At 42.8% G+C, this 72,089-nt stretch overlaps 1 protein-coding gene across 1 annotated transcript; it reads right to left on the reverse strand.

Annotated features, from left to right (window-relative positions):
• Positions 1 to 6,761: 6,761 nt before the first annotated feature.
• On the reverse strand, positions 6,762 to 12,328 carry CBLN4 (cerebellin 4 precursor; the record flags this gene model as incomplete). The annotated part of the gene is made up of 3 exons (XM_079719843.1): positions 6,762 to 6,959; positions 8,969 to 9,085; positions 12,038 to 12,328. The coding sequence occupies 3 exons, from the start codon at positions 12,326 to 12,328 to the stop codon at positions 6,762 to 6,764; spliced, it is 606 nt and encodes a 201-aa protein (XP_079575969.1).
• Between the last annotated feature and the right edge of the window lie 59,761 nt (positions 12,329 to 72,089).

Raw genomic sequence — 72,089 nt, forward strand, 5'->3', positions numbered from 1 at the left:
CTCATTTCCTCGAGAGAAATGTGCGGCAGAAAGCAGATGGCTTGTAAGACTTTCAGCACCTCAGCCATAATCGACTTGAACCCATGACGGAGGAGGCTCTCCCCACCCACAAGTCACCAGACCTCAGAACTACTATCCGGATCCGTGGCAGGGGGGCTGGCGAAAAGAAAAACCGAGGAGAAATTTCCTACCAGCCAGTCCAAATGTGTGGGGGGGTGGGGGGGTGGGGGGGTCTTAGAGGCAGAAATACAGTTGAGTTACAGAAGATCTTTAAAGAATTGTCTTCCTTGAAAACATAAATGTATAGATTTATGTTCAACCTGTGAAGCTTTTCAGGAAGCCGTATTTACTGGTTCACAAGCAGCGGGCTGACTCTTAGGGAGAAAGTTTCCTTCACCTTCCAGCTCCAGGGTCAATGGGGACGTTTCACAGACTGACTCGGACCAGACACCTGAGCTCTAAACAGGTGAGTGTTGAAGGGCACTGAACCATCTAACACAGACCCAGTAGTCCGCAGGCCTCATGCCCCATCTTCTCATCACCAAAGATATTCTTTAGAAACAAGACATGATAGGCAGGATTTAGGAACGCAAAAGCCTCTCTTTTCTCTTCAGGCTACCACTAACCTCTGAGGCACTTTTGTGCAAAGTAGGAAAAGGAATTTGTTACTAAAGATACTTCCATCAGAAGGTTGTCATAATATGCTTGTCAGAATACTGTTTACTGCTTTCTGCTAGAAAATTACAGAAATAAACAAATAATTCTATGATGTCTATGACAGACATGGCACACCCCTGGAATAGTGCAGTGTACAACCTTCACAACTGGACGTGGCAGCCCTGTATCGTTCATCATTTTAACAAGGCTTGACCTTGAAGGAACATTAGGGTGAAAGCCACGAGGAGGTCACTCACAGCAGGCTGCTGTTTCAAAACTCCCAGACTGCTGGGCTCAGTAAACACTAACACCGCACTCTGCTTTCCAGATTGCAGGATTTCCACCCAGAAAGTGAAGCAGCATTCACAAAGAGGTTTGCAACTTGTAGGAATGGTAAAGTTTACAGAACATGGGGCACGCAGTAGGTGCACAGTAAGTGTGTGATGGTTTATTCAGTAAAAAATGGATGTGCCCAAACCCCAAGAGAAGGCTCCTGCTTTATTTCCTTCCTAACAAACTTGGCCTCTAACTCTCAGAAAATCATAGATGACTTTGTGATTCTTGCCAACCTCGACCATGGCATTGTGCCAGCTTCTGGTAGTAAAGGAGGACTTGGTATTTTTTCTTTAGTTTTTAAACAACCAATTCAATCAGAGAAAAGGCCATCTTGCAAACTAGGACTTTTTAATGGCTCTTATAGATTCCATAGTCCCCTTTATGGATACTTATTAAATATTGCCAAGTCCCAGCTCCCCAGAGACCAGCCCCAGGTGCTTCTGAAGTTGTTCCTAAATCTTAAAGCCTCCAGAGGCCTCCTGTCCTGAGGAGAGGGAGCTGGACGTGGCTTCCTTCCAAGCCCGGAAAGAGCTTCCTTGGATTACTGAAAGGTGGGCTGTTCCTCTCCCCCGAGAGAAGTTACCAGACTATTCCAGCAGCATTGCTCCTCCAATCAGGCTAGCCAAGAAACGGAAGGGCAGAACCTAGCACACTTGCCAACACTGCTCGTGGTTCATAAAGTCACGCTCATGAAGGGGACTTGAAATCTTTGCTTATGAAACAGCATCATTTTACCTGTAGAGAACTGGCCTCAACACTGAGAGAGAGAGAGAGAGAGAGAGAGAGAGAGAGAGAGAGAGAGAGAGAGAGGAGGAAAAACACAACACTTGAACAGAAACCAGGATCGATTTTACTCCTTTCCATTTGACTGTCATGTCAGAGAGCAGTGAAATTTTATCATTCGCTTTTTCTCAGGTTTTGGTTGAATTTGTTTTTATCCTTGTACGTTACCTCTTTGACCAAATACTTCTTATGCCTGGAGTTGCTCCGTTTTTTTTTATGTGGGGGGCAAAAAGCATGACACCTTTTCACTGAGTGTTAAAAAAAAATGTTCACACTCAAAACGAAAGCCAAGCTATTTTAAATGAAGCACTCATGACTGCATATGTGTTTCCAAATAGCAAAGGAACTGAGAAGAAAACAGCCGTACACAACTGACAAAGGAAGCTGGGTCCATCTGTGTAAACACGGAACATGATCAAATCCCCCTAACCCCATCCTGAGAGTGGAATCACACGGATTGGCCATTGTTGTTGGCTAAACAGGATAACTGTCCAGTCAAAACAGTGGGCTACAGAGTATAAAATAAAGAAAAACTTTTGTTGTAGCACTCCGGGGGCTAGAGGTATTTTCTGACCCGAGTATTCAGTGGAGATGCATTCCTTAAATTCCTTGGCCAATGGTAACAGCCCTCTATCCTGGGTGGTGACGCCCTAACCAGGATGATAAAGCCTTATCCTCAGCCAGTGGGACAGCCTTTTCCACACCCACCAGAACCTGTTTCCAACTTAATGATCTTCAGCCTCACTGAATGCTTGGTCAGTGTACTCCCCACCCCCGGAAACGGGCCCCAGGCCTGCTTTTGCTTGTCTAACTCCCTTCTCTCTGGAAGGCTAGGAAAGAAAACCACTGAATGGACAGGTCATTTTAAGCCATGTTTTCCTCCTGTCCTGAAGAAAAAAAAGGAATGTGAAAATAGCGACTCAGCCTGTATTAATTTCCCTGCATTTTCTTCCCTTTATTGATTGTACCTTGACATCCAAGCTGAAACATGACAACACAACAAACCAAAACAAGCAAACACAACAAAAAAAAAAACCCACAACAACAACAACAGAAAAAAACCAACAGGAGAGACACAAAGTCCATTTCTCTACCCTTAACTCTCAGTCACAACAGTTATTTGTCAAAGTTCCTCATCCTCCCAGGGAACTAGCAGACTGATGCCCTCTGAGGTTCCGTCAAAAATTCCAGTTACTGGAAAGTCAGAGGGTCAAAATTTATGTTCTCAAGGTAACTCCATGGGAAATAAAGACTTCCTTAGTTCAGTACCTATGACAATATATTTTCTCATTATAAATATCACCAATTGGACCTAAAAGTTGTTGAGAAAATCTTCTGCCCTTGACTGAATTTTAGACGTACTTTCTAGTCTACTGGAAATTGCTGGCATCATGGATCCTTCTGAGTATATTCTCCCATTCTCATTCTCTCTCTCTCTCTCTCTCTCTCTCTCTCTCTCTCACACACACACACACACACACACACACAAACACACACACTTTATTAAGTTCAACAATGTCTTCTGAAGCCAAATGCCAAGTACACTTAGACAGAGACCCTATAATCCCTGGAGAAGGATCACTTCAGTCACAAAGAAAAGCAAGATGTAACTACATCTTTATTTCAGAACAAATGCTGACAAAATAAGGACTGTCACTAAGGGTTTTCTTTCTTCACAAGGCGCCACGTTCTGTGGGTGACCTACCTTCGTCTTCACACCAGGTCTCTCACGTCTTTCCTGGAGGTGAGGTCTTCCTGTGGCCCTTCCTCTGCACAACACAGCAACACTCCTTCCAGCCTTTTCTCATCATCTAGTGCTTACCTGCATGAAGGCATCGCGCTCACTGCCTTGGGCTCCCCGAGTTTAAAATGAGAGTACTTGGGCTCCGGGGTCACTGCAAAGAAAACGCCCTGCCCCAGGATGTACTGAGGTAGTAAGAATCACCTGGGGGATTTGTTACACCTGTCGGAAGCCTAGCAGGTGATTCTGATGCAGGTGGTCTGTGGGTTTTACTTGAAGACAGAGCTTTATAAACTGTACCGTGCCTGAGAACCATGGGGATGGGGGCAGCAGAAGATCTTGTTAAAGATATAGATTCTGACTCAGTAGGTCTGGGGTGAGTCTAAACCCCAGCTGGGTTTCTAACGAGCCCCCATGATATGGACGCTACTGGTCCACAGACCACACTGTGTGATGGAAGGTCTCGCCATTCAAAGTGTGATACCCAGGCCAGCAACACTGACACCATCTGGGGGCTTGTTAAAAATGCACACGCTCGGGTCCCATTCCAGACCTACTGCACTAGAATCTACATTTTATCAAGATTCCCCCGGTGATTCTTACACATCTTCTTAGTTTGTGAAGATGACATAGGAGAACTTCAGGATCAAATTCACAGAGAATTTGTTTTCCGAGAAAGGTCAGAGAAGACCAAAAGCCACAAAAAAAAAAAAAAATTTTTTTTTTGATTCTATGCCATTTGAAACCCAGATTAAAGGTAGGCCTGTATTAGAGGAGACAGAGTAACATCTTTAGAAACCAACTTCTGAAACCCCACCTCCCTCCCTACCAAAGAAAACCACAAGAATTCACCTTGAGCTCCACAGCTCTGAATGTGAGCAGCTATCACATGCTGTCACCTCTCCTTGTTTTCATTACTTCTCTCTGGTCATTAGGTCAACCAATTGGGGGACCAATGGATTACCATCGTTCTGGAGACAGACGGTTTAGATGGTAAAGGTAGATTGGCAAAGCCCAGTACCCTCAGTCAGAAGGCGAAGTAGAACCAGACTTTTCGACCTCTGTTGCTCCTTATGGAGATTCTGGCTGTGTTTCCTGTCTAGGGAAGTCTAAAAAGGGCCAATGCAACCACTTCTGTAAACTCAGTACCTAGCAAAGCAGGTAACACATTATAAGGATAATTTAAGCAATGTTGCTTGAAGCTGTTTATTCTAAGAATCAAAACAGTAACTTGCTAAAAAAGTAAAAACCAAAAGAAGACATTCAGCTATCCAGGTTTCTAGAAACCAAAAAGAATGGGGAAAACAGCCTTAAGTCCAAAAAAAAACAAAGAAAAGAAAGAATTAAAACAAAAATTTAACTAGATAATCAGGCTCTAACAGAATCCGGGATCACAGGAACCCCCAAAAGCACTTGGAATCGGGGAGGTCCTATGTTTAAGCTCCTTATTTCCTTCAGTTTCGTTTTCTTGGAGCAGAGAGTTTTCCTGTGATGAATGAATATTCTGACTTGGTGATTAATCACAGCTACACTGGAAGACCTGCCTGCATGCTTCCTCCCACAGAACCCCGCAACAGCTTCCTCGATGCCACAAACTGCAAAAGGGGGGCCCCCAAACTTGTTTTAATTGACAACCAACCAGGAAGCTGAGCATGGAAATCTCCACATCAGACATCTATAATTATAGTTCCTTCTAAAAAGAAATGGGCCATCTTCTGTTTGTCCTTTAACGTTGAGAAAAGGGCAGAACTTTCCCCCAAAGTCTTTAGTTTGAAAATATTGGTCTTTATACACATCACCACTCAGTCTTTCCCTGAGCCCTTCACGATGCTTTAGGGGAGCTTTTAAAACTTATCTTCCTAACAGTAAGTCCTTCTGAAAGGAGAGTTTCCTAAATGCATTGATCCTCTTTTGCCAAGCTCACTGGATCTGGACAAATTAAACGCAGTAAAGATTTCCTACGCCAATTCAGAGTACATTCTCTAAAAATTCAGAAAGCTTTTCTTCAACTCCAAGACAAAGAAATGAGAGGAAGGCAGGAAGGACAGGAGCGAGGAAGGGAGAGAGGAAGGTTGGTGAGAGAGAGAGAATAAATCATGTAAAACATGTATTTCCAAATCTGAAAGGACAAAACAGTTCAACTAACATATATTAACCTTTATTCTATAACAGAGACATAAATAATTTTATGAATTCATATGACCTATACAAAAGACAAAATAAGATATTGCACTAAGTTTAGCTTGGGCTATTTGGATTTCGTATCAACTAAACAGATAGATCTATACAATTTAAGGAGTTAAGGCAAAACCAGATGATACTTCAAACACAACAGGAGGTTTGAAAAATAGGTATAATTAAAAACAAGGGCATCCCATCTCCAGTTAATAAAGTGGTCATGTCGAAGGGAAAAAAAATCCCTTAGGGTCTTAAAAAGTGGTTATTATCAATCACGTTAATTAAAGTGAGAAATAAAGTGTAAGATTTCCCGTGGAGGAGAGCTGTTTTGCGGAGGTTTGAGGATTGAGCACTTAGAATTCGGGTAAGCAACTTTTTCCTTGTTAGATTTACGATCTATTCTTCCTATTAGAAAATATAATTTGGAAAATATGACTCTTTCACATATATAATTAAAATACAACTATGAAGCATTTTTTTTAAAGGGAAGTCCTGATGGTGACCTCATAGAGTAAATTTGCAGACAAGCCATTACCCTATTTGTAGAGAAGACACAAAGCCAGCAGTTACCTTAAGAAAACCAAAAAAACGAATTCCAAAGCAAGAAAAACAAGTGAAACCAGTATATCAACACAGCACACAATTCTTTGGCAGTATCACACAAATCGTTGATTGAAGTCAGAACTTTTATACAGTTTAATTCTCAGACCCGGTTGCCGGTCTTTGAAAACTAACTAAATAAAATGCCACGTCTGCAACGAATTCAGTAATTCCAGGAAATTAAATTCAGAATAAACCTTGCAGACAGCTTTGAACTGTTACACTTGAGCATAGATGGGTATCAACTGCTGTGAGTCCCGATCCAAGTACACTGAAACGCACACGCACAAAAATAATCTGTGGAGCTCAGTACTGCTTCAGACAGGCCTAGCATCCTTACAGAGAATCCATATTCACCCATGAGAAACCAAGAAAAGACATCAATCCAATGATGAGGAAATGATCTTCCAGGAAGTCAGGGGTGGGCCGCCCCTCACCTGGATGAACATCGCGAAGAAATCAAATTCTATAGGGGGAACACCAGAAAGCCAGAGAACGTGGAATACTGCCAGCCTCCGACCAAGTTACCTTTCTCCAGTTTTAGGTAAACCTTATCCTCTTTATCCAGGTAGAGCAGGACGCCATTCGTGGCAGCCTCACGTGTAACGTCTTTATCCCCAGCGAAGGCAGATATTACTGGTTTTCCATTTAACATCAGGTTAACCTACAAGGGAAAAAAACCAAAACACTGAAAATCTCTCTCTAAAGTCAAAACAAATGAATGAATAAAACAAAACAGAAACAGACTCACAGTTACAGAGAACAAACTAGGGTTACCAGTAAGGGGAGGGAAGTGGGAGAGGAAGATAGGGGGAGGGGATTAAGAAGTAAAAACCACTATGTATCAAATAAATAGGCTACAAGGATATATTGCACAGCACAGGGAAATACAGACATTATTTTATAATAGCTTTAAATGGAATATAATCTATAAAAATGTTGACTCACTATGTGGTACACCTGAAACTAATATTGTAGATGAAAGGAAGAAAAGAAAAAGAAAAGAAAAGAAAGAAAGAAAGAAAGGGAGGAAGGAAGGAAGAAAGAAAGAAAGGAAGGAGAAAAGAAAGAAGGAAAGAGAGAAAGAAAAAGAAGAAAGGAAGTCAAAGCATCTATGAGGGGCAGGGGGTAAAAAATAATGTCTAAAATGACCAACCTGGTAAAATAACTGATGTTCAGTAAATATATCCCTTTCCTTTCAAATTAGCAGATAGTGGTGGTTAGGCTTAGTATGATCTTACCGAGCTGATCTTTTTTAATTGAAAAAAATTTTTTTTTAATTTCTCCCATAGAAATTTCCTTAAATGCTCACAGAAGAATACCATCCATGGAGAGCAACCTAGCCATGTGAAAACTGGCTTCCCTTCAGCACATAACTTCAGCACATAATAAATTACTTTATTTACCTCTCGTATTCAGTAGCAAGTTTTTGGCAATGACGCGAATCTGTGGCTTCCCAGTACATTAGCAAAAAGAGCCCCAGTGCCCTTTGCTCTGAGAAACCCAGGTACAGCAAGGTTCTACTAACATCCTTGCAGGTTTACTGTACCGCTGAGACATGCAGAGTGCTAAAAATCAGTTGCAATTATGTGTGTTGTGATTTCTTCATTTTCCCTGATAAGAAATGTGTATTAAAAATAATAATCACCACTACCACTGAAGATTTTAATGATGGATAATTAGCAGAGAATCAAATCAAATTTATTCCCTTCTCTCCTTACTACAATTTTGATTATACTGTGTTAAACATTACAAAAATTTCTAAATGTTGGGGCTTGGGAAAAGCTTTTCCATGGAAGTAAATTTGTTTACTAGATGTTCATTCCTTTTATGTTAAAAATAATATTGAATAAATTAAATCTGAGACCTCTCAATTTATCCATTCACTAGGATATGTAAAAGTAGTAGATGAGTGTGTAATCTATCATTCACATGGACATAGTATACAATACAAACATTGAACATACGATAAAAAGTTATCCTAGAATTCCATAGACATGTATTGGTGTTATTGGGTGCTGGCGTATTAGAATACTATAGGAACTAGCTTCATCACTGTCCTTGAGTGTAAATCCAAGCCCGTTCCTTAGAAAGCACAACACAAAATATATTAACTGTGAAACTGCAATTGGTAAGAATTCACCAACATCAGAGTAACTGAGGATTAACTACTTAAGGGATAAGCACAGCACATCGTTTCTTTAAAAGTATATTGAATAATTGTTCCTTCATAGATTTATTCTCAGTCGTTAACTGTAGCTCATAATTTTAACGATGACAGCAAATTTGTTTTATCTATTTGGTAGTTACTTGTAAAGCTCTGATAATCTTACTAGTTTTTTTCTTACAAATTCAGGTAATTTTTGCACATGCGTTAAAAGCAATCAAGATCTTATAAAGAGATGTGTGTCACTGAATTTTTACTAAGCAATATTTTTTAAGTGACATTGTTATTAAGGTAATAAGTTCAATTGCTTATTCTTCTGTATGCTTCTTGTCACATGCCTTAATAGATGTTATTGGAAATTAAGTGTTTTAAAAATAAACTACTCTAAAGATGGTTGTTTATTTTTACAATGAAAACACATCTTTGGATAAATACTTAAATACATAACCCACTGCTGGTAAACACTGTCACTTGAGGGTACAGAAGGAACAGGTCAAAAGACATACCTGGATTGTTTGGCTCTGGTAGACTTTAATTACGTGAAAACTGAAACTGTAAATTCCTTTCCTTGGTGCTACAAAGACAGACTCCAGGGTGAAAAAATTACCCACATTTACTAGGATCTACAAATAAAAAGAATAAACAACAGTCAATTACTACAATATTCTCTTCTGTAAGTAAAATAAGTTTTCCTCCTTCCTTTTTCTTTTCCTTTCTTTTTTCTTTCTTTCTTAAGAAAGAAAACTAACTTTTAAAACCATAGAAAATAAAACATTGAGTTCTATTCCTTTTTCTTTAGTGACTTGGAAAACGGATTTGTATATTGGAAGGTTCTTCTGTCTTTTAAATGGTATAAGAAAAAATAAAGTAACAGCTTTGTAGTCATGCCTCAATTCCAGCAAGGCCCGATGGCTCTGGAAACATCTAGAAACACGTGAGGGCTTATAAATATTAGCTTTACCTTGAGAGTCAAATAAAAGGCTTCTGCCACATATTTACGCACCCACCCTCTACGAGCCTTCACGGTGTCCAGAGGTGACGTGGCCAAGCCAGCCAACTGGCATCCAAGGGCTCTCTGCAGTCATTCCCGGACACACCACACAGAGGCCTGGACACTCCCTCCACCGTGTGACATAATCCATGACACTGAACAGTTGGTACAGAGTGAGCTGAATGCCCAGCCCTCCTCTGAGGCTCCGCCAAACCTCTGCTAAGCCCCACGGCCATTTGTTTCATTCCTATGCCATCCAGGCCTTAATTATAATATTTTGGCAATGACTCAGCCTTTGCAGGCTGCCAAAGAGTAGAGACTGTGAAACAGGTGGCCTTCTTGTGTGTCTGTTATCCATCATCCATTCCCTTATCAATCACCTGCTCTTTATTTAAAGTTCAAGGGGCAAAAAACGAAGAGTGAAATAAAGCACTGGTTCCCAAGAAAACAACAGTGCACTCTGTATTCCGAAATGTTCGGCCTGATTCTACTGGTTATGAAATTAGCTCTGAATTTCAGTAAGTGACCTCATAAGCTAAATGTCACATAGGTATGAACCTTCCTATGAAAAAGAGCAGGAGAATGCATGTGTGTGTGTGTGTATTGCAGGGGTGGAGGGCAGGATATAACTAGGGTTTCTTCCATTTCTATGCAAGAAATAAATCTATAAGTGGCATTCAAAAAAATCAGATGTCCTTATAAAGATACATTTCCCCTATATCAATGGCAATCTGCTACTATCTCTTTTAAACACTACATTCATGCTAATAGTAAGCCCTTTGCATAATTCCCTAAAGACATACTATTTCCTGTGAGCAATGCACCAGAATTATAGTGATGGTCAGGTAGATGTACCAGGCTCAACCCCCAAATTAAAATGTATGTTTGTATATCATTTTATTCTGAGATTACACCTTTTTCCAAGTAAGCATCAGATTTCTTTCTCTGACCCGATGATCAACGGTCTTTCAATAACAAATCACAAGCTATGCAATAATTCCTAACAAGAGATTTTACAAAGATTTGTTTAAGCACATTTAAAATAATTTGAGGTACTTAGCAGGGACTTCCTGAATCAGATGCAAGTAGCATAATTCATTAGCAATAATGGAACTGGCTGATTAGTGTTGACTACACATAAGGCTGGATGTTGACTCTACATTGTAATTAGAGCATCCAGGCACATGGAGATTTATAACGAAATGTGTCTTGTTGTCTCTAAGATGCATGGGCACTAGGAACAGAAGAACAAACCCTTCTCCTCTTCTAACTGACAGAAAGGTCACTGAAAAGAATGCACTGTACAGAGGATAGTGCAATGTCCACAGTATTTAATTAATGCATTGACATACAAACCAGGGGTTGTGCTAGATTTCATTTCCATCAAGACGGAAAATACTGCACCAAACCCCCAAAGGGGCTGCTTAATTCTTTTAAAATGATGGCTATTCAATAGGAAGCCCCAGAGAGGCATTCTCTGTCTTTGGCCAGCTGGAAAGTATATTACTTAGGAACAATTAAGTAAGGAATAGAAATGTCACCTCGTCCCTTCCCTGGCATGTCCTGCAGCACCACTTAACCTGTGCTCTTGCCCATGTGGTACACAACTGTAAACTACACATACGACTTTGGAATTTAAAAGACTCTGGGTGCTGCTGACGTTGAAATGATACCCCTGGAGTCTGATTGCAGTTTTAAGACTCCTTGCTAAGCTGATATCCTGGGGTTTCTCATCAGCCAAACCCCAGAGCTCCAGATCGCTTAAAAAAAAAAAAAAAAAGCCACAGCTTTCATCAGTTCCTCCCCCACCCCCTACCCTCAGCCCCCAAGTCTGTCTTTCCCCACTAATTTGCATGTCTCTGGAAGGACCGGAGCAGGGGAAGGGAGAACGGCTCCCCAGCGCTTCCCTATGGGAGCTCAGTGCAGCTGCCTGATTCCTTTTCCTCTCCTTCTCTCAACTTTTCTCCAAGTAGCAGAGAAGGGCTTTCCGCTGCAGCGGTACCTGCAATGTATATGGGGATCCTGACGGCGGAAAGGTGGGCGAGATGAGACCGGGGCCACAGCGTCCCACACTCTCCAGCCACCCGCGAGATCTCTGCAGAGATCTCTTTGGGGAGACCCCGGAGCTCTCTCTGGGGAGACGCTTCTCCACCTGGGAGAAACAAGTCATTTATCCAGCATCAGAGAGAGTACTGTGCCTGAGAATGGCCTCGGCGGCACCCACAGAGGAGTCTGAGCCAGGGGGCCAAGCTCTGGCCAAGAGATTCCGAGGTCCAGGGACCAGGATCCTGCCAGCTCCTATGGACCTGTTGCTGTTAAACTTGTGCTGAGCTCTCGACGCCCGGCTCTACACCCCCGGCCTCTCTCCCACCACCCCAGCAGCTCTTCCGGAGGCCAAGAGGGAACGGGGGCGGGGTGGTGGCGGGAGAGACATCTGAAGTTTCAGACCAAGACCTTTGGGGAGGCGAGTGCCGAAACGGTCCCCCAAATCGCAAACAGAGCAGCTCAACGCGGGTCTGAGCTGCCTGGACATCGCCCCTCCCGCCAGCCGACTCCTGACACCCCGCATCCCTCGGGGTCTGACCTGATCGAAGTAAATGATGCGCGTCTTGTTGCTCATCTCCGACGGCTCGTGGTTGGTGCTCCGCACCGCCGAGAAGGCGACCTTGGAGTTAGCCGCCCGGACCGAGATCCCCAGAGGGGAGGAAGAGGAGCCCTTGGAGTCCGTGGCCGGGTTCGAGTCGCACACCACGAGGCACTTGCCTTCCAGCACGATGGGCTCCGTGTCGTTCTGCGCCCAGACGGGCAGCCCGGGCAGAGTGAGGGCCAGCAGCACGGCCGGCACCACGGACAGCGCCCGGCCCCCGGATCCCATGGTGAGCCTCGTGGGCAGCCGGCTGGCGCTTCTGCTCGCCCGCGTCGCCTCCTACCCCGGGACCCCGGAGCTCGGGAAGACGCCCGTGGCTAGATCGACAGCGCTGCGGGAACGGCGGCGGCGGCGCGCACACTTCCAGTCCTGTGGTTTGAAGTCAAAGTCTCCCCTCGCGCTCTCTCGCTGGCTCTGCTACCTTTGTCCTTCAAGGAGCTCATGCAGAACCCCCTACACCCCACCCTCCTCCGCCCAAGAATCAGCCCTGCCTGGGGCCCCTGCACCCACCCTTGTTCCTAGACATCTAAAAGTCACCAGACCCTCACATTCACACCTCAAAGAGGAAAACGATAAATTCCCCAAACCCAATCACCCCCGGGTGAACCACGAAGCAGGAAAAACGAAGGAGACTCAGAGAAGCCACGGGGACGGTGGATGCCGAGCGGTGCCCGTGTCGGTCCAGTACGTGTCTGGCTCGCGGCAGGGACGAATTACAGAAGCAGAAGGTGTTTCCCGGATCGGGAAGAACGCGAGGCTGTGTTCACGGCCAGGTCTCTAGCGACTCTCAATTTCGCTTAGCCAGAAATTCCCCAAAGCTTGGTGTCTCTCTCGGAAGTCGGCAGCTACGCATTGGCTAGCCGGGTGCCCAGCACGGAAAGCAGGAATTCGCGGGACCAGTTCTCAGGTGCAGGGCGGCCCGGCCGGCGGGGTCCCCTCCTGCCTCGGCCGCTCGCCCGGAGCCCCTGCGCACAACTTTCCTGTCCTCGCGCAGCCGGGAGAGCGCGAGGCGGGCACACGCGCGCTATTTATAGGAGCGCACGTCCGGCTGGGGTTGGCTTCTAGCTCAACCCGCCGGCTCCCGGGAAAGGGGAAGAAGGAGTCCGGTGACCCCAGCTGAGCAGCTCCTGCCTGGCGCTTAACGCACCCCGGGGCAAGCGGGGCGCACAGCACTGCTGGCTGCCAAGGTCTGAGGCCACCCAGCCCCGGGGAGCGCGCAGCAGGGAGACTGTACCCAGGGAGAGGCGCCCACCGCCCTGCGCCTGGCCCAGCTCCGCGCCTGCTCGCTCCCTCCTCGGTCTGGGCAGGCGGAGGGGGCTGAGGCTCCCCTCGTCCCTCCCGAGCACCGGACTCCGCCGCCGAGCGCCCTCCGAGCGGAGCGCGGCGCTGCCAGCGCCGGCTGCGAAGCTGGATGGGCGGCAGCGGCCTCGCGCGGCGCGCTGCTTGGCACCTGGGGACCCACGCCGCCGTCCCGACCGCGCCTGGCCCAGAGCCTGCCTCCCCAAGCCCTGGGGCCTGGCGAGCTCCGGGAAGCCTTGGGACGGACCAAAGCCGCTGGGGGCCGCTGGGAGGAGGTGCCTGAGGCCTTCCGCTCCGGGAAGAGGAGCCTCAAAAGCTTCAGGGCGCGCCTTCCCACCCACACCGCGAATCCACCCCAGTCAAGGCCAGAAAAAGAGAGAGGGAGTTAACGACGCAGCAAGAATCAGCCCTCCGGAACCTTCCCCCTATAAAAAGCCCACCCCCTCCTGAGAATACCGCACCTTTCTCCCTCTTGATGTTCCCCGCCCTCCCCCCCCGTGCCACCCCATTGCCATCTTGGCCTCTGATTGGCAAGGTTTATCTTCCTCTTCCGCAGCCATCACTGGGAGGGAAAGGCTTGTCTCTGTGACGGGCTGCGTGAACTTGGCCAAGTCACTTACCCTTTCTGAGAGGGAGGGACTCCACTAATTAAGGTCCCATCAGCCTGTTGGTTCTATGATGCTTTGGAGTCATGTCACTCCCTACCCAAATTCCTTTTAGTGTCCCAGCTGCCAGAGGACAGGCCTCACATCTTTTTTTTTTTTTTTTTTTTTTTTTTTTTTTTTTTTTTTTTTTTGTGGTATGCGGGCCTCTCACTGTTGTGGCCTCTCCCGTTGCGGAGCACAGGCTCCGGATGCGCAGGCTCAGCAGCCATGGCTCACGGGCCCAGCCGCTCCGCGGCATATGGGATCCTCCCAGACCGGGGCACGAACCCGTATCCCCTGCATCGGCAGGCGGACTCTCAACCACTGCGCCACCAGGGAGGCCCCAGGCCTCACATCTTTAATCAAAACAGCATCCCCATCAGCCATTCGGAGCTCCTAGAAATGCACTGACTAATTATTCATTGAAGGGGTGTTTATTGAGCATTGTCTCCCGGACAGATGGCTTTCTAGTCCTTCCTGAAAGAAGAACAGGCTCCTTAGCATGGATTCAAGTCTCTCCACAACAGAAGCCAGACCAGCATCTCCAGGCTTGTCCCCTCATAAGGCCCTTCCAAAGGGCTGGGTGTTGAGCCATAAGCATTGCACTGCAGCTCCAATTGTTAAAATAGTAAATACTCCTACGGGTTGGTATTTCCCTAGCCCTTAGCTCCCTATAATCTTGCAACTAAAGAGTTGGTGCCTGGAGCCAAAGGGGCCTCCAGATTCTCCTCCAATGGGGCCAGTATCAGTTCTGATTGGCAGGTGCGCCTGCTGTGCTATTTGTAACAATGTTGAATGTCACTAATCTAAGCTACAACCGGAAAGTGAACTGGTGCCTTCTGAAAACGGCCACCATTTCCCCCACCCCAAGCCTGGGGTAGCTTTTCACCTGAACCTTGCTGCACTTTGTAACTCTCTCCCGGCTTCTACCTTCTTGTTTGATGCTGCCTTTGGAGGACAGGGGCTGGATCTAATTTGGTTCCCTGGTGTGCGTAAGTAATTTGCCTTCCTTGTCTAAAACAGCTGTTTAGTAACTAAGACCTGGGCTGTTCAATTTCAGGCTGGAAGGAGTGAGAAAAAAGCTCTGTTGACTACAGAATTGTTAAATTGTCAATAAGTTGTCTTCCCTACCAACCCCAATATGTTCTCTCTGTGTCCTTTCTTCTCTAGGCATTTTTCTTTCTGCAAGAACTCAGATTTAAAGAAACTTCTTCCCTCCCTCCTCTTTTCCTCTCCAAAAGTACTCATTTCCTAGCCCCCTAATCCAGCAGAGTGACCATATTAGGGACTCAATAATTGATTGTGAAATGACTGGCTCTCCAGAGAGAATGTCAGTATCAGTCATTCACCTTATAGTATAAACTGGTTTAAATAAATCTCTCTCGGTAAAATTTAAATTCAGGCCTCCTGGGTAACTGGAGATGAAAGTCTTGGCTTCTTACTAAAAGATGTTCCCCTATTCAGGGTGTTCTAAAGATGTGGAACACCACATTTTCTTTTGACTCCTACTGAGAGAAGCTATCCGATATTGTAAAGCACAGGGTCCTGTCTCCCTTTCCCACCATGGGTGATTGAACAAGGATAGCCCCTGTATTCTAGGGCTGTCAATCCATTTGATGCCAGAGATCTGTGACTTATATGTCCTGACTCAGCCAGATAAGGTGGGGCTGCTAGATTTTCTCTCTCTAGGATCTGAATGGGACACTGATATGGCTTCCAGTAAGCACTGGGTCCTGCAGAGAAGACGTCTATAGTCTCCTGAACTGGCCATCTAAGGGCCATGTGCAAGTTTAAGCAGAGGAGCATGCTGGAAGAAATAGGAGGACTGACCACACTTGTAGAGTGGGCCGATTCTCTGCACTTCTGAGAAATGGAAGGGGTGAGGGAGTGAACAGTAAATCTCCAGCTGGTTAACTCCTACTCACAAGACATCCAGCAACCTTGAGCTTCTTGAGAGTCTCCTGCATCCTTGTAATAAAACTGATTTCACTTCAACTAGTTTTAGTAACCTACTACTGTTCCTTGCCATCCAGAATCCTCGTTAGAACAACGTCCCAGAAATCATACTGCATAAGCCCATGCATCTCCTGCCAAAAGACATTAACAAATCCAATCCCCTGCCTGTGGGAACTGTTTTCCTAACATTTTGGGAACGGAAGCATCACCCGCTCCCCCGCCCTACTCCAGCCCCAGCATGCCCAGGAGGAAAGAAACAGGATCAAGTCCAAGTTTCATTCCAGCCACAACACAGATCTCTCTCCCTCCCTCCCTCCCTCCCTCCCTCCCTTCCTTCCTTCCTCCTCCCTCCCTCTGTCTCTCTTTCTTTCCTTCTTCCTTCCTTTCTTTCTCTCTCTTTCTTTCTTTTTGAAGATGTACTATTTTAAAAACCTAGTTGTGATTGTGACCCAAATGTTTCACTTTCCTGAGATTCCCAGATTGCATTTGATGCTAGGAGTTTTGTTGCTAGACCTTTAGCAATTTCATTTCTCTGCGCTTGTGCTCAACGTAAAGTAAATTAGTAGAAGTAAATTAAAATCTGAACTGGTCTTGCATAGGAAAGCAATACTCCTGTGGTCAGTCACATTCCATTGTATTTACATACCTCATCTTCTTTACCCATTCATCCATCCATTCACGGACACTTAAGTTGCTTCCATGTCTTGGCTATTGTGAATAGTAGCACTATGAACATTGGGGTGCATGTATCTTTTCGAATTAGAGTTTTCATCTTTTCCGGATATATGTCCAGAAGTGGGATTGCTGGATCGTATGGTAACTTTTAGTTTTTTAAGGAACCTCCATACTGCTTTCCATAGTGGATGCACCAGTTTACATTCCCAACAGTGTAGGAGGGTTCCCTTTTCTCCATATCCTCGCCAGCATTTATTATTTGTAGACTTTTTGACGATGGCCTTTCTGACTGGTGTGCAGTGATACCTCATTGTAGTTTTGATTTGCATTTCTCTAATGATTAGCGATATTGAGCATCTATTCATGTGCCTATTGCCCATCTGTTTGTCTTCTTTGTAGAAATGTCTATTTAGGTCTTCTGCCCATCTTTTGATTAAGTTGTTTGTTATTATTTTTTTTTTTTTTTTGCATTACGTGGGCTTCTCACTGCTGTGGCCTCTCCCGTTGCGGAGCACAGGCTCCGGACGCGCAAGCCCAGTAGCCATGGCTCACGGGCCCAGCCGCTCCGCGGCACGTGGGATCCTCCCAGACCGGGGCACGAACCCGCGTCCCCTGCATCGGCAGGCGGACTCTCAACCACTGCGCCACCAGGGAAGCCCTGTTTGTTATTTTTGATAAGGGGCGTGAAATGTTTCGTCCATGCTTAGGTCCAAGAAAGGGAGGCCAATGAGGCAATGGGGATTTACTGGAAGGACAGTATCTCACAGAGTCCAAGGGCAAAACTGACCCTTGGGAATGTAATGAAGCCTTGTGGATAACCCAAAATGTTGCCTTTCCTCTATCTATCTATCTATCTCCATCTCTCTAGCTTTCTCTCTCTTTGGCACATCTGCATTATTCTTTTGCTCACTGCAATCTAGCCTTCTCTGAAGCCTACATGATAGACGGTGGCAACTGACACTCCCAAATTTTACACATAACAGATCCATCCACCCAGAGGATGCCTGCCCCCAAATCCCAGGGAAGAGACTCACTGCCCCATCTGGGATCACATGTCCGCGCCTTGCAGTGCACCCACAATGATTCCCACAACTAGGTATGTGGAAAATTGGAGCAGCGTCCAGAGGAGAGTACAATTCCTAAAAAATGCTACAAATAATATGTGGTGAAGTGAAAAGGAACAAGATACAGATTAATTTGTAATGTGTGACTCCATGTTAACAGACTGTAATTGTATATAGATATGGATATGTTTGAAAAAGCAAAGGAAAACTATGAAAAGCTAGACAGCAAACTATTAACAGTAGAAAAACAGAATAAAAGGAAAAGAAACTGTTAATTTTACTTCAGCTGTTTATGATTTGGATGGCCACAGTAATCATATATTACCTTGTGATTCACATTTAATACAGTTTTTTAAAGGAAGAGGGTGCTGGGAAGGCCATCCAATAGAAATCTACTACATTGACTTTTTTCATAATTTAAACTTAAAGTTTGGAGAGAAAAGGAACTAACATTCCTTCTCATAAGCAGCACTGGTTGAACAGCAATTTCCTTTCTTTTGTTATATTGATCCAACTCTAAAAAACACATTTACTCAAAGTCTAGGAAGATACCCAGACATATAAAGCCTCCCAGTCTACATTTAAGAAAAAAAATTACATTGCAACTGGTAAAGCTCATGAGTCATATCAAAATAGCTGATTACATTTTAGATTCAACTCAGCATGGTATGTGCCTGGCCATGTTAGTTTCCGTTGCATACATAAGGAGGATCTGAATGTAGAGTCCAAACCAATAGCTTCTACTCTTAAGAATCTGCTGGGAGGGCTTCCCTGGTGGCACAGTGGTTGAGAATCCACCTGCCAATGCAGGGGACACGGGTTCAAGCCTTGGTCCGGAAAGATCCCACATGCCTCGGAGCAACTAACCTGTGCACCACAACTACTGAAGCCCGCACGCCTAGAGTCTGTGCTCTGCAACAGAAGCCACCGCAATGAGAGGCCCGCGCACCACAATGAAGAGTAGCCCCCGCTTGCCGCCAACTAGAGAAAGCCCGCGTGCAGCAACGAAGACCCAACGCAGCCAAAAATAAAATAAATAAATAAAATAATTTTTAAAAAAATCTGCTGGGAGGCTTATTATCAATGCAGATTCTCTGGCCCTCGTCTGAGAGGATGGCTCTGCCCACGAACTGGGAATCTGTTTCTTAACTAGCACCTGGGTGAATCTGAAGCAGACGGTGCTTTGACTTTGTAGATGCCACTGGTGGGGTGCATCCCCCAAGGGTCCATCCCCCAAGGGTCCATCTGCGGTCAGGTTCATTATCCCTCTGGCTGAAAATAGGGCATTTAGAATCAGCTTCACCTCCTACTAGTTTTACGACCACGGGAGAAGTTACAGACCTTCTTTCAGCGGGAAAATTGCAATCATAAAAATAATACTCAGCCCAGAGTCATGGTGGGGACTGAACAGGGAAACGTAAACGGGGCACTTAGCACAGTATCAGGCACCCAGGAGGCGATTAATTAAAGGTAGTGGCTATTATCATTAATTTTTGGAATCTATTCATGACTAAAGGTGAGAGGGCACCATAGCACCCTGGACCAAGGCCCATCAATTGCGAGCACCAGCCACAACTTAACCTCACAGACGTTATAATGGGGGAGAAAGCAGCTTCCCTAAGTGTGGGAGAGACTGAAGGTCCAGACACCCAGTGCAGAGACAATAACCAAGGCCAAGTTTGCGGGCAAGCCATCGCCATCAGGTGAGTGCCCGAGTTCTAGAGTGATGAGGCTGAAGTGAGTTAATCTGCAATAATTCTGCCTGCTTAAAGGCTCTTACATGAAGCTAAGGCACCAGGCAGGTTTGTGAGCTTCCTGCAAGAATGCACAAAGAGTTTAGTTCTCATTTTATTTCTTTCTTCCCCATTCCCTTAATCACTGGATCTCATCACTGAGTATCTGAAAGACACATTTAGCAGAAATCAATTCTCCCAACTGAAGAGTAACAGAAAGTGAAGAACGGGTGGCCAGAAACAGTCATTACAGCAACAGAGCAACCAGAAAGCCCTGTGGGGATGGGGGGAAGACACCTGAGCCAGACAGGGGTATCTTGAGGAGCTGGTAGTCCGACTATTTATGTGGCAGTTGGCAGGTCCTAGACACTTTTAATTTCCCTGAGTTTAACCGTGCATTTGCGGGGGAGACAGAGAAACAGCTTTAATCCACAAGGTAACCCTTCTCTCCACCACCCTCCACGGCACCTGCCCGGAGTGAGTGTGGGATGGGAGGCGTGAATCAGCTGAGGCAGCTGACAGTCTCGGCTCCCACTGCCTCTCTCAGATGAGCATATTGCGTGGCTGAGTGTGAGTCTAGTGTTTAAAGAGAAGTATTTTCCTACAACATGGCCACTAAAAGCAAGCCAACCACTTCGTCTGGCTCTCAGCTGAAGAAAAGGCAATCTGTTTTGACTCTAAACGAAAAGCTACCTATGGTGGACTCCCTGACAGCTGCTGTGTCAGCCACCACCGTGAGAATTCCAAGAGGATTTTCAAGTGTATGTTTGACCCTAAGCAATGTTTCCCTTGTGCACTAACTTTAGAATCTAACCCTGGAATACAATGCAACTCCACTGGTTTTTTCCTTTGTTTAGGGAGACCTCAATTGCTGGTAACTTCTCCCATTTAATTGCCACCACTCATCTGAGAGATGGATCTTATTACCCCCATTTCACAGATGAGGAAAGAGAGGGTCTGAGAAGCTGCTGCTGCCAAAGGGATGGATTTGATTGCAGGACACCTGTCTTCTTGTCCAAAGGTCTTTCCCCCCTAAGACCACACAAGAAGGTTGAAACAAAAACGTAAAGGGCTTCCGGTATGCTCAGAACTATTTTTTGTCAGTTGAACCAAATTCAGAAGAGAAACTGACAGTATTCCTAGAACTATTAATATCAGTAGAGAGCAAGCAGGAGTGAAACTTACGGCAAAGAAGACAGGCTTCAAATCACAGAATTTTTTTTTTTTTTTTTTCGGTACGCGGGCCTCTCACTGTTGTGGCCTCTCCCGCTGCAGAGCACAGGCTCCGGACGCGCAGGCTCAGCGGCCATGGCTCACGGGCCCAGCCGCTCTGCGGCATGTGGGATCTTCCCAGACCGGGGCACGAACCCGTGTCCCCTGCATCGGCAGGCGGACTCTCAACCACTGCGCCACCAGGGAAGCCCCACAGAATTTTTTATAAAAGCTATTGACCATAAACCCAAGGTGGAGTAATATATGTGTGTATATATATATACACACATATATACATATGTGTATATATATTAAAATATATAATAAATTAAATAATATATATGGTTTATATATATGCAATTAGATAAGTGGTTAGATCATCTTATGACCTTCTCATAGCTTTATGTGCTTTTCACTTACAGCGCTCACCAGAGTTGCCATTTTACATTCATTGTCTTGTCATGTGACTCAAACCGTCTTCCCTACTGTGCTGTAAGTTTCATGAGGGCAAAAGTGGGCTGCTATTTGCGCACCATAACTGATTCCCCAGAACAGTTCCCAGCACATAGCCAAGGTGTGTTAGATGTTTGCTGAAGTTAATGAATAAAGCGGTGTGGCATAGATTCTAACTCTGGCTACCTTCTCTGAGTGTACTTCCAACTACAACACTAGACAGTTTCAAAGATTAACTCACGTTTTCTCTAAGAAGCTCATGCATTCTTCATGCTGTGTAATAAGCCAGCCTTCTGTACCTGGGAATTTGATGTGTTTCTGGGGAAAGTGTTGTCAAGTAGCTCTTCTGTTCCCTGGACACCCAACAGCTGTGCCTTGTTTTCTATTCCTCATGCTGGGTTGTATCTTCACTTTTGGCCATGCTACCAGCTTGGCCACTTTCTTATCCACCACTGGGGTTATGATGATGCCTTTTCTTTGCTAGGTTGTGGGCAAAATCTGCCCTTTGCCTGCTAATTGGGTACCTGCAGGATTCTAGGAACAAATACAAAGTGAGAGGCTATGGCTTCTGAATCCGTTGGCTTCTGGCTATTTCGGCTGGCTGTGAGCATCCCGAATGACAAACAATACACCAACTAACTTGACTTTCCTGGCCATCTGTCTGTTGGCTAAATAACTACCTCTTGGATAGACCAACTCATCACTTAGGCAGCTGGTGTTCTGGCGATTTCTTGAGCTGAACAACTTCTGGGCTGGGTCCAATATTTCCTGACCACACATAAAAAATGAATTTCACAGGGCTTCGAATGAGCTTTGTAGAGTCTTTATAAAGCAAAAGAGATAAGAATAGCAAAGTGAATGAGGAAATAGATGGGCTGTACTTTAGAGTGCAGCTTTGTAAGGCATGAGTCACTCTGGATTTTCCCCTTGTAGCTGTATCTCATTCTCTCTCCCTCTCGCCTTTCCATGCATCCTCTGCTGTTCTTCTTTTCTAACCCTCTTCCTATATTTTTTTGTCTCAAGTTCTCAGTCTTATACGCCCTTCAACCAATATATAACTAGGGCTTAGAGTGGACTAGGTGATGGTAGCAAACTCAAGTGCTTTGGGGGGCTGGGGGGGACACTTGCTGTTCTCTTTGGTTACTCAACATCAGAAACCTCTTCCTCTGTCTGGGGACCCTTCCTCTTTATGAAGCAGAGCCCGTCTCCCACCACAGAAGCTGAAAGCACCAAATACTCATGTCCAGCTTCCCTTGCAGCTAGGGTGCAAGCATATGGCCCAAACTCTGCAAATCAGACACACCCACCCCAGACGCTGATTTTGAAGTCTGTGAGAGGGAGCAGGGAGCTGGCAAAACCCCGTCTAGGGAAAGTGGCTGCTAGTGCCACAGTTCTGGGACAGAGCCAGCATCACGTACCTAGAGCAGGGGAAACGGGTGCAGCACGCCTCAGGGTCTGTGCTCAGGGGCCATGGCTGTCCTGTCTCAGTGGCCTCAGTTCATTAGCAGAAGTTAGGAGCCAGGGTGTCACTCCTGGCTGCATCAGATCCAACCCAGTTCTCCAATTCTCTAAGATATTCTGTGAACCACTGAATGCACTTTAATAAATTCCTTTTCTACTGAAATTAGTCAGTCAGCTTTGGTTGCTTGCAACTGTGAGTCCAGATGGACACCGGGGCTAATCAGGGACCATAAATGGGTGACATCAGCAGGAGGTAACTCTGAAAAGGTAGATCATCTACACCTTATCTCCAGCAGGCAGCTGCTAGTAAACCTGGTACAATGTCAGATATTTGATTTTTCAATAGAAAGATAAATTCAGATTTTCTGGTGAAACTTCCACTTTTAGATATTAGCAACTAGTTCAAAAATGTTTGGGGGCTACCCAAACATGACTGTAAGCTACAAATAGCTCCAGAACTGCCAGTCTGCATCCTCTTTACTTTTTAATTTTTGTTGTTTGTGTGTGTGTGTGTGTGTGTGTGTGTGTGTGTGGTGTTTTTGTATTATGTCTGGTTTTGTTCTGTTTTTTACTTTTAAGAAGCATTTCAGGATACCTGTGACAGAGAGGCTTCTTTATGGTAACGTTCTTTTTTTTTTTTTTTTGAAGTGTGGTGCTTTTTTTTTTTTTCTTAATTATTATTTTTGGCCACGCCACATGGCTTGCAGGATCTTAGTTCCCCAATCAGGGATTGAACCCACGCCCTTGGCAGTGAAAGTGTGGAATCCTAACCACTGGACCACCAGGGAAGTCCCATAACGTTTTTATTTCCCATTTGAACTCTACATTTTACAGGAAATCAGCTAACTCATAGGTTTAGACAGAAAATTGTTGGGGACTAGGGTGGTCTGAATGGGAAATAACACATACTAATTCCAAACTACTACAGCTGCCCATACAGCCCTGATCAAACCCACCCAGCCAATCAAAATGTTTGAATCATGCAACATCTCCAGCCTCAGATATTGCCTCTGTCTCGGAGAAGCATCCAATCACCTCCTGATGTTCCTGCTCCAACCAGGATGCCTTGCTCTCACCTTGACCACAGGCCTTGCTGTTTATTGTCACAACCTCACAAGACAAAGTCTCAGGATGCATAGCTCATTGGCAGGACCTACATCTAAGCTACAAGGGAGGCTGGACAATATGTTCCTGGCATTTTTAGCTACTAAAGCGCAAGGTAATCTTCTCACCAAGACTCAAAAGGATGTAAAATTCCCCAGACACTGAAAGGGGTTTAGGTGCTGGTGGCCAAAATGTATTGCCCATCTTCACTAACCCCCCGTGCCTTGCACTTCTGGGCTCTTCCTCACAGTACCCTCCTTCAGCCAGGGTCCTGGTCTTCATCCTCAAGCCTGATTCCCCTCCTGCCTCCCCATCAGCATAGAAAGAATCAGATGATATCTACCAATATAAACTGTGATTTCTAGAGAATTTAAGTGCAATCAAATACGGCCTTCTGCAAGTACACTTGGTTCAATTTAACCTTTCACTGAAGCATCTACACTTTGTCATCTTACTACAATTGTACTCACCAGTGTTTGCCAAAGCAGGATCTTTATCAGGATAACCAAGAAAGCATTAAAAATGTTATCAATTCAGAGGGCAAGCCCAGACCCATTGAATTAAATACTCTAAGGATGGGGTCCTGGGAATCTGTATTTTAATGCTTCCTCGGCGGTTTAATGTTCAGCCTGGTATGGATATCTTTGAAGGTGGCAGAATTAATCCTCACTCGGATTAAAGTGAGGTTGCCTAGCATGGTGGGCATCTTGTTTTGACAGTCAAGCACGTGCCTCTCCACTGGAAAGCTGCTACCCCTCCACTTCAATGTCATTACTGACAGGGACAACGCTGATCATAATACCCTTCTCCTTCTCCAGGAATGGGCCTGGGACCCTGGCCCAGTGAATCATAATGCCCCATGCTCTTGGCCATGGTGGTTGATCCAGAGATGAGCATGTCACCCAAACAGAACCAATCAGAGTTGTTCCATGAGGATTTTATATCTGGAAGCAGAAGAGAAAGGACCCTGCCCTTGCCTTCTGAGTCAGGAACCTGGGTGGGCAGGAATCAAGGCCAGCGGATGGCTATTTTCTTTAACAGCAGTGTTAAGAGAATGGTGCCAAAATAAGGAAGCTTAGGCAAGAAGCAGAGATGGAGATGAAAATTTTCTTACAGTGTCTGCCCACTCATACTTAAGCCTCCCCCTCCCCCATATCAGGACTTGGCCCAAGTGGAGTCCATTGGGAAAGGCAATCTCTTGTGCACAGCCTTTGAACCCTCTCTTGGCCACATGAGGATGGGCCTGGAACACTTCCTTCCCAAGAGATAAGGAGTCCTCCCAGCCTGTGCTGGGCTTATCGTCTTGGGTGCGAATATCGTTTCCTGTTTCAGACTCAAGTGCTCTTTTGTTCTGCTTTAAGGGTGTGGCATATGGCACCGGACCAACCCCACTGCTATCTCCATTCCCTGCAGGGAGGGGACAGGGTCCTTCTGATGCAGGACAAGGGTACATATAAGCCAGTGACCCTGCATTCACTGCTGTGGGGGACCCGATGGCCATTACAGAAACTGTCTCTCTCTCATGAAGAAAGTGTTGCTCAATTCAGTACTTGACCTCATTGTATTTTCCTTGGCGACTCTGGTACCAAGATGCAGCAGGCAGAAGTGTTCAGACTTCTGCTCCTGGTGACAGGCCACAGATGCCACTCACTCGACAGAGCCAATACATCCTTCTTATATTTAAAGTAGATGAGGGTGAATTTCTGCCTCTTCCAACCAAAACCTCCGAAGTAACACAGTTGTCTTTTGCTTTCAATAGAAAACAGTAAAAGGGTATGGGGGCAAATGAATATTCTACACTTTTTGGTAATCAACATGAAATGAACATTTCCCTGCTAACGTTGTACTATTCTCAGCTCTATGCAGGAAGATGCTTCACTTAAGTTTACAAGAAAAGTATTAACAGAGAAACCAGTCTGACTCAGTAGAATGACAAGAAAGAGCTGTGTGCGTCCAAGACCTTTTGAGGACAACCAAGTGAGGACTTCAGCCCAAATGAGCTGGGAAAAAACCATCCTTAACAAAGACAATTAAAATGATGAGATGTGATCAATAACAAGCCCTGAAAGAATGCTTATTTCCCAAATCTTTGACCAAAGGAGAAAATTCTTGCTTCCCAAACCTCCAGTTGTTCTGTGGCCACCACGGGCAGCAGAGAGAGGAAGGTGAGCCACAGACAGTTAAGGGAAGGAAGAACGCTGTTTCCAGACGCACATGAGACACAAAGATGTCAATCCAGCCTCCCGAGAGCTTCCTTTACAACAAGCAGATGCCAAAGAAGACAGACTCGTGTGCAATTAGTGATTCTACATGGCTTGCCAAAGCCCCATCAAATAGCCCCACGAAAACTCAAGTTCTCATTGTTCACATTGCTATGGAAACACTCTCACGTCAAACAGAAAAAAAAAAAAAAAGAACCCACGGGAGTTATTCTCAAGTTCTACACAAACTGTTGAATCTGTACTGTGTGAACACGTGTGCAAGCATGTGTGCATTTGTGTGCATGCATGTGCGCACACACACACACACCCCACACGTCCTGGAAGAAACCTGCATACGCTCATCCTCTGGACTGCAGATTTACATGAAATAGCCTTTTCCAAAGGGAAATGGTTGAAAATATCTTCATAAAGAGGATCTACAGAAGTCAGTTGCTTTGGTCCAGGTGTAAGGTATTCCTGTTTGATAGATGAAACACGGAGGAGAAAAGTGCCATAAAGCTTTCTTTGCTCTTTCAGGAAGGAACCCCCCCCAGTCCCCTTCCTGGGTTTTCAATACTCGCTTCCCTACCTTGAACACCCCTCCCTCTCAAGCGCTTGAAGTCCCCTTTTCTTTTTTCTCTTTTCGTCAGAAAGTTCTGAAATTGTACCTTCGTTGGGACTAGACAAGGCATCCGTATTACAGTTCCACAACAGAGCATCTAATTCTATGATGAAAAGTGGGCAGAAATGGAATATTCACCTTTTCTAGAAGTGGGAGTGGGACCCTTCTAAGGGTCCCCTAGAATTTCTTCTAGAAAACAGGCCTCCACCTTTGCTCCATCTTCACCGCCATCACTCTGGTTAAGCTACCAGCATCTCCCACCACGGTACTGAAAGGCTTTCTGACTGGTGACCCCGAATCCAGGGTGTTCCTCCTCTTCCATTCCCCCCAACGGATACCAGAGAGATTTTAAAAACTGAAGTTTTGACCATATCATTCCCCTGATGAAAATGCTTCATTTGCTTCCCATTACCGGTAAGATAAAACCCAATGTCCTCACCTTTGCTATTATGTCCACTCACCGCCCCACCAGACTCTCTACTTTCCAAGTCCAGCCACAGAAGCTGAGTGTAACCCTTCACATCCAACCATGACCCTTCCCATCTCAGGCCTACGTACACACAGATCCCTCTGCCCACCTCGACCCCTACACTGGGGTCACTGCTACATTTCCTCAAGACTGCTTAAATGCCACTTCCTATGGAGCCCCTCCCCTTGTCTGGTCCTGGAATGCCCTCACCTCCCAGACGTACTAGGTTTGGTTTTCTTGTTGATTGTCACAATTACCACTAATCATTTTACTTTCTGATAGTTTATAAACTCCCTAAGACCTATGATCATATCTGTCTTGTTCAGAATGATAATTCCTATACCCTGCACAATGCCTAGCACTCAGTAGGAATTCAATAATTTTGTGTTGAATGAATGAGTGAATTAACTAATAGAGTCTGGAAACTGACGCTCTAGCTGTAAACCCCTTAAGGGATAACTCCTTGGTGCTTCAGCCTGCTGTTGTTCAGAGTCCAAGTATAAATCTGCATGACAAAAAATGGCCTGAGCCAGATCTCTGCTTCTCCAAAATGCAAGTGTCCATTAGGTCCCAACTTAATATTATCCAGACCTCTCCCCTCAAGATGGGGGCAGGGGAGAGCAGGGACAGGGAATAAACAAGGAGGAAAAGTTATCTTTGGAGATGGACTTAAGAACTGAGAGTGAAGTCAGAGAAAGACAAATATCCTATGGTATTGCTTATATGTGGAATCTAAAAAAAAATGGTACAAATGAACTTATTTACAAATCAGAAATAGAGTCACAGATGTAGAAAACAAACTTAGGGTTACCAAGGGGGGAAAGGCGGGGGCAGGGATAAATTGGGAGATTGGGATTGACATACACACACTACTATATATAAAATAGATTAATAAGAACCTACTGTATAGCACAGGAAACTCCACTCAATACTCTGTAATGACCTATACGGGAATAGAATCTAAAAAAGAGTGGATATATATATACGTATAACTGATTCACTTTGCTGCACAACAGAAACTAATACAACACTGTAAATCAGCTACACTCCAATAAAATTTTTTCTTAAAAAAGGAACTGAGAGTGTGAGGTTCCAGGGACCACCTCAGGACAGATGTGAGGCAAGTCAGCTTGAAGGAGACTCAACCTTGACAAAGGCAGTCAAGGTCACAGCAAAAGGCTCACAGGGCACAACCCCAATACAAGGTCAGGCATGATATGGGAAAATGAGAAGCACATTTAGTCCATCAGCAAGTGGAGAAGAGCTTTGTGACAAGAGGATCAGAACTAAATCCAGGAATGGAAAATTCAAACTGGGGCACAATATTCACTTACTTCCCAGAACATGCTTTAGGGACCTGAGTGCTGGCTCAGAGGAGCCATGTTGGGCTAGACTTTATTCCCTGTGGTTTCCTTGATTCCTTCGGCCAGAGCTCATCTCTCCTCCTCCAAAGACAGAGAGCAACCTGCGTGCACCCCCTTCACTGCACTCAGCATGTTCTGACTTGGGCTAGACTTGCCCTTGGGCTTCCTGGCTGGCCCAGGAATGCTTGAGGCCATCTGATTCATGTCTGTATCCCCTCCCTGCCACAAGGAGAAGCACAGCGTTTGACACATGGAAAACAGAATCAGGATCTCTCCCACCTACTTCACTGAGTTGTTGTTAGGGCTGTAAAAGATAAATTGTGTACAAATAATTTCGTAAATTGTATATGCATTACCTATATGTCCCAAGGCTGCATATTATTTAATATTCAAACTCCCACATTGTGAGATGAGAAAGAAGTCTAGTCTTTCTCTCTCTCCCTTGGAAGCTCCTTGATGGTATGTTCAAGAATCCCAGGAGGACTTGTCCAGTTCAAAGGGTCCATCTTTTTTTGTTTGTTTGTTTTGGGTTTGTTTTTTTTTTTGCGGTACGCGGGCCTCTCACTGTTGTGGCCTCTCCCGTTGCGGAGCACAGGCTCCGGACACGCAGGCTCAGCAGCCATGGCTCACAGGCCCAGCCGCTCCGCGGCATGTGGGATCTTCCCGGACCGGGGCGCGAACCCGTGTCCCCTGCATCGGCAGGCGGACTCTCAACCACTGCGCCACCAGGGAAGCCCCAAAGGGTCCATCTTAATAGCCCTCACTATCTTCCAGGTGGACAGTCTGAATAGCTGAAAGCCCAAGGCTGTGGCCTCTGTAACTAGAACCACTTCTGTGATGAAACGCTGCTCCATCCCTTGCTGCTGGTGCCACTGTGGTCGATCCTCATGGTGATTCTTCAGGTGTGAAGGAAGGGGTTCCTTTCTTATAGTTCTTTGTGTGGCCATGGATAATCCTTGCCGAAAATGGTTTAAGCCCCCAAATTTAACTTTTATTCATCCGTTCCTTCTGTTTGGATACAAAGAGCTATTTCCTCCAAGATGCAGGGATAAAAAGAATTTCAGCATCATCCACATACTGTCTTCAAACACCGCCCTCCTCTCCAATAGCTCAGGCTTTGGTTTGGTCAAGGTCACCATTTCAAACTCCCTCCTCTGTAATGATGAGTTTATGAGGCTTTTCTTCCTCATCTGACACCCAGGCTCAAGACCACACAATTTTATGGGAAATGTTTCAATAATGTTGAACCACAAGGAAAGGGGTCAAATTCTTTATCAGCATCCTCTTAAGATGCCCCTGTGGTCTTATGCCCATTGTTCTAACACCTCCCCATACACCTCCACACTGTGATACCAACAGAATCGAAATCCATGTGTTTCACAAAACCCTCATCTCAGAACAATGGCTCAGTGCTTGTTTTCCATTCGTGTAATGAAAGAATCAATTCTACTGTTTTTCAAAATACAAAGGGTGACCCAAGGAGAAGTGAGGCCTCCACCACTAGAAAAAGAGTACACCTCCCTTTTTAATAACTGGTTCTCCAACTTCATAAAGAAGTAAAATCTCACCTCCACCAGACTTGATTACATATGATATTAATGTTCTGGAGGTATTCTCATTATGGTGGGCACATAATAAACATTAATGCTTGAATGATGATCAAATTATAATGCTGATTAACGTGGCGTGAGTGGTTTAGGGCCCACATAATTCACTTTAGAGCACTGTGATGGTTAATTTTATGTACCAACTTGACTGGGCTAAGGGATGCCCAGATAGCTTATAAAACACTCTGGGTGTGTCTGTGAGGATGTTTCTGGAAGAGATTAGCATGTGAATTGGTGGACTGAGCAAAGAGCATCTCCCTCACCAATGCAGTGGGCATCGACCAATCTACTGGGAGCCTGAATGAACAAAAAGGCTGAGGAAAGATGAATTCTCTCTCTGCTTGAGCTGGAACATGGATCTTCTCCTGCTTCGGACACTGATGCTCCTGACTGTCAGGCCTTTGGAATCAGACCAGGACTTATACCATCGGCCCCACTGGTTCTCAGGCCTCTGGACTCAGACTGAATTACACCATCCGCTTTCCTGGGGCTCCAGCTGCACATGGCAGATCACGGGACTTCTCGGCTTCCATAACCACATGAGCCAGTTCTTACAGTAAATCAATCTCTCTCTATAGATAGACAGATAGATAGATAGGTAGATATTTTTTTTCTGATTCTCAGGAGAACCCTGGCTACTAGTAGAGACTTTGATACCAGGAGTGGTTCTAGAGGAACAGAATTTTAAAGATGAGTTTTCTTATTTATTTATGTATCTATTTATTTACTGACGTATAGTTGATTTACAGTGTTAATTACTGCTGTACAGGAAAGTGATTCAGTTATACATATATATACATTCATTTTTTATATGTATTCTTTCCCATTATGGTTTATCATAGGATATTGAATATATTCAATAGTTCTCTGTGCTATACAGTAGGACCTTGTTGTTGATCCATTCCACGTATAATAGCTTACATGTGCTGACACCAACTTCCCACTCCATCCCTCGCCCACTCCCCTCCCCCTTGGCAACCACTGGTCTGTTCTCTATGTCCGTGATTCTGTTTCTGTTTCATAGACAGGTTCATTTGTGTCATATTTTAGATTCCACATATAAATGATATCATATGGTATTTGTCTTTCTCTTTCTGACTTACCTCACTTAGTATAATAACCTCTAGTTGCATCCATGTTGTTGCGAAAATTACTTCATTCTTTTTTATGGCTGAGTAATATTCCATTGTATACATGTACATCTTCTTTATCCATTCATCTGTTGATGGACATTTAGGTTGTTTCCATGTCTTAGTTATTGTGAATAGTGCTGCTATGAACATAGGGGTGCATGTATAAAGATGAGTTTTCTGATTTGGTTCTAGTGTTTCTGGAATTGCCTCTCTAATATGATTAAAGATTCTATTTCCACTAGTAAAAAGAGCACCTATCTTCCATGGTGTGAACTATTAATGGAGATACGCAAAATACCTGCTTTGGATAATCCTAATCAACCACTCATAAGAAGTAAGGAGCTAAGTGATTCTGTATATGATACTTTCTAAAATTTTTGGAAAACTAAGGAAAATAATAACGTTGGTTGGTTGCTCCTATGTTGCTGGACAATGTGGTAAATGAAAAGGACAAGCTCAGGGATTTTATAATTAAATCCAACTGATGATGCTGATTATATTACTTATAATTAATACTGATCATAATTGAATCTGATTGATAATGCTGATTAAAACAGTGATGTGAATGGTTTGGAGCCCATATAATTCATATCAGAGCATCTCTTCATTAAATGACATGTAGTCAACATCCATCCCATATTTATTAACAACTATCAGGTACCACATGTGCTCTGCACGCTTGCAGCCTCCAATCCATTCTCCTCAATACAAAGTGATTTTTTATTGAGATATAGTTGATGTACAAAATTATATAAGTTACAGGTATAACAAAAAGTGATTGTTTTAAAAACCAAATACTCTTGTGCTTAGAACCATGCAACGGTTCCTACTGTTTGTAGAAGAAAGACTCCCCACCACTGAAAGGCTTTGCAGGTTCTGACACCCACCCCCTCCCCATCCTTGCGCAGAAATACACAGCCTTCCCTCGGGACCCCAAGTGGACTACACTCGTTCTCACCACAGGAACTTCCCAGAAAATAGTCTCTAATCCTAGAACAACCACCTCCCTAATCACTTGGTTAAATCACATTCATTTTCCAAGCACCACTGTCCAAGAGAACTTTCTACCATGATGGGGATGTTATAGGTCTGCACTGTCCTGTAGGCAGCAGTGGCTGTTGAGTACCTGAAATGTGACTAGCGCAACTGAGGAACTGAATTTTAAATTTCATTTCACTTTAATTAATTTTAATTTAAATAGCCACATGTGGCTAGTGGCTACCATACTGGATAGTGCAGCTCTAGAATTCAATTGGCGGAAATTCAAGTGAAAATGTCTTTCATTACCCTCCAACATTAGGTAGATATATATGTTAACCTTGTACTTTTTTTTTTTTTGCGGTACGTGGGCCTCTCACTGTTGTGGCCTCTCCCGTTGCAGAGCACAAGCTCCAGACGCGCAGGTTCAGCGGCCATGGCTCACGGGCCCAGCCGCTCCACAGCATGTGGGATCCTCCCAGACCGGGGCACGAACCCGTGTCCCCTGCATCGGCAGGCGGACTCTCAACCACTGCACCACCAGGGAAGCCCTAACCTTGTACTTTTTAATCATGGAATTTCCCACAGAAATTCCATGTGTTATTAGTATGATTATTTGTTTATCTTCAATTTCCCCCACTTGTCAGCAATTTCAATGAAGTCAAATACGTTGGGTCTGTTTTATTCCGTATTGATCCCTACAGCCTAGTACAAGTGCCTGGCATAGAGCAGACAATAATATTTGTGAATCAATCAATCAATCAATGCGATTCTGTGACTATATGACTACAGAAATTAACTGCATATTTCTAAGCCTCAATTTATCTACAAAGTCTATGGGCCCCTTCAGGCTTAAGCACTTTGTAGATCACATCTAAATAGGAAATTACAGAGACGTGGCACTAGGTGAAAAATTCTAGATATTACTTGAGACCATTTTGTCTCCACAATGACTTTTCCTAAAGCATTTCAGAAAATGACAGTAATTTATACTTCAAAGACCAAACATGCTCTGAAATTTTATCAGAGCACATTTCTGCCACTTCATTAAGGCACACAAAATCTACACAATCCACATTTGACTACTGAAACAATTCACTGGGGTGACCACTTATATTTTGCCAGGCTTGGAAAGCTTTTCAGATTGAAAGTTAAAATCTGGGACCTCAAAATATGAGAAACACTCTTGGTAATCACTCCACCTCTGATTTATGCAACCTAGCAACTAATAAAATATGGATCAGAGAGATTTAATATAAATTTATAATTATCTTTTACTTCTTATTACTTTTGGTAATAACTTTTGTGGCTTTCTCATCACACACTCTTCTTTCAGAACAAAGTAAACCACACCAGAAGTACAGAAAGGTTCATTTGGCCAAATTGTAAAATAAATTGCATAAAAAGTGGAATGATAGAGGGTTTACATTGAGATTGAAAGTTTATAATGAATGTAAACTTGGCAAAGGTCTTGTATACCATACTAGGTTAATCGCCTCCTGTCAAGATTCAGAATATAGATACATCATAGTCATCCTCTGGACCTAGTTTAAAATTATCCTTCTTTCTATATTGCCCTAGCCATGCAAAGGCCCTCCCCTCCTCTTTGCCTGGGGTAAATGCTTAATAAATGATCCACGGTGATGAGTTCACAACGGTGACAACACAGACAGCATAGCACAGTGGTTACACGCACAGGCACCGGAGGAAGACTGCTTATGTTTTAGATGTGATCTCAGTTTCCTCATCTGTAAAATGGGGATAATCATTGTACCTACCTCCAGAGTCAGCATGAGGATTCAATGAGATAATTACGTGAGAAGTGCTTGACACACTTTATATGTGTCAAAGACTATCAGCTATCTTGATGACGATGACAGAGGAACAGAGGCAGACACACTACAGATCTGTGTGTGAAGCTCCTTTACTCAGCAACTTTGTAAAACACACAATATTGCCAATAAGTTTAATGTGCCACCCTCTCTAGTGGCATCTATGTTTAATTAATAACTACCACTTATCAAGCACCCATTGAGTACCAAGTACACATAATCTCATGAAATCCTCCTGGAAATAGAAGTAATTGTTGTAGTGGTATAACAATAACAATAAAAATAATTCCTAGCAATGTCTGAGTACTTGCTGTGCCTGGCAATGTGATAAGTCCGTTACGTTTACTACCACATTTAACCTCCCTTAGCAAACCTGTGAGAGTAGAATGACAGTTATTTTCATTTTAGAGAAAATTAACTATGGTCTAGACAGCTAAGTAACAAGTCCAAGATCAGACAATCTGTACATGGAAAAGCTCAGATTGGAACCCCGGTGTCTAACTCCTGACAGCTGCTACACTGTACTCCCTCAATCCTACCATCTTGGGAAGTTAGAATTGGAAAACAGAGTATGAATCCGTTGACAGTAAAAATACGGGCTGGGTGATAATGTGGAGGAGAGCTGGGGCTAGGATGGGGCAAATGAAGTGCCCAGGATGCCAAATTCAAGGAGGCACTCACTCTCAGGAAGAACCCAAAGTAGTTGGGATGGGGTGGCTCATTGGGAATGGTGGTAAGTGGGGCCACTCATCTTTCTACCCTTTGGTTCTAAAACCCATGTTTTCTACCTATTGGGAACACAACATCATATAATGGACTTGACTTAGGGTATATGCTGAAACCTGGATGATGGTACCCCATCCTCTCAGGTTATCTCCAAGCTCAGTTGCTTCTTCAAAAGGCCATTCCTTACTCTATCAGGCAGCTCTGAGGACTGCAGAAAGCAATGGGACCAGTGTGACCCTGGCCATGCCCTCCTTTCTGTAAAGTGGTCCACCATCATGTTATACAAGATTCTGTACTTGAATACAGTACTCAGATACTGTAAAACCTTGGGACATGCTGCTGGCAGAGGCTCTGTGAGCAGGAGAGGAAAGGCCATACCTGGATTAGGTGCTGACACCAGTGAAAATGAAATGTTGTGCCTTCCATGAAGGAAAGGGACTGATGTAATCAACTGACCACCAAATGGCTGGATAGACTCGTCGTGGAAAGGCATTTTATCAGGGGCTCCCTCAGCACACACTTTGTTGCTGGCAGATTAGACACCCAGCAGCAGTGACTGCTACATCAGCCTTGATGATCCAAGCTTGCTATTGGGCCCATGTATATTTTCTAACCCTGCCACCGTAACCATCCCATCATGCACTGTGGCAGCACTGGGAGGTGGATGACAGATATTGGCTGACATCAACCAGCCGAGTTATTCTGTCTTCTTGATTATTTGGTGCTTCTACTCTGGTGGTTGCTGTCTGGTAGACATTAACATGAAATGCAAGGGTCTTCACACTTTGCACCCACTCCAACGGTTCACCCACATGCTCTTTCCCCAAACCATATTGATCCCATTCTTCCAATCTTTCTGCTTCTGGGCTCCCAACCAACCATCTAAGCCATTATTCACCAGCCAAGAGTCCATATTCTATCCTTAGGGCCCATCTCTTTCCCCACAGTGTACATCTGGGTACACTGTCCAAAGCTCTGCCATGGGGAGGATTTCACTGCTGTTTTCTGGGTCATCCCTGAGTGTGCAACAGCCTATTCCAACATGCTGAGCTAACTCGTCCATGCAACAAATCTGGTCCCTTTTGTCCTTTATCAGCTAGTCATAGGAGAACCTTCATGTGGCCACAGGTCTGAATTGATGGACAACCAATGGTAGAACCCTGGTGAATGATGTGGGGGACTGGGCCACCTGCTCACGGAGTTTACTTGTGCCCTTTGGCCTTGCTCCTTCCCAAGTCCAGATATGCCACGTGCACTGCATGATGCATTGCTGCTGGGCCTGACAGATCCTAGATCACCATGAGTAGCCTTGGCTACATGACCACTTGATATCCCACAGGTCAGGGACTCGATCTCCACCGGGGGCAGTAGCATTCCAAAAGCTATTTTTTTTTAATTGTGTATAATTCTCTGCTGCAGATAGCATGGCTATGCTCCAGAAACCTAGGGCTCTGCATTATTATTTTCCTACTGGAGATTGCTATAAACTCCACTTTGCATCTTTCCCCACCACAGATGCTTCCAAAGCCATATGGGCTGTCAGGTCAAGTAGCCCAAGCAGCAGGATAACTGTACTGCAGCCTGGATCTCTGCACAGCCTTTTTCTGCTCTAGGCTTACTCACTGCTGGAAGCTGTGAAGTTATGATGCCCATTCAGTGTCCCACCTTGAGAAAAGGGAGCCAAATCTTTACACCTCCTTGACAACAGAACAAACAAAAAACAAAAACAACAACAAAAAAACAGGGCAAAGATGCTCTCCTTAGCTAAAGGAAACACAGAGAACAACTCATCTGAGACCCATCAACCACCAACACTCCCAGTTGCTGAAGAAAGAATGCCTCAGTCCTGAAGCGGGAGTCTGGGTGATGCACCACCCTGTCCACAACAGGATCTGTTTAAAAGGCCTAAGGGGAGTTTGCAGAGACAGAAGAATTAAGCAGATCATGGCAAAGGCAGGAGCCCATGTATGTCAAGTGAGAGAGAAAAGCAAAGACAGAGAGACAGACATACTGCCTGTTTTCCCAGCTCTTCCCTAAAATTGGTTTCTGTAAGTATCCTCTGTGTCTTTAAAATAACTCATCTTTCCATAAACTTATCTGATTGGGCTTCTGTTCCTTGCAACTAAACATTCTCTGAGTGTCTGTAGGATTTGCTACCTATTGGTTGTAAGTAATTTAGAAGAAATAGTAGGAATTAAAACTTCCATGGTTTGAGAATGCAATTCAAAGATTAGAAAGTACATTCACTGTTCATTTAAAGAGTGCTTTTAGTTTTATTTCAGTTTAACAAGTAGAAACTGAAAAAGGTATATAAAACCTAAGGGTCTGATTAAAATGAAAACAACTCTTAAAATTAAGTCAAGCAACTTAAGGGCTTTATTTTACCAAAAGCATGGCTCTAATAGCATTCACACTATTTATTTCCTAAAGACCATATAATGCAAGATTTGGGGATGGTAAAAAAAATTTTAAAGCACAATCAGAGATATTGTCATTATAGAACCATCTTATCTGTTGATGATTTGTCAAATTATCTTGAGAAATAAGATCTGTTTTACCTTTATTCCCCATTAATTAATAACATCATCTTAAGAAACCTGTTGTATCAGTTAGCTACTGCTGCATAACAAACCACTCCAAATCTCAGTGCCTTAAAATAAGCATTTATTATTGGTGAAAGGATCAGCTGAGAAGTTTGTCTGGTCTCTGTCTGCCATGATCACTCATACTTCTGAGATCAGCTGGACTTTAGGTAGATGGCACTGCTTTGCTGGGCTACCTCACCCATATCTAGTCTAGGATGACCTTAACTGGAACCACTGGACTCTTCTCCATATGGATATTTATCTTCCAGCAAGCTAACTTGGGCTTGTTCTCATGGCAGAGGCTGGGGTCCAAAAGCCTGAGTTGGAAGTATTTAATTCCTCTTGCAGCCTAAGCTTAAACTGGCATGTAGCCAAATCCCTCACATTCTATTAGCCAAGGCAAGTCCCAGAGCAAACTCTGATTCAGAGATCAGGGAGGAGCTTCCATGATGGGAGGAGCTTCAAAGTCACAATGAAGGGTCATGGATACAGAAGGAGAATGTTTAGAGTCATTTGTGTAATCTATCACAACTATGAAGACTAATAATCATTCTATTCAACAACTGGCTAGCTGTGTGACCATGACTAATTTAATTACCCTATCTGGTCCTCATTCTCTCAATTTATAAAATAGATAATAATATAAAACCTACCTCAACGTTGTTGTAAGTATTAAATAAGGCAACATATAGTGCATGTCACAACACCTGAAACATACTCAACAAGTACTATTATTTCTTATTGATATTATTTGTAAACTTTCTCATGTGTATATTAAAACTTTCTTTATAGATCCACGAGTGGGGTTGGGCATGGATGAACAGCAGATGACAGCGTACTCAGAAGTGAGGAACAAATGCCTTTACATTACATTTCACCAAGTCCAATTCTCTCTGGCTTAAGCTATCTCTTGATGAGTAGATAAGTCATTTTATGCCAAAATGAGAACTTCACAAATGGTTACCCAAGAAGGAAAAGACAAAAGTTCAAAGTGCAACTACAAAGATGTCAAAAACAAAAGCTAGATGATTTGAAAATAAAGGCACTGCTTTTACATTTGGCTTTATTTGCATTTTTCATTGGTATTCTGTATTAGTACAGAACAGTAGCTAATCTAATCTATATTTACAGCTTGTAGAACAATTAGGTTATTAACAGAACACTTTTTCTACAGCCTTTTCTTTCAAAAATGTTCTAAATGAAGGGGAATTACTCTGTCTTAACTGAGAACAACAAAGTCAGAGAAGATTATGGGCAAAAGCTAATTTCCAAATATAGGGTTTTATATTAATAGAGATTTCCTTTATCAAACTCATAACACTTTGGATTTTGAGTATCTTTGCTGAATAGTTTCTTCATCTTCTACTACTGTATCAGTGTTTATTCAAGTCATATTCTTTTTCAAGATGACTAGTTGAAGTAAAAATTCAAAAACAAAAAGTGTGCATATAGACTAGAAAACACATTTGAACATTAACCTAAAATTAAATGTGGTAAAAATATGATTTCCTATTGTAAACAACTGTAAACTGCCCACAAGTTTGTTAATTTAGATAAAATGGACCAAATCCTTAAAAGGTACAAGCTACCAATACTAACACAAGGAGAAATCAATAAACTGAATAAGCCTACATCTATTAGTTGAATAAAAAATTAATAACATTGTAAGAAAGAAAGCACCAGGCCCAGATGGTTTCACTGGTGAATTCTAGTAAACATTGAAGGGAGAAATGACACCAAGTCTTCACAATCTATCCAAGAAAACAGAAGCAGAGGGAACATTTCCTACCTCATTCTATGAGAACAGAATTACCTAATACAAAAACTAGATGAATAAATTATAAGAAAGGAAAACTATAGACCAATACCTCTTGTGTACATAGACGCAAAATCGCAAATCATATTCAATAATGTATAAAAGGAATCCCACAACTGAGGTTTATTAAAGATATATAAGGCTGGTTAACATTTGAAAATCAATCAGTATAATCCACCACATCAACAGGCTAAAGAAGAAAACTCACATGATCATATATATTGATACCATGAAAGCACTTGACAAAATCCAACAAACCACTCATGATAAAAACTCGCAGCAAACTAAGGAAAGAGAAGAAATGTCTCAATTTCTCAATTCAAATTAAAGAACAGCTACAAAACACCTGATGCTAAAATCATACTTAATGGTCAAAAAGTGGACATGTCCCCTAAAATTGAGAACAAAGCAAATTTGGCCTCTCTTGCCACTTTTATTCAATATCATACTACAAGTCCTAGCTAGTGCAATAAGGCAAGAAAAGAAATAAAAGGTATACAGATTGAAAATAAATAAATACAATTGTCTTTATTCAAAAACTACACATTTATCTACGTAGAAAATCTGAAAGGATTGACACACACACACAAAAATAAAACTGGAACTAGTAAGCAAGTACAGAAATAGCAGGCTTCCTGTCACAAGGTTAATACACAGAGGTCAATTTGTTTTTTATATATCAACAATAAACAACTGAAATTTAAAATTACAAAAACAATGCCATTTACAGTGGCACCCAAAATAAATGAAATACTTAGGGATACATGTAACCAAATATAAACAGGATCTAAATGTAAAACATTACAAAATTCTGGTGAAAAGTCAAAGAAAAATGAAACAAATGGCGATATATTCCATGCTCATGGATTAGAAGATTCAATATTGTTAAGATGTTAATTCTTCACAACCTGATCTACAAACAATGTAATTCCAATAAAAATCCCAGCCAGCTATTTTATAGATAACAAAAAACTGATTCTAAGGTTTATATGGAAAGCCAAAAGTTTAGCCAATACAATACTGAAGATGAAAAAGAAATTTGGAAGAATCATACTACCTGATTTCAAGACTTACTACAAAGCTACAGTAATCAAGACAGTGTCTTATTGGTGAAAAAACAGACACATAGATCAATGAAGCAGAATAGAGTACCCAGAAACAGACCCACATAAATATAATCAACCAATTTTTGGTAAAGGAGCAAAGGCAATTCTTAAAATGACTAAGAAGGTACCAATCAGGTTGGATGGTCAGTCTTACTACAAAAGTTATGGTATGTGCTTAGCACAACCAGCCCATGGCCTTAAACACAGTCTTTAGCCATGACCTTCAGTAAAACAAACACAGAGACAATACTCTTGAGAGAACCTCTTGAGGTGTTATTTGAACTGACATGACTTTTCTATAAGCCAGACTATCGGGTTGAGGCTTCCTTGAGACCTACTACAGTTGAACAAAAATAAAAAATTCATTCTCTTTTGATAAGGGAACTCTAACAATGGGAGTTCCAGAATAAAAAGGGATCTTTTGTTTTGTTGTCTTTTTTCTTGTTGCCATGTGAGTTTTTCAATTCAGAGAGCCAAATGAAAAATCAAGCTGTATCCAAATCACAGGGCTATCACTTATATAAAAAGAATCTTAGAAGAAACTCAAAATGCTTCAGAGCCCATGGACTTCTTGGATCAGTGGCATGAGTGCAGATGTGGCCACATGGAGAATCTTAAGTTAAGATGACCCCTATTCCCTGACAAAGTTTATGAAGTCAATGTATACCTGGATATATCTGATTTAGTTTTAGCCTTTTGTGCTTTTTTGGAAGCAATGACACAATCTGCTTATGTCATTACCATCAGCATCAATGATGTGTCATTCCAAGAGCAGAAAAAAGAAACTCTGAAAGAAAGAGAAAAATCAAAGAATGTTTATAATGAGAAAATTGTATGTTGAAGAGGAAGGCAGCAATTCTTGAAAATACTATAAGAAAATACTTAAAATAGCAGCAATTTTTCTTGTTAACAGCATTGGAAATAAGACAGCAGCAGTATTTTGGTGAGCGTGATATTTTCATGTTAGTAATAAGTTGCCAAGAAGATAACTAGGAAATTGCAGACTTTAGAAATTAGGTTCATTGGCCACATGTTCCTATCCTCCCTGGGGAGAGAGATTTGTCTGAACTTTTCAAAAAATTGAAAGGAGCCAAAATAAACCATGCTTCTTATTTCTTGAGATTTTTTTAACTTAGCTGATGTAAATTTCTTTATAGGAAGTGAAGTATTTATGGGAAGTTACAGGTCAAATTCTGGCTCCATCTCTTACCAGGACCCATCATATCGTTAGCATTCAAAAACACTACATATTATTCTTATTGCAACTGCAATTCAGCATGCCCCACAAACCCTCCCCTATTCCACCACGCATGCCCTGTCTCAGGTTTCTTGTTTTACATCCCTTTCCAAAACCCTTCAAATGATGAATGGTGTGACTGTGGAGATGTGAAACTGACTTTTAACCCTCACCAAAACCTGCCTACCCATCTGCATGTGTGTTGGGTTATTTCTTCTTCCATTCAGTCACATGTAGAAGGCTGCACACTTCCTCCAAATGGTGGGACCATTTGTCAAATCATTCTTGAAAGTTCGCCCAGTTCAGTTCAACCATTCACCCGCGAAAATCTCTCATTTTTTTTTTGTAGGCATCCCTTGGTTTTGACCAATATGGCCACATTCAGCTTGTTAAATCCCTTCTTTAGTCAACTCATATTTAACTGAACACTTACTATGTGTGAAGAACTATGCTCAATTGAGTATGTGTTCAAAGAAAACAGATATGGTCCCTGACATTTTGACACTTACAACATAATAGAGAGACAAACAGTAAACAAGTAATCAAGCAAAAAAATAGATAAATATAGAATTATACATTGTGACAAATGCTACAAAGAAAATGAACCTGACACAGCAATGTTGAGAGTAAGTGTTGGGGATGCTCCTACTTAGACTGCAGTGAAAGAAGATCTCTTAAATGCACAGAGAAATGACTAGTTTTAAGCTGAGGAGTGACAAACTTGGATCCACATTTTCAAACAGGCACTCTGGCTGCTCTGTAGAAAAATAACCAAAGCACAGCCATGTGCATGAGGAAACCAGCGAGGAGCCTTTGATGGATATCCAGGCAAGAGATGATCCTAGCTTGGACGAGAAGAACCTTACTAGTAGCTACAGAGAGAAGTGTACGCCTTTGAGGGATATTTGTGAAATAGGAATGGCAGAATTGGATGTTGAGGGTGAGGAATAGAAAAGAGAGTATCCAGGGTCACGGCCAGGCAGAGGTGGACTTGTCATGAAGCCATGGAGATGAAGCCTCAGTTCCCTCCTTACAGAGAGACACATCCAAGCCTTTGGGGTGGGGCGGGGGCGGGGGGAGGTCTTAGCAATAAGTGCATGTGATCATTTTGCTGTTAACATTCTCAAAAGTAAAACATATATATACTTTTTTAAATGGAGTGTCCTCAGATTACACAAGCCTCAGACCCACCAAAACTCTACCTGTTTTCAACTTTGAGCTTTAACCACTGGGCTAAAGATGGGGCTCCCCCTTTATGGAGATGAGGAACAAGTGAGGCTGGGAGGGTCAGAATTCCATTGGGATGTGGGAGTTTGGGATACCTGCCAGGCACTCAGGTCATCAGACAAGATCCTAAGTGGCTTCCAGATCTTTTCAAACATCAAATCCGCAGGGAAAAAAAAAATTCCACCATTGGCAATAGTCAGCTTCTAAATTAGTGGTTCTTCATATTTAAAAATTATCCTTGATAATTTAGAAAACTTACAGACTTTTCCTTCAGAAAATGCACTTAAAAGTAATAGTTTCATTCACGCTGAGCCAAGAGCTCATCTCTTCTCCAAATGCCGTCACCACCCTATGGGAGAGGCAAAGAGTAGATGTTCCATTTTCCCAAAGATTACCCTGGTAGACACAACATTTTGTTTTCCTGTATGAATTTTGGGATGTTTGTTTAAAATCAGCCATACTGCTTTGTAGTCTCATCTTATCCCCACAATGGCTATACATTCAAGAACATTGGAGACGACATGGTTTCTATGCTTACACCTTCTGAGAATGTTTATTTTCAAAGCCCATTTTCATCTTTTGTGTGTTCCCAGGCAATGCTATTTTAAAGAACTGAATGTATTTCCTAGCCTCAGTAACACGTGCTGGGTTTTTTTAAGAGCATCAGCCAATCACTGGAGAAATTCATAAATACTAAATATTGCTTTGCAGAATGCCTTTCGCTCACTCCCTCCTCTGGTTTGAGGAGGGACACCTCCTCCGGTGTCACTCAAATGTCCTTCTGTTTATTCACCGAGTCGTATTACAATCCCTCTCAATTTTCTACCTAATTTCATGATAAACCTGGGAAAAAGAAGTATGGGGAGATGCTCCTTCCCCACTTTGCTTGTAGGACAATGAAAAGGTTGTTTATCAAATCATCAAACTATCAATACAAATTGTATTAAGACCTGAATTCAGTTTCCTATGACAATGGCAACTTCTGCAAGACTGGCCTGTCCAGAAATTAAAGGGATCCCGTGAAACAAAGAGGACCCTCAGTAAGTTTGCAGTCCTCACATGGACCCCAAATCTTATTATCCTAGGCAAGCCCCTATCCATCTGTCACCTTCACTAGACAGAGAGCTCCTTGAGGACAAAGGCGCTCATGAACTTACCTTTGTGACCACACACTTTGCACAGAGTAAAAATGAAATACACACAAAGGAACTGAATGGTGAGACTGGTTTGGCTACTTGGCCTTGCTGAATCTGTGGCTTTTCAATTTTGTTTTGGTTTTCAGCTATAATTTTGGGGGTGCCTACTACCCTGCAGGAACTTTACCAGGCATGCTCCACAAACTGTCTCTTGATCACTCATAACAATCATGCTGGTGATATTGTCCCAATTTTGCTAATGAAAAAGCAGCTTCCAAGAAAACTTGCCGGACTGCTCATGCTCTTTCCACTCTCCCACACTCACTCCGTCACTCACTCTGTTGCTGCTACCCTGGCCTCCAGAATGTCCATCAGACACTTGAAGCATCAGCCTACCCCAGGACCTTTGTCCTTGCTCTTTTTTTTTTCTTTTGGCCATGTCACAAGGCATGCGGGATCTTAGTTCCCCAACCAGGGATCGAAGCCGAGCTGCCTGCAGTGGAAGCGCCAAGTCTTAACCACTGGACTGCCAAGGAAGTCCCTGCACTTGCTATTCCTTGTGCCTAGAAGGTCATTTTCCCCAGCTATCTATACCCTCACTTCTTCTTGTCATCTACCTTTCAATATCATTTTTTCAGAGAGGCTATTCCTGAGCACTCAATTCAAAACTCTTTCTTTCCCGACCACTTTCTATTCTTCTGCCCTGTTTTATGTTTGTCATAGCACTTATCGCTACCTGTCAGTACCTTACATTATGCAATACATCTTGAGTTCAACTGTTTCCTAAAATTTTAGAATTCCAGACATAATGTTGACTGGCTTCACATGACTTAATTTTGTAGCTGTTGGGTTTTCCCCCCATCGTTTTGTGTTTGTATGTGACGTTTTTCCAGGTACCAGTTGATATGGTTTAGGCAGGTAACAGAAGATGCCAATTTGAAGGCGTTGTGAGCACCAGCACCGTCACCACCCTTGTGGAACGTTTCATTGCATTCTTTTTGACTGGTAGACATTGATTATTTTCTGTTTCTTCTTTTATTGCTATCAGCACCATTTTCCGTCCCAGACAAAGTTAACTAAAAATGAATCCACAAAAATATTAAGATGTGGATATGTTCCCTAAGCCTTGTTTTTCATTTATCATCTTTATGTCTTTGCCAGTAAACTTTTTTGGCATTTGTTTTAACTTTGCATTCAGTGAGAATCGATGGAGTGTAGGGGTAGGAGTCTGGCTGGGATCAAAATTTCACAAAAGGATGTAATTAATAACAAAACCACAATGAGGATGATAGCTGACATTTAATGAGTGAAGACTACATGCAAGGCGGTGTTATATGTGCTTCAGATGTGTTTTCAGATAATCCTTATAGCAACCCTATCACACAGCACTATTATTCACACATACAGATGAAGAGAACAGGCACAAGAGGCTGGAAAACATGCTGATTAAGTAAGTGGTAGAGATAGGATTTGAACTCAGGCAGCCTGACCTAAAGTGCTCCCATCTGCTCTGTAATGTCGCTGGCGCATTTGGGAACTGCTACCAGTTTTCAGTCCCTGAGATTCAATGCAGTCATCTTTCAGAATGTATAAGTGCAGGAAGAGAAAGCAGACAGATGCAGAAGGCTGATGCACGGCGAGTCAATGTGAGATGAGCCTTGAGGTTGACTACTTAGGTAGTGCTTCTCTAAGTGCTTGCACATGTCCTAAAGTTCCTGGTCTCCCATCAACCCTAAGAGGCAGGAGATATTATTAGGCTCATTTTACTTTTAGGGAGACAGAGGTGTGGAAAGGAGAAGTCATCTGTCTAAGTTCACAGAGCTGGTAGGAAGAGCTAGGGGTCATGCCCCAGGCAGCCTGATACAAAATTCACCCCCTTTTACCAAGACTGCTTTGTCCTTAACAGACTGAAGCTTTTGTTAAGATGCAATACTTCACGGTGACTTGTTATTTATCGTTTTTCCTTTTTTCATCTAAAAAGCTCGAGGGACAGACTGTGCAGTGCAAGGAGGCTTTAAGCCATGAATACTCTTTAAAACTTACAACAGTAAAAAATAATAGGAGAGTAGGAAAGAGCAACAGTTCCCATAAATCAAGGGGTTTTTCCCCTGCTTCATCTGAGCATTTCCAGTTGGCATTGAGTTTTCCAAACAACAAGCTTTTATATATGTGGGGGATTTAGAGTCAATTGATAGCCTCAAATTACACATTATTAAAGTAATTCTGAACCTGTCAAGAATTCTCACCCACAAACCACGTGTCTATGTTGGAACTGGATCAGCCACGGAATGGGTCAAAAATCTCATTTTTCGGGCTTCCCTGGTGGCGCAGTGGTTGAGAGTCCGCCTGCCGATGCAGGGGACACGGGTTCGTGCCCCAGTCTGGGAAGATCCCACATGCCGCGGAGTGGCTGGGCCCGTGAGCCATGGCCACTGAGCCTGCGCGTCCGGAGCCTGTGCTCTGCAACGGGAGAGGCCGCAACAGTGAGAGGCCCACGTACCGCAAAAAAAAAATCTCATTTTTCAATCCACTTCATCAACCAGACAGTACTTGACAAGTACCCCCCAGAGTAACTCAACTCATTTATGAAAACAATTAGAAGAGAAGCTTTGGGGGATCAAGAAATGTTGCCCACAGGAGATGAACCATCAAACCCATGCCTTTAAACACGTTTTTAAGCATGGTCCCACTGCCATTTGAAAATAATCGGGAATTGTCAACAAACGCCCATGTCATGGTGAAAAGCAATACTGACATGCTCTATGTTTTGTTGGTATTTTGGCACAGAGTTGAAAGGTCAGGTAGCAAAGGTCAGGTAGTGCTTCACAAAATTAGTATGCACAGGAATCTCCTGCGGGAAAGGGGAGGAAATCTGTTAAAATGCAGACTCTAATTCAGTAGGTCTGGGTTGGAGCCTAAAATTTTATTATACATTCCTAACAATTTTGCAGGTGACGGGTTACATTTTGAATATAAAGCTTACATCATGGAAAAGTCACAGGCTTTCAAATCAGACACACTTGGGATTGAACCCCATCTCTGCCACTGCTTGGCTGTATGACCTTGAGCAACCTTTAACTTCTCTGAGCCTCCGTTTTCACAGTTGTCCAATTTGCCTGATAAGACAGAACCCCTAAGATTGCCCTGTAGTGTCTGGAAAAGAGTAGGAATTCAATAAAGAGTAAGCCATCCCCCAATCATAATGCATATTATTATGCTAATATTAATTATTATTATTATCTAAAAAGATTGAGACAAAATGGAAACGATGCCAGAGGTGAAGTCAAAGATGTGGGTGAGATCCCAAAAGCCATCAAATAAGGTTCTTCTGTTCATTTATTGAGCATCCTCTGTGCAAGTCAGGGCCTGAGGACTTTACATGCATCACTCCTACAACTGAAGGAGTAAATCATCTCATTTAGTCATTGCCATGACCCATGGAGAAGGTACTAATACCACCTGCATCTCACAGAGAAGGAAACTGAGGCTCCAGTTTACTAACTTACCTAAGATTTCATGGCCCACAAGTGACAAAGGAGGGACTTGAACTTGGCTCTTATAGCTCTCAAGCTCTTGCTCTTAATTATTAGTAAACGGTCTTGAGTACACAGCTGGCAGGTGAAGTTGAGTGAGGTGGGTCCCTACCTTAGACAAGCCCCCAGTCCCCTGGTGGAGGCTATTTGAGGACAGTTTGAGATATACCTCCAACAGACAAAATCACTCTAATTACTCTGAAAGAACTGGAAAGCCCCATCAATAAGGCATCCACTTACCTAGCTTTGCAATGAGAATCTGAGTGTTAGGGTGTCTTTGGGAAGAATCTGTGCATATGCGGAGGTCCGCAGTTATTCTTAGAATCCCAGCTGCTCTAGAAGCAAGCAATTCAAAGCACTCTGCCCGAATTGCCTTCCCTATTGAATGGAGCCACCTTCATGGAATTATCCCACTCCTGTTGTGTTAAATTGCTTTTCACATTTCCTCTAGTTCCTGCTATGTAATCCTGAGTAATGCATTTGCTGACTTACTGATGCTGGACACAGGTGAGAGACCCTAGAAAATACAGCTTGGTTCTCTGATTGTTTGTATAACTCAGGGCTCTTTTTGCCACAAGTGACAGAAATCCAATTCAGACTAGTTTAAGGGAAAAAAATGTTATTTATTGACTCACCTACCTGAGAAATCTAGGGTGATGATCTGACTTCAGGAACAGCTAGACCCAGGGAACAATGCCAGTAGGACCTAGTCTCCCTATCTCTCAGTTCTGCTTCCCTTTGCACTGGCTTAATTCTCAGGTGTCTTCTGAGGGTAGCAAGACAGCCCACAGGAACTCTACGCCTACATTGATATCAAAATGTAAATTCCCTTTCCAATGGTTTCAAGAGACGTCCTGGATTTACCTCCAGTGGACTGATTCGGGACATGTGTCTATCCTTAAAACAATCACCATGGCCAGGGGGATCAAATATGCTGATTGGCCAGGACGTGATCATGTGACCACCCCTAAGGTGTAGTGGGACAGGTTCATCCAGGGACCATGTGGATGGGGTGTGGGAAGAGTGGTCTCCTGAGATGCTGTTGCCAAAACAAGTGCTGGGCTGATGAAAACATGAGAAAGTTGCCACAGTGCTGATGGACAAGGTCTCACAAGATACCAAGAAACGACAAAAGGATTGGAGGGAACAGAGTTAGGAGGGTGAGATGTGCTGAAGAGGATTTATCCCATCTTTCCTGATCATCATTTCCAACCGCATAATATGGAGACTTAAAATGGAGGAGGAATGCAGGCTTGTGCTGGGACACAGCGTTTCTTACAACTGCTATAACTCCTGGTCTAAAATGGTACCGCTTTTGAGGCAGACGTAAGGCATAGTCCTACCCACCTTCCCTGTGGCTCTCTAGGTACTGGAACATGATACAATTTCCCAAGTCAGTACAAAAGCAATTCATCTTTATCATCTATCTTTTAGGTTTTGCCAAGACCCCAAACAGCAAAGATGTCTGTAAATGAGGGACCCTCCTGAGCAAACTAATGGAATAGCAATGCTGACTCTGGTGCTGACAACTGTGGCAAAACACTTTCTGATTGCCACCAAGTCAGTCTGGAAAGGAAAAAAGGGAAAACAAAATATGTGCATATCTGCATGCGCATACACACACAGTTTTACAGAAAGCACTTAGTTAAATGCAGTAGACCACCCAGTGCTAAAGAGTTAAGCCAAAGGTAGAAACAGAGTAATTACTATGACCAGCACAAATTCTGCTTGAGGCCTCAGGGACCTGGATACCATAGAAAAAGCAATTGTATTCAAGGCTATTTTACATGATCCACATATTAGTGAAGAAGTTTCATATTTGGGGAATTTAATGATCCACAGAAAACTGCCAGCAAGTTAAAAAACTATATAGTGTTGATTACTGGATTGGATTTCTGCATCTTTTTCAGTTTGACCTCTTGACAAGGGACACCACAGGACTGATGAACTTAACAAAAAAACTTGGAAACTCAGCAGAGAGTGCAAATCTAAGATGAAGTGATACTGGAATTATTTTCCAGGATATGACTTTTACAAAGCTGTCCCTCTTTGCTTAGAGAATTCAGCATTGCTATTAATTGTAAGTGACAGAAACCCCAGTTCAAACTGGCATAAGCAGAAAAGACAATTTATTATGTAACTGAACAATCCTGTGGCAGCTGCAGGCATGGCTGTGTCAAGGACTCCAATGATGTCATCAGGATTTGGTTTCTCTCTCCCTGTCCCCTCTGCCTTCCACTGCACTGCTTTCATCCTCAAGTTCATTCTGTGGTTCCCAGTGGCTCCAGACTTAAATCATCCCAGATTAAAGATGACAGGAAACAGACTCTCTTACTTGTATTTCCATCACAAGTCCTCTGATACTCTCTGAAGAGGCCAACATGGATCCTGTGTCTCTCCTGGACCAGTCACCATGGCCAGAGGAGTTTTATTTAGTCCCCGATTGGACAGTTCTGGCTCACTGGATCCACCCAAGGAGCAAAGAACAAAGCTCCTTTTAGTGGAGGAGAGGCTAGTTCCTCAAAGGAAACACAGGGTAGTATTACCAGGAGAAAAGAAAATGCCTTCTTCATAGACACAGGAAATATCTATTAAAAAATCTAAGTGTGAAATGTAAATCTATAAAAAAAATTTAATATAGAAAATCTTCATGAACTTTGAGCAAAAAGTTCTTAGATATAACAAAAGCAGTCTGTAATAGAAAAAAATTGATAAATTAGACTTCATGAAAATTAAGAATTTTTGCTCTACAAAAAATCGGTAAGAAATTAAAAGTCAAGCTAGTGAGTGTAGTACTTGTAAATCATATATCTGACAAATTTGTATCCAGAATAAAGGACTCTCAAACCTCAAAAAAAAAAAAAAAAGGGTTTGGGGGAAATTAAAGCTTCCATCAAGGCTAAGAACAAATGGTTGTTCACAGGTGGACAAAGCAACTTTCTTAGTTTTCCTGACTCTCCCCTTTTCATGTCATTTTTCTGCTTGCAATACAATTCACTTCCAGCCTGTCTGAAAATCAAACCACAGACTCCACAATCCAGAGCCCACTGTTAGATGAACTTCTTTTCTTCAGAAAAAAAAAAATGATTCTGAATTTTGTAAATGATTTTTCCTCTCTGATCTAGGCAACTAAACCAGCCCCTTGAGGGGGATGGTTTAATATCAATTAACTAGAAATTATGCGGGTACTCAATGTCATGTCAAATAATAAGACTTTTGGAAGGCACAGTGAAGAAAATATGAATGGGGAATCTCCAGCCACACAGAACTTTAGGTTCATGGGGAGTATAGGAAAGGGACATTGAAAGGATATGGTAAAACCCAAAGAAATAAGAGTTGCTGCCCTTTTAACGCACAAAATGGGGAAATTTATTTTTCTTCAGTAGGACATATGCTTCCATGTTTTGTCATCCGACATTCCCCTTCCTTAATTAAACATTAATGAGTAAGTTCACCATTCGTAAAACTCACAGTAAAACTTCAAAGAGCTTTCATTTCTTTTAGAAATCATGGCCCTCCCCCAACTTCTCACAGCACTCTTGCTGCTAAAAATAAATTAATTAAACAAAGAATACACAGTTGATTTTTAAATGAACAGAAAGTGTATTAAGGAAGTTCCTGTCTGTGGAATACAATCTTTCTCTAAAAAAGGATCATTTTGTAATGTGAATAACCACTCCCAAACCAGGGGTAAAGAATAGATATGTCCCAACTCTTCTTGATTCAGTGACCACCTAGAGCAAGGGCCAGCACACCTATCCTGTGAAAGGTTAGATAATAAATATTTTTGGCTTTGCAAGCCACACAGTCTCTGTCCCAACTATGCAACTCTAGCTCTGCAGTAGAAAAGCAGTCATAGACAATATGTAAACTAGTGAATGGGGCTGTGTTCCAATAAAACTTCATTTATAGAAACATGCAGGGCTTCCCTGGTGGCGCAGTGGTTGGGAGTCCGCCTGCCGATGCAGGGGACGTGGGTTCGTGCCCCGGTCCGGGAGGATCCCACATGCCGCAGAGTGGCTGGGCCCGTGAGCCATGGCCGCTGAGCCTGCGCGTCCGGAGCCTGTGCTCCGCAACGGGAAAGGCCACAACAGTGAGAGGCCCGTGTAACGCAAAAAAAAAAAAAACAAAAAAACAAAAAAAACATGCAGGGGGCCAGATTTAGCCCCACAAGCCATAATTTGCTGATCCCCGATCTAGATCACTGTGTGAGAAGGATTCTGAGGTTCTGTCTGAGCTCAGCAGAAAAGATCGAGCAGTCCATTAGTGAGGTCTGCCGAAGGCTTGGGAAAGAAGGGTCACAGCGCGTGAGCCACGCATCTGCTACTCTTGCAAGCTGACCAGTTTGTCATTTCAGCCACATGCTCCCACACGTCCCCTGTGTCAGGAATTGTGACCTCGCTGCCTAGGGTGGAAGGTGTAGCCTGCGTTTCCTTTTGAGGTTAACCGATTGCCCCAGGATCAAGCTCACGACCTTGGCCTCATTAGCACCAGCCTTAACCATGTAGCTGAGACATCTTGCTACAGATCAGGCTGCTGGAAAAGCAGGAAAAAAAAAAAAAATGTCCTTGTTCTTTTGAAAATGGGAGCAACTCACACTGGGAAAATGATCATTAGAAGAACAAAGAGTTAGCGTCTGTCCCAATTTAACCTCTTGTCATTAGGTATCCTTAGCTCCCCTACCTCAGGGCTTGTGGATTAATGAAACTTACAGTAGGCGTGCTACGCCTTGAATAAACACAGGCAAATGCTATCTCCTTTACAAGGCTGATAATTCATTATTTAGTAAGAAAACTGGAAATCATTTCCAAACTATGTAATATGGGAAAATGACAAGAAAGTATAGGTTGATATCACTTATATGTGGAATCTAAAAAAATGGTGCAAATGAACTTATCTACAAAACAGAAATAGAGTCACAGATGTAGAAAACAAACTTATGGTTACCAGGGGGGAAGGAAGGGAGGGATAAACTGGGAGGTTGGGATTGGCATATACATGTTACCAAATATAAAACAGATAACTAATAAGGACCTACTGTACAGCACAGCGAACTCTACTCAATACTCTGTAATGACCTATATGGGAATAGAATCTAAAAAAGAGTGGATATATGTATATGTAAAACTGATTCACTTTGCTGTACAGCAGAAAGTAGCACAACATTGTAAATCAACTATACGCCAATAAAAATTTTAAAAAGAAAAAGAAAGCACAGGAATTCATAACACTGTGAATTCTTTTTCCCCTCCAACCATGTCTTAAGTGTAGGTAAAAACAAACTTTTATTTTTCGAAAGAGATCTCCTAAAATGAAAGCAGAAAACCAGGTATTTCGAAGATTTTAATTACACCTGTTGTTTGGAGGTCTTTACACTGATTACGAAGGTGTTTAGGAAACACCTGTAAAGTGGATGTACCAATGAATGAAACTCCTTAACATATAAGCAGAGCTGGCTTCACTGGCATGTGACCCATACTGTCACCCATGACCCGGGGCTCAGAAGGGCCCCCCCACTCGGAAGAGCCCTGCCCTGGGCTTAATGCTCAACTGTTGCCATCTTGAAATACGTAATAATTTTTTAACCTGGGGCTCCACATTTTCATTTGGTACTGGGCCCCCCAATTATGTAGCCAATCCTGAATGTACAAGTCACTGGATATAATTCATTTCTAGTGTCCTCAACGCAATTTGGTGAAAGGTATCCAGGGACTGTTCCCTTCCTTCCTTCCTTCCTTCCTGCTTTCATCTTTTTCATTCATCCACTCAACAACACATTTGTGAAGGCTTCCTCTGTGCCCCCCAGAGTTTTAAGTTCCTTCCAACTAATCTGATCATTACAACTACTCTGTACAAAGGAGAAACAAAGACTCAGGCCATGTATAAGGCCATGTGGCTGCAAATGTCAGACCCGACACATGGCCCTTGGCCTATGGGATTCAGGAGTCTCATCTTTTCACCACTTCTCAAATCTTACTTTAGAAAAGTCTCAAATACAGTTATTTTTCTTCACATCCCATGTTACCCAGAACCCTCAAACAACTCCCCAAAGAGTGACCCTTGACCTCTGAGGGGCCACCCCTCTGACTCAAGGTAGATGAGAGTGCTCATCTAGCACCACTTCAGAAGTTCACTTAAATAAAACGAGATTCCGCAAACATACAAGTGGATGGTAAGCTACAGCTAAATTACCAGGCACCAAACTGCACTGCCAAATTCCTGGCTATGCCTACCTGTGCTTTCCTGAACTCACAGATAAAAGCTGAAACCCAGCCAAACAGCCCTTGGGAATCCTGGTCAGGCTGTTCCCCAAACTGTTCCTGAGAATGGCAAAAAATAATAATAATAATAATAATAAAAATCATTTTACTGTCTTACTTTGGCAGATATTTTCAAGCTTGTAGATTTTTTGAAATGCCAAGGGAACTTCAGCTCAGAGTTCGAGACCCTCATGTTATTACCACAAACAGCAGAGTAAAATGACTTCTTCGGAACTCTCCATTGAGAAATCTGAGATGCTGGGACAAATATGCCCGATGTCAGCACAACCATTAGACTTAGCAACCTTCTGGCCGGGGCCGTGCATTTTAATGGGGTTGTGTTTCCAAGAACATTTCCTCTGACAGGTGAGAGAAATATGAGTTTGGCTTTTCCACCCTAGCACACAGACAGCTTTGACCACCAAAGAGTTAATACTGAAAACATCTGTGCTGTAATTATGTCAGATTCATGCTTATTTGGTGGGAAAGGAGGTTTCATTAATCTGGTCAAAAGAAAACTTAAATGTCAAAACTTAAATGTCAAAACTTAAATGTGAACGTTCGGTACCAAAGAACCTCAAGGCGCTCCGCTCTCCCCAACTGGTCCCTGAAGTTAACTGCTAGCACTGTCCAGAGTCACCAGACCCAACCCCCAGCAACACATCAAGATGCATTTAGCCACATGACCCAGGCAGGGAAGCTGTTCATAACACCTCTCCGAAACAGAGAACTCGACATTTGTGCGGGGACATGTCCCTTATCACTCACCCCAGGACATAGCAGCATGTCTGGCCCACAAGATGCTCAATAAATATGTAGTGAGTCAATGATGGAACATATTAATTAATTAATTAAAGCTCTTTCTTCCTTTTTTTTTTTTTTGCTAAAAGTGATAATGTCCAAAACCCCTAGAAGATTTCCTAGCAACCTGGCCAAGCTCAGCCATGTGTGAGGAAGTTGTCTTACAACACTGAGCAAAGGACGAAAGTGACTGTTTCTCGAATGCCGAGTATCTTCCAAATGCTTCCCATGTACTTCATGTTCACAGCAACCTGTGAGGTAGGTCTTATTTTTGTCCCCATTTTACAGGTGAAGCAAATGAGACTGGTGATGCCAGTTAGGCACAACCAGACTCCAGGAGAGGATAGAAATTTTGTGGAAGCCTGAAATGTATTCAGTTGGGAACCTTCTCATGAAAAGGAAGACAACATTGCAAACACAAAATTGGTGACAAAAATGAGTATTTACCTTGACTGAGGAAAGAAATAACAATTTACTGCAGACGTAGAGATTCATGACCCTTTCTTCTAAGCTCTCTTTAGCAATATCAGAAATGCCTCCTGGTTGCACCCCAACATCCCGTTCTCCCTAGAACATTCTATAATGTTCTAGGGAGCAACTCCCAGAATCACAGTGGCCCATGCACGAGATGAGCCTTGAGGCTTAAGCTTCATTAGTTTCAGGGTAAAATTGCCTCTGCCTAGATCTAACCTCTCTGTACCTTTGTTTTCTCATCTTTACAGTGGGGATTAAAACTGTACTCACCTTATAGGGTTGTTGTGAGGGATAAAGGATTTTAGTGCAGGTAAAGTACTTAGAATAGTGTTTGACCAAAGAAAGCATTCAATAAAAAAGGAGAGAGAGAGGAAGGAAGGGAGGGAGGGAGGGAGGAAAGAAGGAAGGAAGGAAGGAAGGAAGAGGGGAAAGAAGCAGAGATCAGTCTGGGCAAATGTGTTATCCCTTGATAACTCCATCAAATCTGTTCCCAAAGTATGTGGTTCATGATGTTCAGTGAAATGACCTAAGAAATGGAGATCTGGGTAGAAGAGCCTGAGCCTGAACCTTACAGCATGTCGATGATGATGATGGTGGTGGTGATGATGATGATGACAAATGAAATGTGTTTACAATGTCCATTCACGGATTAACTCCTATAACCTTTGCACTAGTTCAACCACAGAACACCTGAGCTGGTTAATATATAGTTAGAAAAAACTATGATAGGAGATTGGTTCAAGATGGTGGAGTAGAAGGAGGTGCGCTCACTCCCTCTTGCGAGAGCACTGGAATCACAACTAACTGCTGAACAATCATCAACAGGAAGACACTGGAACTCACCAAAAAAGATACCCCACATCCAAAGACAAAGGAGAAGCCACAATGAGACGGTAGGAGGGGCACAATCACAATACAGTCAAATCCCATAACTGTTGGGTGGGTGACTCACAGACTGGAGAACACTTATACCACAGAAGTCCACCCACTGGAGTGAATGTCCTGAGCCCCACGTCAGGATTCCCAACCTGGGGTCCGGCAACAGGAGGAGGAATTCCTAGAGAATCAGACTTTGAAGGCTAGCAGGATATGATTGCAGGACTTCGACAAGACTGGGGGAAACAGAGATTCCACTCTTGGAGGGCACACACACAATAGTGTGTGCATCAGGACCCAGGGGAAGGAGCAGTGACCTTGTAAGAGACTGAACCAGACCTACCTGCTGGTGTTGGAGGGTCTCCTGCAGAGGTGGGGGGTGGCTATGTCTCACCATGAGGACAAGGACACTATCAGCAGAAGTTCTGGGAAGTACTCCTTGGCGTGAGCCCTCCCACAGTCTGCCTCTAGCCCCACCAAAGAGCCCAGGTAATCTCCAGTATAGGGTTGCCTCAGGCCAAACAACCAACAGGGAGGGAATCCAGCCCCACGCATCAGCAGACAAGTGGATTAAAGTTTTACTGAGCTTTGCCCACAAGAGCAACAGCCAGCTCCACCCACCACCAGTCCCTCCCATCAGGAAATGTGCACGAGCCTCTTAGATAGGCTCATCCACCAGAGGGCAGACAGCAGAAGCAAGAAGAACTACAATCCTGCAGCCTGTGGAACAAAAACCACATTCACAGAAAGACAGACAAGATGAAAAGGCATAGTGCTATGTACCAGAAGAAGGAACAAGATAAAACCCCAGAAAAACAACTAAATGAAGTGGAGATAGGAAACCTTCCATAAAAAGAATTCAGAATAATGATAATGAAGATGATCCAGGACCTCAGAAAAAGAAATGGAGGCAAAGATCGAGAAGATGCAAGAAATGTTTAACAAAGAACTAGAAGAAGTAAAGAACAAACAAACAGAGATGAACAATACAATAACTGAAATGAAAAATACACTAGAAGGAATCAATAGCAGAATAACTGAGGCAGAAGAACGGATAAGTGACCTGGAAGACAGAATGGTGGAATTCACTGCTGCAGATCAGAATAAACAAAAAAGAATGAAAAGAAATGAAGACAGCCTAAGAGACCTCGGGGACAACATTAAATGCAACAACATTCACATTATAGGGGTCCCAGAAGGAGAAGAGAGAAAGGACTGAAGAAAATATTTGAAGAGATTAGAGTCAAAAACTTCCCTAACATGGGAAAGGAAATAGCCACCCAAATCGGGGAAGCACAGAGAGTCCCATACAGGATAAACCCAAGGAGAAACATGCCAAGACACATAGTAATCAAACTGGCAAAAATCAAAGACAAAGAAAAATTATTGAAAGCAGCAAGGGAAAAAAGACAAATAACATACAAGGGAACTCCCATAAGCTTAACAGTTGATTTCTCAGCAGAAACTCTACAAGCCAGAAGGGAGTGGCATGATACATTTAAAGTGACAAAAGGGAAGAACCTACAACCGAGATTACTCTACCCAGCAAGGATCTCATTCAGATTTGATGGAGAAATCAAAAGCTTTACAGACAAGCAAAAGCTAAGAGAACTCAGCACCACCAAACCAGCTCTACAACAGATGCTAAAGGAACTCCTCTAAGTGGGAAACACAAGAGAAGAAAAGGACATCCCAAAACAAACTCAAAACAATTCAGAAAATGGTAATAGGAACATACACAGTGATAATTACATTAAACATGAATGGATTAAATGCTCCAACCAAATGACACAGGCTCACTGAATGGATACAAAAACAAGGCCCATATATATGCTGTCTACAAGAGACCCACTTCAGACCAGGGACACATACAGACTGAAAGTAAGGGGATGGAAAAAGATATTCCATGCAAATGGGAAACAAAAGAAAGCTCCAGTACCAATACTCATATCAGATAAAATAGACTTTAAAATAAAGAATGTTACAAGAGACAAGGAAGGACACTATCAAGGGATCAATCCAAGAAGAAGATATAACGATTATAAATATTTATGCACCCAACATAGGAGCACCTCAATACATAAGGCAACTGCTAACAGCTATAAAACAGGAAATCGACAGTAACACAATAATAGTGGGGGACTTTAACACCACACTTACACCAATGGACAGATCATCCAAACAGAAAATTAATAAGGAAACACAAGCTTTAATTGACACAATAGACCAGGTAGATTTAATTGATATTTACAGGACATTCCATCCAAAAACAGCAGATTACACTTCCTTCTCAAGTGCACACAGAACATTCTCCAGGATAGATCACATCTTGGGTCACAAATCAAGTGTCAGTAAATTTAAGAAAATTGAGGGCTTCCCTGGTGGCACAGTGGTTGAGAGTCCGCCTGCCGATGCAGGGGACGCGGGTTCGTGCCCCAGTCCGGGAAGATCCCACATGCCGCGGAGCGCTGGGCCCATGAGCCATGGCCGCTGGGCCTGCGTGTCCGGAGCCTGTGCTTCGCAACGGGAGAGGCCACAACAGTGATACCGCAAAAAAAAAAAAAAAAAAAAGAAAATTGAAATCATATCAAGCATCTTTTCTTACCACAACGCTATGAGATTAGAAATCAATTACAGAGGAAAAAAACGTAAAAAACACAAACACATGGAGGCTAAACAATATGTTACTAAATAACCAAGAGATCACTGAAGAAATCAAAGAGGAAATCAAAATATACCTAGAGACAAATGACAATGAAAACATGACGATCCAAAACCTATGGGATGCAGCAAAAGCAGTTCTAAGAGGTAAGTTTATAGCTAGACAAGCTTACCTCAAGAAAGAAGAAAAATCTCAAATAAACAATCTAACGTTACACCTAAAGGAACTAGAGAAAGAAGAACAAACAAAACCCAAAGTCAGCAGAAGGAAAGAAATCATAAAGACCAGAGGAGGAATAAATGAAAAAGAAACAAAGAAAACAATAGCAAAGATCAATAAAACTAAAAGCTGGTTCTTTGAGAAGATAAACAACATTAGCCGGACGCATCAAGAAGAAGAGGGAGAGGACTCAAATCATTAAAATTAGAAATGAAAAAGGAGAAGTTACAACAGATACCGCAGAAATACAAAGCATCCTAAGAGACTACTACAAGCAACTCTATGCCAATAAAATGGAAAACCTGGAAGAAATGGACAAATTCTTAGAAAAGTATAACTTTCCAAGACTGAACCAGGAAGCAATAGAAAATATGAACAGGTCAATCGCAAGTAATGAAGTTGAAACTGTGATTAAAAATTTTCCAACAAACATGGGGCTTCCCTGGTGGTGCAGTGGTTGAGAGTCCGCCTGCCGATGCAGGGGACACGGGTTGCATGTCCCACTTGGGGAGATCTGGGAAGATCCCACTTGCCGCGGAGCGGCTGGGCCCGTGAGCCATGGCCGCTGAGCCTGCGCGTCCGGAGCCTGTGCTCTGCAACGGGAGAGGCCACAACAGTGAGAGGCCCGCGTACAGCAAAAAAAAAAAAAAAAAAAAAAAAAAATTTCCAACAAACAAAAGTCCAGGACCAGATGGCTTCACCGGTGAATTCTATCGAACACTTAGAGAAGAGCTAACACATATCCTTCTCAAACTCTCCCAAAAAACTTCAGAGGAAGGAACACTCCCAAACGCATTCTATGAGGCCACCATCACCCTGATACCAAAACCAGATAAACATACTACAAAAAAAGAAAATTACAGACCAATATCACTCATGAATATAGATGCAAAAGTCCTCAACAAAATACTAGCAAACAGAATGCAACAACACATTAAAAGGATCATACACCATGATCAAGTGGGATTTATCCCAGGGATGCAAGGATTCTTCAGTATATGCAAATCAATCAATGTGATACACCATATTAACAAACTGAAGAAGAAAAACCATGTGATCATCTCAATAGATGTAGAAGCTTTTGACAAAATTCAACACCCATTTATGATAAAAACTCTCCAGAAAGTGGGCATAGAGGGAACCTACCTCAACATAATAAAGGCCATATACGACAAACGCACAGCAAACATCAATCTCAATGGTGAAAAACTGAAAGCATTTCCTCTAAGATCAGGAAGAAGACAAGGATGTCCACTCTCACCACTATTATTCAACATAGTTTTGGAAGTCTTATCCACAGCAATCAGAGAAGAAAAGAAATAAAAGGAATACAAATTGGAAAAGAAGTAAAACTGTCGCTGTTTGCAGATGACATGATACCATACATAGAGAATCCTAAAGATGCCACCAGAAAACTACTAGAGCTAATCAATGAATCTGGTAAAGTAGCAGGATACAAAATTAATGCACAGAAATTTCTTGCATTCCTATACACCAATGATGAAAAATCTGAAAGAGAAATTAAGGAAACACTCCCATTTACCATTGCAACAAGAAGAATAAAATACCTAGGAATAAACCTACCTGGGGAGACAAAAGACCTGTATGCAGAAAACTATAAGACACTGATGAAATTAAAGATGATGCAAACAGATGGAGAGATATACCATGTTTTTGGAATGGAAGAATCAATATTGTGAAAATGACTATACTACCCAAAGCAATCTACAGATCCAATGCAATCCCTATCAAATTACCAATGGCATTTTTTACAGAACTAGAACAAAAAATCTTAAAATTTGTATGGAGACGCAAATACCCCGAAGAGCCAAAGCAGTCTTGAGGGAAATAAACGGAGCTGGAGGAATCAGGCTCCTGGACTTCAGACTATACTACAAAGCTACAGTAATCAAGACAATATGGTACTGACATAAAAACAGAAATACAGATCAATGGAACAGGATAGAAAGCCCAGAGATAAACCCATGCACCTATGGTCAACTAATCTATGACAAAGGAGGGAAGGATATACAATGGAGAAAAGACAGTCTCTTCAATAAGTGGTGCCGGGAAAACTGGACAGCTACATGGAAAAGAATGAAATTGAAACACTCCCTAACACCATACACAAAAATAGACTCAAAATGGATTAAAGACCTAAATGTAAGACCGGACACTATAAAATGCTTAGAGGAAAACATAAGAAGAACACTCTTTGACATAAATCACAGCAAGATCTTTTTTGATCTATCTCCTAGAGTAATGGAAATAAAAACAAAAATAAACAAATGGGATCTAATGAAACTGAAAAGCTTTTGCAAAGAAAAGGAAACTACACACAAGATGAAAAGACAACCCTCAGAATGGGAGAAAATATTTACAAATGAATCAAAGGACAAAGGATTAATCTCCAAAATATATAAACAGCTCATGAAGCTCAATATTAAAAAAACAAACAACCCAATCCAAAAATGGGCACAAGACCTAAATAGACATTTCTCCAAAGAAGACATACAGATGGCCAAGAAGCACATGAAAAGCTTCTCAACATCACTAATTACTAGAGAAATGCAAATCAAAACTACAATGAGGTATCACCTCACACGAGTTAGAATGGGCATCATCAGAAAATCTACAAACAACAAATGCCAGAGAGGGTGTGGAGAAAAGGGAACCCTCTTGCACTGTTGGTGGGAATGTAAATTGATATAGCCACTATGGAGAACAGTATGGAGGTTCCTTAAAAAACTAAAAATAGGGCTTCCCTGGTGGAGCAGTGGTTGAGAATCTTCCTGCTAATGTAGGTGACACGGGTTTGAGCCCTGGTCTGGGAGGATCCCACATGCCGTGGAGCAACTAGGCCCGTGAGCCACAACTACTGAGCCTACATGTCTGGAGCCTGTGCTCTGCAACAAGAGAGGCCGCGATAGTGAGAGGCCCGCGCACTGCGATGAAGAGTGGCCCCCGCTTGCCACAACAAGAGAAAGCCCTCGCACAGAAACGAAGACCCAACACAGCAAAAATAAATAAATATATATTTTAAAAAAACTAAAAATAGAATTACCATATGACCCAGCAATCCCACTACTGGGCATATACCGAAAGAAAACCATAATTCAAGAAACACATGCACCCCAATATTCACTGCAGCACTATTTACAGTAGCCAGGACATGGAAGCAACCTAAATGCCCATCAACAGACAAATGGATAAAGAAGACGTGGTACATATATACAATGGAATATTACTCAGCCATAAAAAGGAATGAAATTGGGTCATTTGTAGAGACGTGGATGGATCTAGAGACTGTCATACAGAGTGAGGTAAGTCAGAAAGAGAAAAACAAATATCGTATATTACCACATATATGTGGAGACTAGAAAAATGGTACAGATGAACCGGTTTGCAGGGCAGAAATAGAAACACAGATGCAGAGAACAAACGTATGGACACCAAGGGGGGAAAGTGGCATTGCAGGTGGTGGTGGTGTGACGAATTGGGAGATTGGGATTGACATGTACACACTGATGTGTATTAAACTGATGAGTAATAAGAACCTGCTGTATAAAAAAATAAATAAAATTAAATTAAAAAAAAAAAACTATGAGGTAGATGTTCTTCCTTGCTTCTCAACTTCAGAGTTCTGAAGAACTTGGCTCATGAAGAAAGATGAGTGAGTGGCTCTCAGAAGCAGACGTGGGTTGGATACTGTGTTAGTCACATTTACTTTAGCCTATGAACTCTGGTTTAGATTCCTCTTCCATCATGACTGTAGGATAACTGTTTTCCATCTCTATGACTCACTTTCTTCCTGCATAAAATAAGGGTGATTTAACCTGCCTTTCAAGTTTGTTGTGAAAATTATATAACATGTGCAAAGTACCTGCTGGGGGTCTGCACATAGTAATGCTTAACTATTAACACTTCTGCAAAGCCACAGAAATGGACTTTCCCTCTTGCCCAGTAGTTGAACTCTAGGGAATATTTCCTAAGAAAAATTAACATAAGAATAAAACTATAGGCACAAACATAATCCTTTCAGGATCATCTGCATTTGTGTTATTTTCTTTTTAGAAAAGGATTAAAGATGCTTGTTATCTGTAATAGCAAATAACTGGAGACAACCTAATTGCTCAACAGTAATGTAATATGGAAGGTAATTATGGTACATCAATATGATAGACTATTATGAGGACACTAAAAATGAGCATTTTGAAAACAGCACAGTGACATGGAAATGGTTTTTTGTATAATGTTATGCAAGAGAAACAATACAAAATATCATGCCTGCTCAATAATAACTAGACTAGATTGGTCTCATCCACAACGATCTAGCCAGCACCTAGTACGGAGTAAGCACCAGGTGAATATGTACTGAACGGACTATAAAAACATAGGGCCAGGGCTTCCCTGGTGGTGCAGTGGTTGAGAGTCCACCTGCCGATGCAGGGGACACGGGTTCGTGCCCCGGTCCGGGAAGATCCCACATGCTGTGGAGCGGCTGGGCCTGTGAGCCATGGCCGCTGAGCCTGCGCGTCCGGAGCCTGTGCTCTGCAACGGGAGAGGCCACAGCAGTGAGAGGCCCACGTACCGCAAAAAAAAAAAAAACACCAAAAAACAAAAAAAAACATAGTGCCAGACTTGGAAAGTCAGGTGCAAAAAAATTAAAAGATACTGATAGCATTAAGAGTTTTCATTGTTTGTGCAGTTAAAAAGGAGGGAGCAAAGAAGAAAGGTAGGGAGGAAGCAAAGAGAGTAAAAGAGGGAGGAAGGGAGGAAGGGAGGGAGGGAGGGAGGAAGGGACTGACTGAAGGCTCTTCTGTTTGCAACACTGATAGCCACTAAGAGCCACTCAGCCACTCAAAATCTGAGACGTTGGGGTCACAGGAATTTATATTTGAACCTCAGCTCCCACCCCCAATGTTTGCGTGCCTGAACATTTTGACAAATTACGTTATTTCTCTTAAATCTAATACACAGAGATATAACATCAGGCAAACAATAGCACCAACCTCTTGGGAATATCATGATGATGAAATACGATAATTTACACAAAGCAGCAAGGGTGACACATATTAGAGACCTAATAGTGATAACTGCATTTAATATTATCTCAGCATCATTTTATCATCATAAGAACAATTCTTCTGAGCCACTTACATATAGCAGAGAAAACAAATAAAAATAAAACACTTCTGCCAGGTCCTTGGAAAGGAGCCATGCAGTAAGTACCCCTAGGGGACACAGGTGCTGACCACCTGTCTGGAGCCCCTTGGGGGTTCAGCTCTTACGGTTTAAGGGAGTTTGCTTCTCACGGTCTCACTGAACCAATTCATTTTCTCATCAAACTCTTTCTTGCACAGACCAACTGCAATGTCTCCATCCATAGAAATAATTAACATGCCCCTGACAGCCTTTACTGGTATTCGGTTTATAAAGCAGCGACCTAGAGATGGGGCATCTCTTGCAGATTAATGGCTCACCAGGGTCATTACTGGTGTGAAGGCACTTCCAGGGGCTACTGATTCCTTTCGACCGGTTGTTAGCCCACAGTTTCAACTGCCAAATGCTTCGTGCACACGAGGGTCTCCATTAGCCATTGGGATGTGCATGCAATAACAAGATTTGTCCTCATACACTCCACTTTGCATTTTTCAAAGCAAGGAGAGGGGGACTTGGTATTGGAATCAAATATTTATTTATGCTGGAAAACATCACGCAAAACAACCCTATTCTGCTGACACCCAGGACAACGTCTACCTCGCCACAGTTGAGATGGCTTACGGCCTGGCCCAAACCCATTTCCTTTTCTTCTTTGTAACTGAACACCAATTATATCCTGTGCTCAGCCAAACGGCCACATTTCACAGCCCTCCTCGTAGCCAGGGTAGCTACTGAGATATAAGCAGAAGTCACTTTGTAAGACATCTGGGAAAGCTCTGGTGCCATCTCTTCCACCTTCCTACCTGGGCACCAGAAGGCAGCTCGTGGCCTTAGGAAATGTTAGAGATGGTGGAGGCAAACGCTAAAGGCGCTGGGGTGCCTCCTGGCTTCCTGCAGCTGCTACAGCAACTCTCTTCTGCCCACCTCCAGCCTCTTTCATATGTGAGAAAGAGAAAAAAAACTGTCAAGAAGTGGGAAAGTCCAATATTTCACCCTACTCACAAGATAACAAGTTAGCCTGCCACGGTTTCAAGGAGTCTGGCAGAAGAAACGAGACTCCTGGGTCAGAGACAAAGGATTCTATTCCTCCCAGCACAGCAGGCAGCTCGAGCGTTACGGTCACAGCAGTTTCCTCTGCCCTACCCTGGCCACCACCCCCAGCACCACGGCGGTAACCAGGGGCAGCCCACATAGATTCTGTACCTTTATTACCTTTAATAACCTGCCCAGCAAACAAATCTTCCCTCTGCCCCAGGGGGAGACACTATCTCTAGCTTCCAAAGCCGTTTGCAACAAATATCCTGCAGAAGGCTCTCCACAACAAAAGCTGCCGGTACCTCTGCTCACAAAACATGCAGAAATGAGGAAGAGCCACGCAAAACCACCACCCAACAACAACCATCTATTTTGTTTAAGCCACTGTTATTTCCAGTTTGTTACCAACCACTGAGTGGAATGCCTTGGCAGTTCTTCCAATGGCTGCATCATCGTGTCATTTTCCTTTACAAAGAATAGAATGCTGGTCACGTGACTCTCTTCCAGATTCAGAGGTCACATCGGGTAGAAGAAAGCACATGGGCTTACTCTGGAACCAGACTGCCTAGGTTCTGATCCCAATCCCACTGTTCATTAGCTGTGTGACTTATGCAAGTTACTCAACCTCTCTGTGCTTGGTTTTCTTATCTAAAAAGTAGGAATGATAAGAGCAGCTACCTCACAGTTGTGGTGAGAATTAAGAGTGTTAATACACACAAAGCATTAGGATAGTGCCTGGCGTAGTGAAATGTGAGCTGGGAGCAGAGAAGAGCATAGTGGTCACAAGCAAATCCCAGCTCCACCACTGATGAGCCGAGTTTTGTGGGGTAAGCTCCTTAACCTCTTTAAAACGTATTTATCTGCAAAGTAACATGCTCCCCTCAGAGAGCTGTGGGTATGAAAAGGGATAATGCATATAAAATGTATAGCACAGGGCTTCCCTGGTGGCGCAGTGGTTGAGAGTCCGCCGGCTGATGCAGGGGACTCGGGTTCGTGCCCCGGTCCGGGAAGATCCCACATGCCACGGAGCGGCTGGGCCCGTGAGCCATGGCTGCTAAGCCTGCGTGTCCGGAGCCTGTGCTCCGCAACGGGAGAGGCCACAACAGTGAGGCCACACACAAAAAATAAATAAATAAAATAAAATAAAATGTATGGCACAATGCCTGGCACTGGTGCAAACCCTTCACAAAATAGCTGCTATTATTTCTATTGTTGTTCATTTTGTGTTGGACTTAAAATCTGTTCTTTAATCATTTAGAGACATCAGAAGTCCTTTGTAACTCCTTACTTTATCACATGAATATTTTTAGTCAAACATTATTAAATTTCTCTGATTGCAGACCCCTTTAATCTTCTGGTTTCGTTCTGACAGAGATCAACTGGGGTCGTCCCAACCTCATCAAATTCTCAGTCAATTCAATTGCATCATAGAAAGATACAGGTCCTCAGAGCTAACCATTTTTATGCTTCTGAATCAGCGAAAATGATTTAGTCTTTCTTCTTTTAAAAGGTCTCTGAACTCCATTTGTTCTAAATAATACTTTCTAAGAAGAATCCAAGTGCTAACTGAAAGCATTTCATTCCCCATATATTAAATAAAAATGAGATCTGGAATTTCTCATCTACATTAAAATCCTCCAATGCTATTCACATCTTTAATGTGAATCTAACATATTGAAACAATGTGAGAAATTTTTAAGTTGAAAGATTTTATAGATTTTTCTTAAAGTAAGATTGATTTGAAGTATTTTTAAAATACAACATTTACAAGAATGTCACTATAGAATTTCTTCACTTCATCACATCTTTTTGACAGCTAAGAAAGGTCTCCTTCATACTCCTAAATCAAATCCTGTAATAAATGCACAATCTTGACTTGAGACAGGTTTATTACACAACCGAAACCCCCAGCAGTAAGCTTATAATTAAGTGGTAATATTAATAGACAGTGAGCTTGGGCATGTGCTCCAATTATGTGCAAAGATTTGAAAAGAGCTGAATGTGGGATGACAGAGGATTTCCGATTTATTTAAGTGTTTGGGAGGATACTTCATCCTAGCAAGCTCATATAGGTGCATCTCTATTCTTCACTGCTTTTTCTAACATCGCTGGGCTGAATCCTCAAACTCACCAAAATAAATCTTGGGTTCCTTCTGTTAATATATTTTTCAACTTTAGGATTGTAAAAAAAAAACTCTGAAAAACAGTCGCAGGAGTTTTGAGGGTTACTGAGGCAGGGAGTCCAAGTAACAAAAATTATACCAGAGTCAGGCACAATTCAACAAGCATTTGCTGAGGATGGATAGTGAATCACATATGAGGAGTTCTTCCTTTATCATCTGGCAAACTCCTATTCATCCTCCTAGGAAGTCCAGGTGTCTTCCCCTGAGGAAGCCTTGACTTCCCTTAGCTCAGAGTGGAATAGGCATAGGCATCCATTCTGTGTCATCTCAAAGTGCCCTGAGCACATCTCAATCATTGCATTTATCCCTTTTAATGTATTTTTTAATTTTTATATCATTCATTTGTATCCTTGGTACTTACCATCTGACTTAGAGCATAGCAGGTGCTCACATAGGTGCTATAACAGTACCTACATGAAAAGTCTTTAAGAAGATTAATGTAAGAAGAGAAAACAAGTTTGAGGTAAGGCATTGGTGAAACTGCAGTTCTAGAGGGTATGGCAGAAGCAGGTAGTGAAGGTATTGTATGCCACGTTATGGGCCAGGATGTGAAGAACAGTCAAATATCTACAGGGCACAGAGGGGTAATTTTTAAAAGGAGAGTAGCCTAGGTAGCACTATTGGGAATAGTGGGGACTTTAGTAAAATGAACAATGAAAAAGCCCAGAATGTGAAATGTCCTAATTTCTAAACAAGGCCCATCTTCAAGCGTAGCAGGATATGGCCACCAGTTTGAAGCCTCTGAGAAATTTTATTTCCCAGTCCAGGTTCCAAGAGTGGTCTTCTCTGCTTATGCACTAGCAACAAAAGGAAATGATCACTCATAAGCCTATAGGCCAAAAGAGCATGCATTTCTTCCATTTAATTAAGAAAAAGGCAATAATAAGGATTTTTAGCTCCAGCTAAGATAGAGTTAACAGAATCAGATTTACACTCCAACATTAAAAACCTAGAAAGCCAGACAAAATACATGAAAAAAAAAATGGTCTGCAAATACTGGCAGCATAAGACTAAGAAGAGAAAGCCCTACAGTTGCACCCGCTGATTGCCTGAAAGCAATTTCCAGGCTGCAGTACTGGGACAAGGAACCCAAACAGAGGCTGGTGATCCCACAGACATGAGGAAAGGAAACCCAAAGTTCTAGAAGTCAAGGTGGCTAGAATTTAGGTATCAAGCCATAAGAATGGAGGAAGCTGCACAGAAAGGCAGCTCCAGAGATTTGCTGAAGGGTCTTCAACTGAATACTGATAGGCATGTGCAGAAGAAACTATCCAAGGCCAAAAAAGAACCACTGGAAAAATGAAGGAAGAACTATTTCCAGAGCTGACACAGGGCTGGGAAGTTTATGTTTCCAACAACCAGAGAGAAAAGATTTCATAGTACAGAGGGTGTTGGGTAGAATCCTCAGAAGAATATCACACCAGTAGTGAAACTAAATTAGCCCTAGACTAATGGATACTCCCGTTCTGACTAAGCAATACCTAAAAGCAAGTCTCAAAAGGATTCAAGTGATTCCAAATAACTTAACAGTGTTTTGGAACAAAAATCCAATTCTATTTAAAGGAATATAATAAAATCAATTCCAGCCAACAGCAACATAAAATTCACCATGTCCAGCAGGAATAAATAAACAGGTGGCATCTCTATAATTCCTAACGAGATAATGGATAATAAGGGAATGTTATGAGCAAAACTATGCCATGAAATTTGACAACTTAAACGGAATAGACAAATTCCTTCAAAGATACAAAACCAGATATTACTCAAGAAGAAAGTGGTAACTTAAAGAGCCCTACATCTACTGAAGTTGAATTCATAGTTTAAAAATCTTTCAACAAGGAAAACTCCAGGCCAGATGGCTTCACTGCTGAATTCTATACACTCTTCAAAAAAATACATGAGAAGGTGATACATTCCAAGACATTTTAGAAAACCAGCATTACTCAGTTAACAAAACCAGCAAAGACACTATTTTAAAAAGAAAACTGCAATGTACATACATATCTCATGCACATGACTGCCAAAAATCCTTTAAAATCTTAGAAAATTGAATCCAACAACATGTAAATCAACTAGGGTTCATCCCGATAATGTAAGGTTGATTTAATTTTTGAAAAGCAATCAATGCAAGTCAATATATCAGCAGACTAACGATGAAAAAAAATGATCTTCTCAAAAGATGCAGTGAAACATTTAACAAAATCCCATACCTGATATTCATGATAAAAAGTCTCTGCAAACTTGGAATAGAAGGGAATCTCTTCTACCTGATTAAAGGCACCTGTGGAAAACCTATAGCCAACAACATACTGAAATGCTGAAAGATTAAATCTTTAATCTTAACATCAAGAACAAGGCAAGGATGTCTACTCTCATTGCTCCTAGCCTACATCGTACTGGAGGTTCTTGCCATTCTAATACAAAAAATAAAATAAAATAAAATGCATATGGATTGTAAAGGAAGAAGTAAAACTCTATTTATCATTAGACAACATGGCAGAAAATCCTAAGGAATCTACCAAAAATAACTACTAGAACTAATAATTGAGTTTAGAAAGGTTTCAAGATTCAAGGTCAATGTGCAATGACAATTCAAGGTCATTTAGATGTCCAGATACTAGCCCTGAACAAATGGAAATTGAAATCTTAAAAGTACTAATTAAAATAGCATCAAAATTATTAAATACTTTGGAATGAATTTAGGAATAAAACATTGCTAAGATAAATTAAAGAAGGCCTAAATAAACAGAAGGATATACCATGTTCATGGATTGAAAGACTCAATATTGTTAAGATGTCAATTATCACCCAATTGATCTATACATTCAATGTATTCCCAATCACATTCCTTGCAGGAATTTTTATATAAATGAATAAGCCAATTAAAAAATTCATATGGAAATGCAGAGAACCTAGAATAGCCAAAATACTTTTTCAAAAGAACAATAGAGGATCTGCAGAATTTATTATAAATCTGCAGTAATCAAAACAGTATCATACTGGGCTCATAGTAGACATATAGGCCAATAAAGCAGAATAAGATATTCTCAGAATTAACTCACACATGTATAATCAATCGATTATCAGCAAATGTTCGATTCAATGGGGAAAATATAGTTTTTTCAACAAATGGTGCTAGAACAATCAGATGTCCACATTAAAAAAAAAGGACTTCAGGGAGACCTTCAAGATGGCGGAGGAGTAAGATGTGGAGATCACCTTCCTCCCTATATATACATCAGAAATACATCTACATGTGGAACAACGCCTACAGAACACCTACTGAATGCTGGCAGAAGTCCTCAGACTTTCCAAAAGGCAAGAAACTGCCCACGTACCTGGGTAGAGCAAAAGAAAAAAAAAATAGAGACAAAAGAATAGGGATGGGACCTGCACCTGTGGGAGGGAGCCGTGAAAGAAGAAAAGTTTCCACACACTAGGAACCCCTTCACTGGTGGAGAGAGAGGGTGGGCAGAGGGGAAGCTTCAGAGCCATGGAGGAGAGCACAGCAACAGGGGTGCAGAGGGCAAAGCGGAGAGATTCCCGCACAGGGGATCGGTGCCGACCAGCACTCACCAGCCCGAGAGGCTTGTCCGCACACCGGCTGGGGCGGGCGGGGCTGGGAGCTGAGGCTCAGGCTTCGGTCGAAGTGCAGGGAGAGGACTGGGGTTGGCTGCGTGAACACAGCCTGAAGGGGTTAGTGCACCACGGATGGCCAGGAGGGAGTCCGGGGAAAAGTCTGGAACTGCCTAAGACGCAAGAGACCATTGTTTTGGGGTGCACGAGGAGAGGGGATTCAGAGCACCACCTAAACAAGCTCCAGAGACGGGCGTGAGCCATGGCTATCAGTGCAGACCCCAGAGACAGGCATGAGATGCTAAGGCTGCTGTTGCCACCACCAAGAAGCCTGTGTGCGAGCACAGGTCACTATCCACACCCCCCTTCCGGGGAGCCTGTGCAGCTCGCCACTGCCGGGGTCCCAGGATCCAGGGACGGCTTCCCTGGGAGAACACATGGCGTGCCTCAGGCTGTTGCAACGTCACGCCGGCCTCTGCCGCTGCAGGCTCGCCCCGCATCCGTACCCCTCCCTCCCCCCCCAGCCTGAGTGAGCCAGAACCCCCAAATCAGCGGCTCCTTTAACCCCATCCTGTCTGAGCGGGAACAGACGCCCTCAGGTGACCTACACACAGAGGCGGGTCCAAATCCAAACCTGAACCCGTGGAGCTGTGCGAACACAGACGAGAAAGAGATATCTCTCCCAGCAGCCTCACGAGCAGTGGATTAAATCTCCACAGTCAACCTGATGTGCCCTGCATCTGTGGAACCCCTGAAGAGACAACAAATCATCCCAAATTGAGGAGGTGGACTTTGGGAACAACGATATATTTTTTTTTCCCTTTTTCTCTTTTTGTGAGTGTGTATGTGTATGCTTCTGTGTGGGATTCTGTCTGTATAGCTTTGCCTTTACCATCTGTCCTAGGGGTCTGTCAGTCCGATTTTTCTTTTTTCTTTTTTTTTTTTTTTTTTTTAGTATTCTCTTTAGCACTTGTTATCATTGGTGGATTTGTTTTCTGGTTTGGTTGCTCTCTCTTTTTTTTTATTACTTAAAAAAATTTTTTTAATAACTTTTTTTTCATAACTTTATTTTATCTTCTTCTTTCTTTCTTTCTTTCTTTTTTTCTCCCTTTCATTCTGAGCCATGTGGATGACAGGCTCCTGGTGCTCCAGCCAAGCATCAGGGCTGTGCCTCTGAGGTGGGAGAGCCAAGTTCAGGACACTGGTCCACAAGAGACCTCCCAACCCCACGTAATATCAAATGGCGAAAATCTCCCACAGATCTCCATCTCAACGCCAAGACCCAGCTCCACTCAACGACCAGCAAGCTACAGTGCTGGACACCCTATGCCAAACAACTAGCAAGACAGGAACACAACCCACCCATTAGCAGACAGGCTGCCTAAAATCATAAGGCCACAGACACACCAAAACACACCACCAGACGTGGACCTGCCCACCAGAAAGACAAGATCCAGCCTCATCCACCAGAACACAGGCACTAGTCCCCTCCACCAGGAAGCCTACACAACCCACTGAACCAACCTTAGCCACTGGGGAAGACACCAAAAACAACGGGAACTACGAA

This window comes from Hyperoodon ampullatus (assembly GCF_949752795.1).
Source record: "Hyperoodon ampullatus genome assembly, chromosome: 14".
Lineage (NCBI taxonomy): Eukaryota > Metazoa > Chordata > Mammalia > Artiodactyla > Ziphiidae > Hyperoodon > Hyperoodon ampullatus.